Source organism: Arachis stenosperma, chromosome 10 (assembly GCF_014773155.1).
Source record: "Arachis stenosperma cultivar V10309 chromosome 10, arast.V10309.gnm1.PFL2, whole genome shotgun sequence".
Taxonomy (NCBI): Eukaryota; Viridiplantae; Streptophyta; class Magnoliopsida; order Fabales; family Fabaceae; genus Arachis; species Arachis stenosperma.
Genome location: NC_080386.1, coordinates 5090335 through 5162030, shown reverse-complemented (window position 1 = coordinate 5162030; position 71696 = coordinate 5090335). Strand labels below are relative to the sequence as shown.

The 71696-nt window shown below is 33.5% G+C and overlaps 6 protein-coding genes and 1 non-coding gene across 9 annotated transcripts; 4 read left to right on the top strand and 3 right to left on the bottom strand.

The window, feature by feature from the left end:
- The first annotated feature begins 5312 nt into the window (after positions 1–5312).
- On the top strand, positions 5313–5416 carry LOC130959175 (small nucleolar RNA R71). The gene has a single exon (XR_009078270.1). It is a non-coding gene; the product is annotated as a small nucleolar RNA R71 (small nucleolar RNA).
- Positions 5417–8424: 3008 nt separating this feature from the next.
- Positions 8425–12258, bottom strand: LOC130954734 (protein FAR1-RELATED SEQUENCE 11-like). Of its 3 annotated transcripts, none has more exons than XM_057881498.1 (3): positions 11556–12258; positions 9192–10022; positions 8425–9081 (listed from the first exon to the last, which is right to left on the bottom strand). In XM_057881498.1, the coding sequence occupies exon 2, from the start codon at positions 10020–10022 to the stop codon at positions 9231–9233; it is 792 nt and encodes a 263-aa protein (XP_057737481.1). In that variant the 5' UTR covers positions 11556–12258; the 3' UTR covers positions 8425–9081; positions 9192–9230. The 3 variants fall into 3 exon arrangements, with proteins under 3 accessions (XP_057737481.1, XP_057737479.1, XP_057737480.1); XM_057881496.1 differs by having other exon boundaries at positions 9236–10022; XM_057881497.1 differs by lacking the exon at positions 11556–12258 and having other exon boundaries at positions 9236–11546.
- Positions 12259–12827: 569 nt separating this feature from the next.
- On the bottom strand, positions 12828–18933 carry LOC130955345 (oligopeptide transporter 4-like). Its single transcript, XM_057882186.1, has 6 exons — positions 18299–18933; positions 17492–17589; positions 14820–15386; positions 14422–14674; positions 14106–14288; positions 12828–13605 (listed from the first exon to the last, which is right to left on the bottom strand). The coding sequence occupies exons 1-6, from the start codon at positions 18821–18823 to the stop codon at positions 12991–12993; spliced, it is 2241 nt and encodes a 746-aa protein (XP_057738169.1). The 5' UTR covers positions 18824–18933; the 3' UTR covers positions 12828–12990.
- Positions 18934–52151: 33218 nt separating this feature from the next.
- Positions 52152–56886, top strand: LOC130955702 (uncharacterized). Its single transcript, XM_057882628.1, has 5 exons — positions 52152–52536; positions 52643–53734; positions 55104–55183; positions 55788–56052; positions 56142–56886. Exons 2-5 carry the CDS (start codon positions 52939–52941, stop codon positions 56408–56410), a joined length of 1410 nt encoding a protein of 469 aa, XP_057738611.1. The 5' UTR covers positions 52152–52536; positions 52643–52938; the 3' UTR covers positions 56411–56886.
- A 293-nt stretch (positions 56887–57179) lies between these two features.
- On the top strand, positions 57180–60467 carry LOC130955318 (heat shock 70 kDa protein, mitochondrial-like). Its single transcript, XM_057882157.1, has 6 exons — positions 57180–57470; positions 57769–57833; positions 57948–58026; positions 58112–58678; positions 58778–59398; positions 59577–60467. The coding sequence occupies exons 1-6, from the start codon at positions 57396–57398 to the stop codon at positions 60201–60203; spliced, it is 2034 nt and encodes a 677-aa protein (XP_057738140.1). The 5' UTR covers positions 57180–57395; the 3' UTR covers positions 60204–60467.
- A 1168-nt stretch (positions 60468–61635) lies between these two features.
- On the top strand, positions 61636–67897 carry LOC130955123 (rDNA transcriptional regulator pol5). Its single transcript, XM_057881921.1, has 8 exons — positions 61636–62295; positions 62629–62754; positions 62840–63037; positions 63440–63667; positions 63760–64884; positions 65569–65856; positions 66067–66511; positions 66660–67897. The coding sequence occupies exons 1-8, from the start codon at positions 61714–61716 to the stop codon at positions 67505–67507; spliced, it is 3840 nt and encodes a 1279-aa protein (XP_057737904.1). The 5' UTR covers positions 61636–61713; the 3' UTR covers positions 67508–67897.
- A 292-nt stretch (positions 67898–68189) lies between these two features.
- On the bottom strand, positions 68190–70687 carry LOC130955125 (transcription factor GTE7-like). The gene is made up of 4 exons (XM_057881922.1): positions 69127–70687; positions 68815–69034; positions 68556–68729; positions 68190–68459 (listed from the first exon to the last, which is right to left on the bottom strand). Exons 1-3 carry the CDS (start codon positions 70438–70440, stop codon positions 68671–68673), a joined length of 1593 nt encoding a protein of 530 aa, XP_057737905.1. The 5' UTR covers positions 70441–70687; the 3' UTR covers positions 68190–68459; positions 68556–68670.
- Between the last annotated feature and the right edge of the window lie 1009 nt (positions 70688–71696).

Below are 71696 nucleotides of genomic sequence, written 5' to 3'. Positions count from 1 at the left end.
TTTAATTTTTTCAGTAGTTACTTGCATGTGCTAGTGGTTTGTAAAGGTGCTTTAGTCAACCGAAACTTCCATCACCGTATGCATCTTAAATTTGTGTTTTCATTTCTCATTGGACATATTTAACCGGATTCTTTCATGAAGGATCACAATAAGCCATCCGTGTAGCATTGTGAATTTCTTATTAGCTCATTACTTGAAGGAGTTATTAGTTGGTAACATCGGTAATTTTCTGCATGGCTCTTCCCCAAAGTTTTTGTTTTTTGGTCAATCCCCTAAAGTTTAGTACAACCGCTCCGCCCCAACCCCATTTATTTTTCAGCTTTTGGAAAAGTCAAAGAATCATGCGTTTTTTGGCCACCAAAGAATTCAGTTGGTTAAGAAATGGGAAAATTAAATTTGGGCCTTAGGCCCATGGTTCGGTCTGCATTTACAGCATCCCAAAAAAATTAGGATGTTGGGTGATCCATTCCATTCAAATATCTAAGTCCATAAAGATAAAAAGGTTCATCAAGTCCCTTGGAAAATTGTAAGCTATATAATTAATACCAAAATCATGCATTATAAATAATTTCAATGAACAATTTCTTGTAATGTATTTCTCAAATATCATTGAATCTCACAGCCTAGTTGATATATGATAATAACATAGTTGAATTGTTGTTAAATATTAATGAAATAAGGAGTAAACACTTTGCAAAACGTCTCATGCTTTGATCTTCAAATTTCCTCTCAACTTTTTCGGCTTTGTTGGGCTTCGGCCCAGGAATAAAGTATTGAATAATCACTTTTCTGTGTACATCTGTCGCAATCCTCCCATCTGCTAGTTTAATTATGACTCCTTCCTCATATTTCACATATTGCTAGTTTTGCCTTGAAGTCCCAGTAAATTTCTTCGCCTTTACTATGCTACTATTTTTTCCAATTGTTCTTTGCTAAAATTTTCTTTCAACGACTTCTAATTTCGTTTGATCAAACCCTGCAAGGAGGTGCTGATCTTTAATGAATACTGGCAGGGAGACAGGCAAGCTTTGTGGACGTTGCAATCGGGAGAGGAAGTTGTGGATGATGTAAAGTTGTTTGAACTAACATTTAGTCGGCTCACTGTTACTTGTCTTAGTCTAATAGTTTGTATTGATAAGCTTTGTTTTAACAATTGGAAATATGTCGACTGTGACGCTTCGTGCAGGTGCTGACTCTGCTGGCTACTATGCTGACTGATGAGCAAGCAGATAGGCGCATCTGGTGGCTTCCGACGACATTCTCAGTATGTCGCCTAAACCCCGAATGATGTCGTTTGTCCGCCAATTTTAATTTCACCATGCTAAACTAGTTTAAGTGTTTAAACGGTGTTTTACCAAGTGTTTAATAACTACTCCAACTTTTGTTATGTATATTGTAAGCACGAGTGCCATAATGGAAACTAACGGATGATATTGATAATGCAGCAAGTGGCTCTAAATCCTGTCGCATTCTGCAAGGAGACATTGTCCTTCATTAGGCAACACTACATGGGTCGGGCTGATGATCTGATGAAGGTACACCTCTGTATTCCAGAGGACAATGGATTTGCGGTTTGATCCATTTATAGATGTCCCTATCGATTGTTAAACTATTTTTTCCCCAGATCTATGTACCGATGCACTTAAATCGTCATTGATATCTAATGATCATCGATATCCAGAACGAACGATATCCAGAACGATATCCAGAATGATTTGAGGCATCTCAGGAATTTCTTGATGATGAGCTTCCTCATGCATCTCTTGAGAACCGTGGAGGGTCTCTCTTGCTTGCTCCATCCTCTTCTTGGTGATGGGCTTATCCTCTTCAATGGAGATGTCTCATTCTATGATAACTCCAGCTGAGTAACATAGATGGCAAATAAGGTGAGAAAAAGCTAGCCTTGCCATGGTGGAGGGCTTTTCGGCTATTTTGTAGATTTCATTGGAGATGACTTCAAGAACTTCTACTTCCTCTCCAATCATGATGCTATGAATCATGATGGCCCGATCTATAGTAACTTCAGATCGGTTGCTAGTGGGAATAATAGAGCGTTGAATGAATTCCAACCATCCTCTAGCTACAGGCTTGAGGTCCAGTCTTCTTAGTTGGACTGGCTTGCCTTTGGAGTCTCTCTTCCATTGAGCTCCTTCCACACATATGTCCATAAGGACTTTGTCTAACCTTTGATTAAAGTTGACCCTTCTAGTGTAGGGGCGTTCATCTCCTTGCATCATGGGCAAGTGGAACGCCAACCTCACATTTTCCGGACTAAAATCTAAGTATTTCCCCCGAACCATTGTGAGATAATTCTTTGGACTCGGGTTCATACTTTGATCATGGTTCCTACTGATCCATGCATTGGCATAGAACTCTTGAACCATTACGATTCCGACTTGTTGCATGGGGTTGGTTAGGACTTCCCAACCTCTTCTTCGGATTTCATGTCGGATCTCCGGATACTCATTTTTCTTGAGCTTGAAAGGGACCTCAGGGATCACCTTCTTCTTTGCCACAACATCATAGAAGTGGTCTTGGTGGCTTTTGGAGATGAATCTTTCCATCTCCCATGACTCGGAGGTGGAAGCTTTTGTCTTCCCTTTTCCTTTTCTAGAGGATTCTCCGGCCTTAGGTGCCATTGATGGTAATGGAAAAACAAAAAAGCTATGCTTTTACCACACCAAACTTAAAATATTGCTCGCCCTCGAGTAAGAGAAGAAAGAAGAGAAGAAGAAGAAGAAGAAAATATGGAGGAGAAGGTGGAGTGTGGGTTCGGCTAAGGTATAGTAGAGGGGGTAGTGTTGTGTGAAAATGAAGTAGAATGGAAGGGTATATATAGGGAGAGGGGGGAGGGTAGGTTCGGCCATTTAGGGTGGGATTGGGTGGGAAAATGTTTTTGAATTTTGAAGGTAGGTGGGGTTTATGGGGAAGAGTGGATGGATGTGAGTGGTGAAGGGGGTAATTGGGAAGAGAGATTGAGGTGATTGGTGAAGGGTTTTTGGGAAGTGTGACATGGGGAAGAGTGAAAATAGGATTAGGAGGTAAGGTGGGGATCCTGTGGGGTCCACAGATCCTGAGGTGATCCTGTGGGTCCACAGATCCTGAGGTGTCAAGGAATTCCATCCCTGCACCAAATAGGCATGTAAAATGCCTTTGCACACCATTCTGGCGTTTGAATGCCGAGTGGTGCACGTTTTGGGCGTTCAACGCCCATGTAAAGCATGTTTCTGGCGTTGAACGCCAGTTTCATGCTTGTTACTGGCGTTCAGCGCCAGCTTTTCTTCTAGGCACATTCCTGGCGTTCAGCGCCAGAATGTTGCTTGTTTCTGGCGTTCAGCGCCAGATTCATGCTCTGTTCTGGCGTTGAACGCCAGCCAGATGCTCCTTACTGGCGTTGAACGCCAGCCTGTGCTTCCTCCAGGGTGTGATTTTTCTTCTGCTGTTTTTTATTCTGTTTTTAATTTTTATATTTTTTTCGTGACTCCTCATGATCATGTACCTAATAAAACACAAAATAAAAATAAAATAAAATAAAATAAAAATTAGATAAATAAAATTAGGTTGCCTCCCAACAAGCATTTCTTTAATGTCAATAGCTTGACAGTGGCTCTCATGGAGCCACAAGGTGATCAGGTCAATGTTGTATAGTCCCAACACCAAACTTAGAGTTTGGATATGGGGTCTTGACACCAAACTTAGAGTTTGGTTGTGGCCTCCCAACACCAAACTTAGAGTTTGACTGTGGGGGCTCTTCTTGACTCTGAACTGAGAGAAGCTCTTCATGCTTGCTCTCTTTTGTCACAGAGGGATGGCCATGTGCCTTAAACACAAGGTAGTCCTCATTTAATTGAAGGACTAATTCACCTCTGTTGACATCTATCACAGCTCCTGCTGTGGCTAGGAAAGGTCTTCCAAGGATGATGCAATCATCCTCTTCCTTCCTAGTGTTTAAGATTATGAAATCAGCAGGAATGTAAAGGCCTTCAACCTTTACTAGCACGTCCTCTACTAATCCATAAGCTTGTCTCAATGATTTGTCTGCCAGTTGTAATGAGAACAAGGCAGGTTGTACCTCAATGATCCCCAGCTTCTCCATTACAGAGAGTGGCATAAGATTTATCCCTAACCCCAGATCACACAGAGCTTTTGCAAAGGTCATGGTGCCTATGGTACAAGGTATCAAAAACTTGCCAGGATCTTGTTTCTTTTGAGGTAAAATTTGCTGAATCCAGGTATTCAGTTCACTAATGAGCAAGGGAGGTTCACTTTTCCAAGTCTCATTACCAAACAACTTGGCATTCAGCTTCATGATAGCTCCTAAATATTGAGCAACTTGCTCTCCAGTCACATCTTCATCCTCTTCAGAGGAAGAATAGTCTTCAGAGCTCATGAATGGCAGAAGGAGATTTAATGGAATCTCTATGGTCTCTATATGAGCCTCAGATTCTTTTGGATCCTTAATAGGAAACTCCTTCTTGCTTGAGGGACGTCCCAGGAGGTCTTCCTCACTAGGATTTTCGTCCTCCTCCTCCCTTGTGCATTCGGCCATATTGATTATATCAATGGCCTTGCACTCTCCTTTTGGATTCTCTTCTGTATTGCTTGGGAGAATACTGGGAGGAGTTTCAATGACTTTCTTACTCAACTGGCCCACTTGTGCCTCCAGATTTCTGATGGAGGATCTTATTTCACTCATGAAACTGAAAGTGGCCTTTGACAGATCAGAGACTAGATTGGCTAAATTAGAAGTGTTTTGGTCAGAATTTTCTGTCTGTTGTTGAGAAGATGATGGAAAAGGCTTGCTATTGCTCAGCCTATTGCGTCCACCATTGTTAAAGCCTTGTTGAGGCTTTTGTTGATCATTCCATGAGAAATTGGGATGATTTCTCCATGATGAGTTATAGGTGTTTCCATAAGGTTCACCCATGTAATTAACCTCTGCCATGGCAGGGTTCTCAGGATCATAAGCTTCTTCAGAAGCAGCCTCTTTAATACTGTTGGATGCATGTTGCCATCCATTCAGATTTTGAGAGATCATGTTGACCTGTTGAGTCAACACTTTGTTCTGAGCCAATATGGCATTTAGAGCATCAATTTCAAGAACTCCTTTCTTCTGAGGTATCCCATTATTCACGGAATTCCTCTCAGAAGTGTACATGAATTGGTTGTTTGCAACCATATCAATGAGTTCTTGAGCCTCTTCAGGCGTTTTCTTTAGGTGAATAGATCCACCTGCAGAATGGTCCAGTGACATTTTCGAAAATTCAAATAGACCATAATAGAATATATCTAATATGGTCCGTTCTGAAAATATGTCAGATGGACATCTTTTGGTCAGCTGCTTGTATCTTTCCCAAGCTTCATAGAGGGATTCACCATCTTTTTGTTTGAAGATTTGAACATCCACTCTCAGCTTGCTCAGCTTTTGAGGAGAAAAGAATTTATCCAAGAAAGCTGTGACCAGCTTATCCCAGGAGTCCAAGCTATCCTTAAGTTGTGAATCCAACCATATTCTAGCTCTGTCTCTTACAGCAAAAGGGAAAAGCATGAGTCTGTAGACTTCAGGATCAACTCCATTCGTCTTTACAGTCTCACAGATCTGCAAGAACTCAGTTAAAAACTGATAAGGATCTTCAGATGGAAGTCCATAAAACTTGCAGTTTTGTTGCATTAAGGCAACTAGCTGAGGTTTCAACTCAAAGTTGTTGGTTCCAATGGCAGGAATGGAGATGCTTCTTCCATCAAATTTGGACGTTGGCTTTGTGAAGTCACCAAGCATTCTCCTTGCATTATTATTATTTTCGGCTGCCATCTCCTTCTCTTGTTCGAAAATTTCTGAAAGGTTGTTTCTGGATTGTTGTAATTTAGTTTCTCTTAGTTTCCTTTTCAAAGTCCTTTCAGGTTCAGGATCAATTTCAACAAGAGTGCCTTTTTTCCTGTTCCTGCTCATATGAAAGAGAAAACAAGAAAAGAAAGAGGAATCCTCTATGTCACAGTATAGAGATTCCTTTATGTTAGTAGAAAAAGAAAGGGGATAAGGAAAGGAGAATGGTTCGGATTTTTAGATGAAGAGAAGTGTTAGTAAATAAATAATTAAATAGAATAAGAAAAGAGAGGGAGAATTTCGAAAATAATTTTGAAAAAGGGGTTAGTAATTTTCGAAAATTAAATATAAGATATAATTAAAATTAAAATTTAGAACAAAAAGAATTTTTGAAAAAGAAGTGAGATATTTTCGAAAATTAAAGAGGGAAAAGTAGTTAGGTGGTTTTGAAAAAGATAAGAAACAAACAAAAAGTTAGTTAGTTGATTGAAAAAGATTTGAAATCAAAATTTAAAAAGATAAGAAGATAAGAAGTTAAATAAGATATTTTGAAATCAAATTTTAAAAAAGATAAAATTTTTGAAAAAGATATGATAAAAGATAAAAAGATTTAATTCAAAAATTTAAAATTACTTACTTCACTAACAAGAAACTACAAGATAAGATTCTAGAACTTAAAGATTGAACCTTTCTTAACAAGCAAGTAACAAAACTTCAAATTTTTGAATCACTCACATTAATTGTTAGTGAGTTTTTGAAAATTTTGATATAAAGATAAGAAAAAGATTTTGAAAATATTTTGAAAAAGATTTTTGAATTTTTCGAAAAATAGAAAAAAAATGAAAAAGATATCATTTTTGAAAAAGATTTTGAAAAGATAAGATTTTTAAAATTGAAAATTTGACTTGACTTGTAAGAAACAACTAATTTTGAAAATTTTTGACTAAGTCAACTCAAATTTTCGAAAATTATGAGAAAAATAAGGAAAATATATTTTTTTTATTTTTGAATTTTTAATGATGAAAGAGAAAAACACAAATATGACCCAAAATATGAAAATTTTGGATCAAAACACAAGATGCATGCAAGAACACTATGAATGTCAAGATGAACACCAAGAACACTTTGAAGATCCTGATGAACATCCAGAACATAATTTTGAAAAATTTTTGATGCAAAGAAAACATGCAAGACACCAAACTTAGAAATTTTTAATGCATGGATTCTAACAAACAAAAAATGCACATGAAAAACAACAAACAACACAAAACAAGAAAACATCAAGATCAAACAAGAGAACTTATCAAGAACAACTTGAAGATCATGAAGAACACTATGAATGCATGGAATTTTCGAAGAATGCAAGAAAAATTTTTAAAAGCATGCAATTGACACCAAACTTAAAGATTGACTCAAGACTCAAACAAGAAACACAAAATATTTTTGATTTTTATGATTTTTTAATTTTTTTGGATTTTTATTAATTTTTTTTCGAAAACAAAGTAAAAAAAATGAAAAAGAAAAGAAAAATTTTGAAAAAGATTTTTGAAAAGAAAATTACCTAATCTGAGCAACAAGATGATCCTTCAGTTGTCCAAACTCAACAATCCCCGGCAACGACGCCAAAAACTTGGTGGACGAAATTGTGATCACATCAATGTTGTATTCTTTGTTGTTGTATGGAATCATTATTATGGCACCTATGTGTGGACACAACTCCGTTCAACTAACCAGCAAGTGTACTGGGTTGTCCAAGTAATACCTTACGTGAGTAAGGGTCGATCCCACAGAGATTGTTGGTATGAAGCAAGCTATGGTCACCTTGTAAATCTCAGTTAGGCAGATTAAATGGTTATGGGTTTCGAAAATTAATAATAAATGGAAAATAAAAAGGGATAGAAATACTTATGTAAATTAATAGTGGGAATTTCAAATAGGCGTGTGGAGATGCTAGAATCCTTTCGAATCTCTACTTTCTTATTGCCTTCATCAAATCCTTCTTACTCCTTTCCATGGCAAGCTGTATGTAGGGCATCACCATCATCAATGGCTACTTTTAATCCTCTCGGGAAAATGGTCCTATGCGCTGTCACTGCACGGCTAATCGTCTGGAGGCATCACCCTTGTTGATAGCTACATCCCATCCTCTCAGTGAAAATGGTCCAAATGCTCTGTCACAGCACGGCTAATCATCTGTCGGTTCTCAATCAGGTTGGAATAGAATCCCTTGATTCTTTTGTGTTTGTCATCACGCCCAGCCTTCAAGAGTTTGAAGCTCGTCACAGTCATTCAATACCGGAATTCTACTCGGAATACCACAGACAAGGTTAGACTTTCCGGATTCTCGGGATCCTACTCGGAATACCACAGACAATGTTAGACTTTCCGGATCCCCATGAATGCCGCCATCTATCTAGCTTATACCACGAAGATTCTGTTGGAGAATCTACGAGATATGCGCCCGGCCTAGAGTAGAACGGAAGTGGTTGTCAATCACGCGCGTTCATAGGAGAGAATGATGATGAGTGTCACGGATCATCACATTCATCAAAGTGTTGTGCAACGTATATCTTGGAATAAGAATAAAAGAGAATTGAATAGAAAGTAATAGTAATTGTATTGAAACTTGAGGTACAGCAGAGCTCCACACCCTTAATCTATGGTGTGCAGAAACTCCACCGTTGAAAATACATAAGTGAAAGGTTCAGGCATGGCCGAATGACCAGCCCCCTGAATGATCAAAAGACCAAATAATCAAAGACTAAACTGTCAAAAGATGTCTAATACAATAGTAAATTATCCTATTTATACTAGACTAGCTACTAGGGTTTACATGAGTAAGTAATTAATGCATAAATCCACTTCCGGGACCCACTTGGTGCATGCTTGGGCTGAGCTTGATCTATCCACGAGCTGAGGCTTCTCTTGGAGTTGAACTCCAAGTTATAACGTGTTTTGGGCGTTCAACTCCGGATCATGACGTGTTTTTGGCGTTTAACTCCAGACAGCAGCATGTACTTGGCGTTTAACACCAATTTACGTCGTCAATTTCCGAATAAAGTATGGATTATTATATATTGCTGGAAAGCTCTGGATGTCTACTTTTCAACACCGTTGAGAGCGCGCCATTTGAAGTTCTGTAGCTCCAGAAAATCCATTTCGAGTGCAGGGAGGTCAGATTCCAACAGCATCAGCAGTCCTTTTGTCAGCCTTTTTCAGAGTTTTGCTCAAGTCCCTCAATTTCAGCCAGAAATTACCTGAAATCACAGAAAAATACATAAACTCATAGTAAAGTCCAGAAATGTGAATTTAACATAAAAACTAATGAAAACATCCCTAAAAGTAGCTTGAACTTACTAAAAACTACCTAAAAACAATGCCAAAAAGAGTATAAATTATCCGCTCATCAACCTTCTTCAGTCAAATTGTACCGGGTCGTAGACATGGGATCAGCAGCTGCCTTGCCTTCCAGGTAGACTATAGCAGCGTTCATGTCTCCATCAACCACCTTTGCATGCTTCGACCGATCAATATAGTTGTATGCGTCTTTCTTGGTAAAACCCAAACAAGAATAACCACCCGCAATCACAGCCATGTACCACAGTATCTTAGACGTCGGCAACCCATACGCATGCATTCCATCCATGTGGGCCTTTGCGGAACCCGATATCGCCCGGAAACTTCGGATCATGTGAACCATTTTCCTCGGTATTAATTCGTGGTTATGCTCGAGGATTACTTTTCGAACCTTCCAAACCGAGCTACCCTTATCAAGGTATACAGACATCAAGGCCTGGCAATTTGTGTGTGTCTTAGGCCTATGGCATCTCTTCCTGTCTAGTCTGTTGTAGTGTTTTCCATCCCTTAGGCTAGCCCTATTACAGAAGAACCTCCTTCTCACTACAATCTCATCTTCATCCTTTGCATAGTCTCCTATACGGACCCCAAATCCATTGCATTTCCCTACCCTACAATAAAACTCATATGCATGCTCTTCACTTCGAAATACCTTTTTCATTATATCCTCTGCACTCAACCCAGTCACGTCTCCATATTCACGACCATCTTCATCCGACAACAACTCAACCTTTCTTAAGTCATCCTCATCAACAATGTCGTTGTTTGAAAGGCCTAACTCATTTTCACTTTCATCTGGAGACAAACCGTTTGCCTTGCCCATCCCACCATAGCACTCCATCTATTAAGTTGTAGAAGTTGGTTTTCAAAATAATAACTAATTCTGCTATAAAATTACATGCCTTTACCTCTACTAAGTTCCATGCCATCAACCATATATAAACCAAATCAAAGGCTACTAAGGGCTAGATCTCATTATATAACATCACAATTACCAAAAAATGCATCCAAGCTATCTCAAACCAAGACATAATAAAACTTTGGACCACATGGACAAGTTATGCATGAAAACAAGAACAATTTAAACAAAAGAAGAACTTCATTCAACAACTCAACAATCCAAGAATAGCATATCTCAATCTCAAATATCACGACATCAACAAAGTACCAAATTACCAAAGTAATAATTTGAGAACAATAGGTACACACAACAACACCCTAACAAATAAACAACCACAAGACCTGAATAGAAATTCCAGCAATTAGCAAACTGCAACAACCGTAAAAATTTAATAACTTAAACAGCAACGGCCAACCAATTTAAGAAACTATCAACTTAACAAATTCAAGACCAGGAAATCAATAACCAAATCATCATTCATTCAAAAATTTAAAACATAACATTCAAATAATCATTAATCGAATAATTATTGAACACGTATAATAGAAAGTAAGTGTATAATTTTTCCTACAAACATAGAAACTGAGAATGTATAGTCAAAGATAGCATTCAAAGATCAACCGAAAACAACAAAACAAGAACATAATACAGCTACATTCAAATTTCAATCTGAGTACGGTTAGCAGAATCTGAATAGTACTAGCAGGTTCTAGGCTGTCAACCATATATAAACCAAATCAAAGGCTGTTCTAGGCCACATCTCATCAAAAGACATCACAATTACCAAAATACATCAAAGCTATCTCAAACCTAAACCTAATGAAACTATAGACCACAAGGACAAGTTATTCATGGAAACAAGAACAATTTAACAAGAATAAGACCTTCATAGAAAAACTCAGCAACCCAGTAATAGCCAACCACAATCTCAAATATCACCATAACAACAATTTACCAAATTAGCAAATTAGTAATTTGAGAAGAAAATGGCAACTCAATGATTTCAAACACAACAATAGGTACACACAACAACAATTTAACAAATAAACAACCACAACACCTGAATAGATAATCCGACAATCAAAATCGCAAAACCCTAAAAAAATTTGCAACTTAAAACGGCAACAGCAAACCAATTTAACACACTATCAACTTAACAAATTCAAGCAAAGGAAATCGGTAACCAAATCATCAATCAATAAAAAATTTTAACCACAACATTCGAATAATAATTAATCAGATACTTATTGAATAGTTATAATAGAAAGTATGTGTATTTTTTCTTCCAAACACAGAAACTGAGAATGCTTTGTCAAAGATAGCACTCAAAGATCAACCGAAAACAAGAAAACAAGACCATAATACAACTATATTCAAATTTCAATCTGAGTAGGGTTAGCAGAATCTAAAAACAAGATATTCTGAGTGAAGAATAAAAAACATAGAGCAATAATTACAAAAAAAGCCCATTACCTACTCTCTGAGCAGTTTCAGCAAAGGGCCAAAAGCACGATCAACAGGGAGACCACGCGACGAGCAGGACAACAGACTGCAAAAGTGCTGCTGGGTAAGATTAATTCATCCACTAGCAGTGGGCACTGACCTCCGAAGGAATACTGTAACCAAACGACGTCGCCGGTATAGGGCCAGGAAGGAGACCTAACCGGGTGTGGTTCTTCCGAGAACATCGACGGGATGGAGAGGCAAGTCCCTGACTGCAACGGATGGCTACGTCAGCTCTCTACTTCCGGCAGTACCTCTAGGGTTTCCGTTTTAATTTAGGGGGAAGGAAGGAGATAACAAAAAAATGGAGATGGGGGCCTAGGGTTAGGAGGGGAGGCTTCTGTGTTTCACGCCTGCCCATGACTGCAATGGGCGGGTGCGGTAGATTGCGCCGGTGAGTCTACAGTTACCGTTTCTTTTGACAGAAGGATATGGGAGAACTGGAAGAAGGGTTGGGACTTGGGAGGAGATACATTCTGGGTATTCTTCGTGCTTTCTTTCTTTTTTTTTTAGCAGCAAAGCGTTGTCGTTTCATGAGAACCATGCTTCCTGCGGTCAGCAACTGCTGGGAACTGGGAATGGGTTTCACTCACTAAAATGGCGGATCAACTATTTTTTCTATAGGTCAGGTTTATTTTTTCTTTGCCATAGTAGTTTCAGTGACGTTATTCTCCTTGTTGTATTTTGGTTACCATAGTTGCAGTGATTTCTGAATTTTTAGGTATTTACTGTAAAGGCCTATGACACACACAAAATGTTTTTGTCCAAAAACAAAAAAAGGGCCAAGGTTTGGGCCCCTAATCAGCCAAAATTAATTACTCATTATAACATTTTATTATCCAACCTAATTATGACTCCCCTCACGTGATTCTATTAAACTTTTCCTGCAACCTCTCTGAAATAAATAACAATTTGTCCCCTACTTATACCACTTGTCATAACCACAGCTTGTCACCGACTATCTACACCTGTAGATACTAAATTACTATCTATACCATAGAACTTGCCTAACAATAATCCATCAGCAAATGTCAAATTTGTTATTTGCAATAATAATAATAATAATAATACGCATTATTAAATAGGATTACTAAACTAATTACTGCATCCTCTTAAACTTTAATTGTATATATTATTCAGAAATGAGAAGCCTCATTTGTTTAGTCCTTATTCCTTTATCATACATTCCCTTCTCCATGAACAAATTGAGAGTCATTTTAACATTAAGAGACTAGCAAACGATATATAACACCAACTATATTTTCTTTGCACAATAGATTCTGTTCAGCTTACTACATATTACATTGACTTAATTTGCAAGTTTCATTACATAATTTGAGTGCTAATGTTGCTGTGAATAGAAACAATTAAGAGTCACATTATTATAGTGATAAGAACCAATTACTTAGTGTGTTGGGCAACCATCAACCACAATGCCTTTGGCTGTTGGACAAGATGCTAATGGACAATGTTCACCATCATTTCCCCACCAACTAATACTCTTGTTCTCCAATCCCAGAGAAAAGAACAGCAGCACAGTCATAAACGCCACCCCAGCATCAAGGGCGGCCGATAGGACGTAGTTATATCTCTGCCACCAGCCCTTTCTGTACCGGAACACAAAGAAGTTGAAAATGGTTCCGAAGAAAATCCAGGCATTGTAGTTCAATGGTGTGGCCGGTGGCATCATCCCGGTTGCTCCAAGGAGAACTGGGAGGTTGATGAAGGGTATCCATGACTGTTTAGGGAATGCCTTGTGCAATAGCCAAACAATTACTGGCCCTATTGCACCACCAAGGAAGAACCAATTCATTGCACTGTAGTTTCCTTTGGAGCCAAAGATTCTCTTTGGTCCTACCAATCCCCAGATTACTGATGCATCAAAGAATACACGGTCACCGGGGCATGTCCAGGGACTACCTTCTGGAAGGAGATCATCATGGCATATGTTTTTGATAGAGTTTAGCAACCACCATGCTACCCCTATGTTGATAGTTCCAGCAAGCATTGTACCTATGAACTGCATATATTTATGAATAAAACGGATTAAGAATTTGAGAGAAAACACAAAACATGGGACACTTGTAATACCATTAGAGTTGGATTTCACATGGCATGATATATTCAATTACCATCTACAAATATTTAGTATATCAAAAAGTCTCTTTTCATTGAGAAAATCTGTTTCTATGATTGCATCCTTAACAAGTCCTATATAAAATGATAGAGCTCTTATACTTCATTCAAATCTAGATAATAGATACTGTGATTATTCTTATCTTGAATGTTGAACTATATATATGAGCAATATAATGCAGAACTGAATCAATATCTCACTACCTATGCAACAATTAATATATCAGCTTATGTGCATGCATTTTTCCTTATGAATGTCATTTCTTCTTTCTTGTTATTTTTTTATTGGATCACAGTAAATAAACAATTATAATTAAACTAACATATGAACTCTGCAAAATTTTTTGACGAGGAAGGGACTGAAATTGTTCATAAAAAATATACCTGCACCAAGAACATTGATCTTGGGGGGATTTTCATGTAGTGTCCAAGCTTGAAATCACTGAGAAACGAGACGGCTTGAGACATGCTGATATAGCCATAAGTTTTGAAGCAAACATTTGCAATTGGTCTTCCAGGGTATATGAGACCAAAGACATACTCGGTGATGATATTCAACCCTGGTGTCTGTTCAAAGAGCATAAACATATTTCAGTTATGTGTCTTTGACTCTTTGCTTAATAACTTAAACTTCTCTGAATAAAAAATAATTGGTATTTAACAGTTTCCCCGTTCTTGGGGAGTGAAGATTTTAACTCACCTGGTTTGTGGTGGCAGTAATGATGCTAATTGGAAGGGTAAATCCAAAGGCTAAGACCGCGGCAAAGAGAAGTCCCCACCATGGCATTTGAACTTGGTTTTTTAAAAAGATGCATAGTGCTAGAGAAACCATTAAAGCAACACCTAGCAACAAATGAAACCACCAAGATGGTATGTCTTTGTATGTCTTCATCAGTTTTGTGTGGATATCTTCTTTGCCTTTGAATGAAGCACGATAACGTTCCATAATCTCCCTGCATTTTTTTTTTTCGGTAGATCAAAATTCCAACTTCAAATAATTTTGAATTATAACTAAGAGCTATGGAAATTTTGGAACATATTGCTGCATTAAATCAAACATGGTTGCAAATTAAGATAACATAAGCAGCATTGTATTACCTTCCATAGAAGCAAGCAACGTGTGTGATGGTAGATGCAATGGTAGCAAATCCAAAACCATAAGTGAGAGCAAAAAAGACACTAAGATTGATTCTTCCTTGCTCTTGATACTTGGCAATATCCAACTCAAACTTGTCATTAACAATAGCAGATATGTTATAAGGTTGACCTTGAGCTGTGAACAAATGTGATGAAAAAATAGGGAATCTATTTGCATTATACACATTCAAACCCCAATATGCAATAGGAATAACCACATATACTATCATTGCATAGCCAACAAAGACATTGACAATGGCGAAAAAGGGCGAGATGAGAGGACTGAACAAGAACGATGCCACGGCGCTCCAATCAAGTGTGATGGCTCCAAGGCCTAAGCCTCTCATGCCTGAGCCTAGTTGTTGAGCTGTTACTGATTTGGAGAACACCCAACAGACCCATGAGATGTTTGTTAGCGTTGTGAAGAAGAATCCAGGTACCACGTACCATGAAAAACTGCACACTAGTGCAATGAAGAAGAACTTTGCCCGTGAAATTCCATGGCTGTTGTCTTTCTCATGCAAAGCTCTGCATACCAACAAATGTTTATACGTTAAACGTCATCATATGAAAAATGTTTTGACATTTTGTTTTTTAATTTGAGCTTGATTTTGATGTGATAAAGAGTTCTGCACTTCATCTATTTGAATTTATAGATTTTTAAGTAGTAAATTTAAAAATTAATTATTTTTTATCATATAACAATATGTGATTAGATATATGTGTAAAATTCTTTTAACACAATAAAAAATTTAAATTCTTTTAATTTAATTGAACTTATCCATTTATCATAGTATAATGGTCAAAATAGTATGACTCGTGTTTTAATTTAGTGTTGTAGATGCTTCAAATTGGTTTGAATTATGAGGTGTCAATTAAAAAACTAATTTATTGATATTTTTTATAGACCAATTTAAAACGTTTCCTGTTATTTTTTTTTTATCACTCTGATTATTAACCCTTTTAATTGGTAAGTATTTTATTTTATACAATTTTTTTCGATTCTTCCATATACTTTTTTTTCAAGTTACATCCTAACACACACATCCTCTCCCCTTCTCATGAGTTTTATATAGCAACTTCTTAGTCATGGTTAAGATTTGAATCTGGTATAGTTTCTAGCAAGGTAAATATATACTTAAAATTTAATTTAAGTTGACAAAAAATAAATCAAAACATGTCCCAAGCGCAATATTTTTTTTTTGGGTCAAGACCCTAACATACACACTTCTTTTCTTTTTTTTATAAATTTCATATTTAAAATAATTTCATTACCAGTATACAAGTAAAACCTGTTTAGTAGTCAACAAGGTTCTGGCCCATTTTTTAATGCCCCAGATATGACCTCTTGTTTTTTGTGTGGAAGATTCAATTCAGACATTTTTGGTAGTCAACAAGGCCTGGCCCATATTTTAATGCCCAAAATATGACTTTTTGTTTTTTTGTTTGAAGACCCGGAACAATAATTAACGGATCATAGTCAACTACTTTGTGCAGTGTGAAGGGAAAGCCTTTTTCTTCTTTCTTTCCTTGTGGTCTGGGTGTGAAAGGAGAATTTAAATAGTTGATATTAAGTTATTAACTCTCTCGTTATTATTGAAGTCAACTGGGTTTGTCGGACTATATTTCTTCTCTTCTTTTTTTTTCTTTTCCACAAAATACGCAAACATACTTATCAGTTATCTCCTTGTCCCACAAGGCCACAGTCCCCTATTTTCTTGACTTCATATGAGGAGGGTTCGGCTATTTCGATGCACAATTTTTCTTATCTTATATCAATCAGCTGATTATTGCTCACACAAGTCACGTTTGAGACAGTTCTACTCCATTTTCTAATATATTTAATATTATTAAAAACTTAACTCTTAATTGACGGTTCATGCCATTTGAGAATGGTGATTGCCACTATGTCTAACAAGTAACAAATAATATTTCATTTATAAAAAATTAAAAATAAATATTTAATTAAAAATAAATATTTTTTAAAATTTATTATAAAAATAAGAATAAATGTCCTTTTCAATTCCTAACCATTTGTCTGATAGATTTTTCACTTCTAAAAAATTTAAAAACTCAAATCAATTTTTATCTACTTTGATATATGTATGTTCCAGTCCCTATCTACTTTGAATAAATGTTTTTTTGATCCCTAACCAAAAACTGGAATGTATATATATCAAAATAGATAAGAACCGATTTGGGTTTTTAGATTTTTTAGGGAGCGAAAAATCTATCAAACAAATAGTTAAAAACCAAAAAAGATATTTACTCTAAAAATAAATTAAACAAAAATTAAATATTAAATAATAACCACCATAGAATTGACTTTTAAAAGTATCTTTCAATAATACAAGTCAAAGTTACTCTCCAAGTAACTGGATAACAATAATGTAAAAAAAAGTTAATACATATTTTAATTGATCTGTCATTAATTAATTGCTATACCGAATTTTATAAGAGCTTGATATCTAACTTCCAATTTATTTAGTCACCCCTAATAGTTGACGTTAAATCCTAGGGTGGAAATATCCTAACAAATTAAACCTCTTAATAGTATATCTTTTGGGCTTTTGTCTAAAATAAAATATAAATAATTAAATAAATAAAGAGTAGAAGAAGGAAAAAGTGAATACCGGAAAAGTGAGACTTGAACGAGAGTGCCAGGCCACCACATATGAGCTGGTTCCACAACGTACTTCCTTAGCAACCCAGCCCATCCATAACCCAGAACCTATATACTCAATATTATTATTATTATTATTATTATTATTATTATTATTATTATTGAATACTATAAATTATTCTTTTCTGAAAGCCAAATAAAAATTATTACAACAATTGAGAATAAAAATGAAAGCTAAGGATGACAAAATAACAATCACGACATAAGCATGGAGCAAGAAAAACGCATAAGAATTCCTGCTTCAAACAGGAATCTATCGAAACACAAGAATCGTGATCTCTAAATATCTCTATATATCTTTTAAAATTAAGTTTCACTACAAATATTAACAAATTAAATTCATTATAAGCAAGTACGTGCATAAATACATACATACATACGTTTATACTACAATAAACCAATAATAGAGTTAGGTTGTAAGTTGTAACTATCAATCATCAAACACAAGAATATAATACATCAACCGCAATCTAGAGCAATAAAAAGTATAAATCATTCATAGATAGCTCAAAATTGTCATTATTCACAAAACACAATTTTCAAGTAAAATAATTGGGAATTGGCAACGGCAATCATGAGACTTTGACGTCATCACCATGAACAAAGGTATATATATATGGCAAATAAAGACTTAAATCATATTTTATATAATTATTTAATTAATTTTAAATTATAATAAGATGGATATAAAAGGTAATTAATTAATTATTGTTATTACTAATAATGAAGTGGATAATTGAAGGAGGAAGTGATTAACCTGAGTAGTAATGATGAGAAGCCAGGAAGCAAAGAAAGAGATGCTGCGTCCATAAAAGGCCTTAATTATGTTCACAATACCCACCGCATAGGGTGACCCGGACCCGAAAGCGCTACCCGCATTCGCGAATATGGTTATGAGCACGTGCTCCTTCATGTTAAAGGGGCCGGGGTTAAACGACATCGTTTTGGATCCGAGGCGAAACTTGGTAGTTGGCAGCACCGCCGCCATGAAGTGACCGATGGGAAGTGTGGCGACCTGAACGGTGATCTGAGTTATGATGAGTGGCTCCGTACGGTAAGCGAAGAACTGGTTGAGGAAAGATAATAGCGCGCATGAGATTAGACCTAAGAACCACATTCTGAAGGTCCACACTGGTTGGCCTGGATCGTCAGTGTTCGAAACCGTTAGTCGCACTTCTTCAACCGGCGACACTTCTTCTTCTTCTCCTTTTTTCTCTTCGTTCTTCTCATAGTCGAAGCTTGTTTCTAATTTCAGCTTCTCTGGCGGGTCTGTGGTAGCCATGAGAGAGAGAGAGAGAGAGAGAGAGAGGTGTTTTTGGTCTTGGCTTTGGGGTGTTTTTGAAGAGAGGTGTTGTTGTGTGTGGTTTTATTTGCATTAATGGATGGAAGGTGAGGATTTTTGGCTTCATGATCAGAATATTCTAAAGACTTATATTTAAGATTATAAATTAAAAATATAGAAGATTTAAATTATTAATGTATTTAATTATTTTAAAAAGTTAAAAGATTTTATTAATAATATTATTATTATTACCGATTTCTATATATGGTCCTATGAGCTATGAGGTGTGTTTGTTGTGATGACGGTAATCATAATTAAGTTGCTTAAACGTATGGGGAGTCTTTAATTTTGTCCTTTCATTCATGATTTGTGCACAGTATTGGATCCAATTATCCCAAGGATAAGTAAAATAGTGTTTCTTTTCAAAATAATAACTATCTTTTAATTTTTTAATGTATTAAAAAATTAATATATTTTTATACAAAAGATATAAATTATTGCTACTAGCGAATATTCAGCTATTTTTTTATACTGAAGAATTGGTGTGTAATATATAATTGTTAAAAAAGTGAATTTTATGGTGCTTATAAACTAATGTCTAAATTTTACTTAATTTATTTTTTGTAATAAGTTTTAATTTTTTTAAAATTATTTATTTTTTTAAATTAAATATTAATATTTAATTTTTTTAATAAGTAAATACTACTTTTTAAGTATTATAATATTAACCTTGTTAAAAAGATTGATATTTTTTTAATATATGATTTTTTTAAATTATTATTAAACAAATTGGATGTTCAGATTTGTTAAAAAAAAAGAAAAAAATAAAATATGAAAATTCAATTTGAGTAAGATATACAAATTAATTCAATTTGTGTTTGAAGTGACAAATCTGATCATTCGATTTGTACTTTTTATATTCTAATTAAACACCACATCATATTTCAATACTATTATAAAATATTATATTTTTTTCCGTGAGTACGTGACAGATGAATTTGTGTAATAAACAAATTTTCTACGGAAAGTTTGAGTAATAAAAAATTCTCATAATGTTAAGAGGATGCCTCGGTTGAATTTGTGATGAATTGTAGACTTAAATTTTGTATTTAGATATTTAATTTATAATGTATAATAAAAAATATTTATTTATAGGCACAAAATTTAATATAATTTAATCATAATGATAAAATTAAATTAATATAAAATCATAACAAGATATAAATATCATATTCATCTATAATATTCTAAAATAAACTCAACAATAATTAAGTTGGTTAAACATCGGTGGGAATCTTTAATCTTGTTCGTCATTCATGATTGTGCTTCTTGTGCACTTTATTATGGGATCCAAAAGGTAAGTCAAATAGTAAAATACTGCTATTATTAACCTATTACCGAATATCCGTTTAGTTCAGTCCCAATAGTTCAACTTAATAATATTAATTAACCATAAAAGTACAAGTATGGTTCCAAGGCCATGACGTTTGAATCAGATCACTATTTTTTATGAGGAAATGGAGTAAAAATATTTTTTAATTAAATAGTACAGTGAGCTGAGTATATGGTATATGAAATGATTTTATTGTTTATTTAAATTTCGTTGACTAATTTTCGGTTCGATTAATTATTTTAGGTTCGTCGAATAAAATTAAATTTGTCTAAATATATACTAAAATATTGTCATGTATTACATCCTTATTGTTCAAACATTATTTTATTAAAAAGTTTTTTTCTCTATTTTATGAAAGGAATTACTCCGTAGACTTAGATTCAGACAAACTATTTCATTGACTATGCACTGTATCCCGTAGAATATATACTTCTGTAGTTTTGTTACGATTTAAAATCCCACCAATAATTATGATCTCCTCGGAACCACGTTTGAATAGAAAAAAGTGGTTTCAACAAAAACAAGAGGTTACGCATGTTTTGATGGCATGATTATTGTCATTTGGTTAATAATGAAGTTTGCTGAACGTATAATATAAGGTCCAAAATAGCCGGCTATGATTTCTTCAATGCATTCCCCATTTCTCATTTTTCTTGGTATGCTGACCATTATATTGTAACTTAGTGGCTACTTGCGTTGCTTGTGTGAAGTGTGAACGTGTGCACATGCATAAAGATTATGATAGAAATGATGTGAAACCAATGTGATTTCGTCCAATAATTTGGTCAATTTTTATTGAATAACTAGGGTGTTTGTCAGTAATAATATTATCAAAATATAAATTTTTTAAAATTATATCGATTTTGTTTTGATATTATAAATTATGACAAAAAATTAAATATTTATATAATCAAACTATTTTTATAAAAAAATTATATGAAAAAAAGTTTCTATTAGTTAAATTATCCGTAATAAATATTTGAAGAAATAAGAATAAAAATATAAATTAAAAAAATAAATAGTAAAAATTCGAAACTAAATAAAAAAACTAAAAAAGTATGCAAATAATAATAATAATAATAATAATAATAATAATAATAATATTTATGTAAACAATATTATGGGATCATTTTTTTAATATATTTAATTATAAATTTAATGTATTTTTTATAATTTTATGAATTTATTTAAATTATTTTATTTAATTAATTTTATTTTTTGTAAAATAGAAATGTAAAAAGAGATAGAAAATGTGAGAGAAAAGAGAGAGAAAGATAAAAAAAAGAATAAGAAAAGAAAAGAGTGGGATTGTTAATTTTGGAGGGAAAGAATATATATTTTGTGACATATTTTAATTTATCAACTTACTAATATAAAATATAAATTATAAGTTATATATAGAGTGAAAATGATAGAGAGAAATAGAAAAGAGAAGAGAAATAAATAAGGAGATAAAAAAATGGAATTTATTAATTTTAGAATAAATATTTTATCTTAATTTTAATGAGAGAGTTTTATGTGATATATTTTGATTGTTAAATAATAATATAATATAATTATATTTTAATTTTAATTTTAATTTAATTTTAATTATAATTAGAGAATATCATGTTATATATTTTAATTGTTAAATTTATAATTATTCCTTAATATTTGATAATAATATATAAAAATAATAAATAAATATAAAAATAAGAGAGATAAAATAAGTGAAAGACGAATGAGAGAGATAAAAAAAGAAAAAATATAATTTCAATTATAGTAAAAAAATAATATGTAATATATTTAAATTATAAAATTAAAATCACTAAAAAAATTATAAAATTAATAATATATATCCTATTTTGATCACAACTTTTTCTATCTTCAGGATCCAAGAAGATACAAAATTAGAAAAAGAAAATTTAAATATGATACTGCATTTAAAGTACTATTATTATTCGAATGGCTATCACAAATTATCACAATGGCAGTTAAGTATAATATTTGGGAGCCAATCACTCTGAATAGGGGAGGTTCGAAGCTGTCACATTTATGTTTTGCTGATGATATCGTTCTATTTGGGAAAGCATCAATAGAGCAGGTGGAGTTAACTCGCGGTATTCTTGAGTTGTTTTGTCGGTGTTTTGGTCAAAAAGTTAGTTATGATAAGTCTTGCGTCTACTTCTCTGAGAATGTGAGTTTCAGTCGTAAGAGGGCACTGAGTGAAGCCTTAGGTATGCGACTAACTTCAAACTTGGGCAAATACTTGGGTGTTTCTCTCCTCCATGGCCGTACTAAAACCGAGGACTTTCAGTTTATTATTGATAGGATGATAAGTCGGTTGAGTACGTGGAAGGCTCGTAATCTCTCTCTGGCAGGCAGAGTTACTTTGACCCAATCGGCTCTAGCTTCAATTCCAACCTATATTATGCAAACCATGAGAATTCCCTTGAGGGTTTGTGATAAGATTGATAGTATATGCAGGAGCTTCGTTTGGGGAGGTAATAACTCTGGTAAGAAAATCCACTTACTTAGCTGGAAAAAGCTATGCTCTCCGAAGAAATCTGGAGGCCTGGGGTTTAGATCCGCCAGAGTGATGAACGATGCAAATCTGATGAAACTGGCCTAGAAGTTAATTCATAATAGGGATTCTCTCTGGGTACAGGTCCTCCGCAGTAAATATAGGTGTGGTGATAATACCATCCCTTTGATGAAGCCTCTTCAACGTATGTCTAACGCTTGAAAAGGTATCTCTCACATTTGGAAACAATTTGAGAGGAACCTTATCTGGAGGATTGCCCAAACAGGTAACATCGAACATGAGAGATGAAAAAGTCTGTGACTATGTGGTGAAAATAATTGGAATTATGACCGTATCGGTTACAATTTGGGGATGATTGGCTCTCCATCTTTGCCTATAAAGGCTTCGCAGTTTCTGCTGGTTGGTAGCCAAAATGCACTTCTTACGAATGAGGAGCGTGATCGGAGAAATATAGCTCAGTCTGCTTTGTGCGGTGTTTGTGGCAGCAACTCAGAATATTTGCTCCATGTCTTGCAGGACTGTCCAGTCGCATATAGAACATGAAAGAGCATTGATGACAGGTTGGATGCAGAGAATTTCTTCACCAAACCTCTTATCCCTTGGTTGATGGAGAACTTATCTTTCCAATCTCCTTTCAAAGGGGTTCCGTGGCCCCTCCTCTTTACTAGTACCTTAAACTTCCTGTGGTTTCGAAGGAACACTTTTGTCTTCGACAATGATAGAGTCCCAGATGAAAGCAAGATTCATGAAATAGCCTGGTATATGGCACAGGACTATCATAGGGCGCATTCTGAGTCTATTCGATCTAGGAGAAGAGTGTGGACTTTTGCAGAGAAGCTCATTAAGTGGCAGCCACCTCCTCCTCCTTTTATCAAGCTGAATTCGGATGGCTCAGTTAGTAAGGATGGCAGAGCAGCTTGTGGTGGTATCCTTAGAGACAGCAATTGTCAGTTTTTAGCTTGCTATAGTGCGAATTTGGGTGCATGCACTGTGACTGCAGCTGAGCTTTGGGGCATACTCTTCGGCCTTGAACTAATCATTAACTTGGGACATTCCCATGTTGAAATTGAGGTTGATTCAGCGGTAGCAGTGCAGCTATGTTCTCAGGATTTGGGTTACCTACATTCGGTAGGAACTCTTGTATCAGCAATAAAGATCAGGTGCAACAGACTCAGAAGCTGGACTCTTCACTATGAATTCAGGAAAGCAAACTCTTGTGCCGATAAATTGGCATCTTTTGGTCATAGTTTAAGCTATGGTTGTCATTTCTTTTTTTTTATTGCCACCTTGTATTTTCTTGCATTTCTTTACTAATGCTATAGGAACAGTTCACTCCAGAATAGTTTTTGGTTAGTTTTCTCCTTTTTGGACGTTTAGCCCCGTTGTTAATAAAAAAAAATTATTATTCATAAGTAATAATACTCGGTTATTCTTAAATAACTATTTTAATTTTTAGTTATTAAAAGATTAATTCGTTCAAACAAAAGTGTTGAGTTGTGTTTCCAACTTTCCATTGAGAAATGTTGCATGTGAGAATGACGTTTAAGTGCGAGTGCTTAATGCGTAGCTGGGCCTTCTTTGTCCGTATATTAGGCATGCCGTTCAGATTTTTATTTGTGGATAAGGATATATAAGAGGAACATACACAAAATCCAGATTTTATGTAAAATTTAAAAAATAATTTAAATACATAAAAAAATCATAATAAGATTTAAATTACAAAATTGTTAGAGTTAATACGAATTCTATAAAAATAATTGACTCTTTAAAATTATAATATCAATAATTTTTTAAATTAAATTGATATTTTAACTATTTTATAAGTATATTGGATACTCTCAATTTACGTGTACTTAATTTTTTTTTTCAAGTAAATATTGTGAAGAAATAAATTTAAAAGACATCTCAATACCAACACAAACATGTTTTTGTTTTCATATTTTTTTCTCAATATAATCTTAAATAAAAATACTAAAAATAAAAGTACAAACTAACTCAACAAATTGTATATTCATTTTTTTTCAAATCATTCTTCAATCATAATTTCTAAGAATATTGTTATGGCCTGGCCCAAGCCACTCGCAGGTCGGCCCGACCCACTGAAAACCCGACCCGAACGGTCGGGCGCATACGACCCACTTTACGAGCGCCGGACAAATATGATAGCGTCATTTCATTCCTATTTTTAGTAATGTCATTTTTCACGTGGTTTTTTTATATTGTATTTTATCTGAATTTATAAAATAATAATATTATTAAAATAGGAGAAGCATTATCATCTTTTTAACTTCTAATGTCTCTTTTTTTTTTTTTTTTTTTCGTGTGATATATATATATATATATATATATATATATATATATATATATATATATATATATATATATATATATGTGAGAGAGAGAGAGAATTAATTCTTGTACGAAGTTGTTGTTTGCTTAATTTTTGTTTATTATTTTTATAAAAGAAGCATAGAGAATATATATATATATATATATATATATATATATATATATATATAATAACTAAAAAAATTAGTAAAAAATAATTATAATTTATTTTATTTAATATTTATTAATTATTGTGATAATTAATAAATATTAAATAAGATAAATTTTAACTGTTTTTTTTTCTAATATTACCGATATATATGTGTGTGTGTACATGCTAAAACTATTGTCTTAAATATGTTTTAGAAGAACTTTAGGTAATATAGATATTTGTATTGAATCTTATCCTTTGCAGCCCTGAATTGGTGGCTAGAAAATGATGTTACTTATTATTAATTGAGATTATTGGTAGAACTGTATGACCGCAAGTGATAAAAAGTGCAATGGAATGAAATGATGGTAATAATGTTATGGCATGCTATATTCAAAGTTTGACGAGAATTTAATAAAGGTAAATGTTAGAAAATTATTAAAATTTATTATTTTTTTAATTAATTAATTATTAATATTTAAAGTGTGAATTAAAATATATTATTAAATTATTAAATTAAAAGAATTAAGTTAGTAATTAGAAATAATAATAAAAAATAATAAATTTTAATTAAGAGATAGTTTTTGTTTGAATTTTTCATAATATATTAATTTGATAAATTAAGACTAATCACCTACAAATAAAAATCAATTACTAATTAATACATTATTATATACGTACAGTATACACCATGCCCCAATTAAATGAATGAATGAATTGACGATCCTATTAACCTACAAATAAAATCAATTACTAATTAATACATTATTATATACGTACAGTATACACCATGCCCCAATTAAATGAATGAATGAATTGACGATCCTATTAATGCAAGCTGGTTGACGAAAGATGTTTATATATATGGAAAAGTATTCCCCTATATATATATATGACCCTTTTTTAGATCAGAATGCTTTGGGACAAAAGGTAAAAATAAATGGAAGTGAAAGCTACACAGAATCTGGATGAAGATTCTAGTTCTAGTTTAATGTTTGCTCCATCCTCACGTGACGATAATGCTTTTTTTTCAACAAGGACAGCTATGCTTATATGCAACATGCCTTTTTAAAAAAAAAAAAAAAAAAAAAAAAAAAAAAAAAAAAAAAAAAAAAAAAAAAAAAACCCAATTGCCTCCTTTCGGTCAACAAACGCAATTGCGTGCCACCGATTTCCCATATATGAGCGAAGGCAAAATTTATGAAGGATTTGTTTATCATTCAAAACTAGTTGTCTTTTGAAATAATTTACAGGTTTTTAGCGGAGTGGGAATTTTGGACGGAGTGACTCCAGATCGAATTTAGATAATAACTACATACATTCGTCACTCTATATACGAATATTTAGGGACAGAACGAATATTTAAAAATTATTTTTAATATGAAAAAAGATAGACATGTCTTCGCGTGTTGGTAGAATGTTGTCACATGTCCAACACGTCTTATGTGCTGGCTTTCTATCTAAAAAATTCACTCCTCCGTAATTATACTAAATACTTTTATTTCTAACAAAAACATCAATATTTTTTCATATAAAAAAAATTAACCACAAATATTTACAAGACAAGTTAGAATTTAACTTTGTATTTGTTAGACAAAAAAATTATTACTTAAAAAAAGTTATTTTAAGTAAATAAATATAATATAATATTATTATCAATTTTTGAAGTCAGTTTCAATATATTTTAAGTGAAACTTCTAATTAACACTAGTAAAAGAGTAGTTTTATGCAAAATTTGAATTCGGCTTAGATTATATGGCATGCTATATGCATAAGCAGTTATCAATATAGAACATTAAAGTAGAGTATAAAATGGTTGTCGAAAAAACAAATATGGATTGTTATTAAAATTTAAAAATTGACGAAGATCATTATAGGGGTAATTGTCAGTTGACATTAGATTAGTCTAGAAATAGAGCTTTGGACAAACATGGTAATCAGTTCAGTTGTTCTTGGAAAACACTTAAAAACCCAAAACGTTCTCAACCCCTTGGTATTACAAAGTAAAACTGGAAATATTAAGTAATTTCTCTGAAGTTTGAACTCAAATTTGTACTTTATTTTCTATTTTTAATCAAAGTTCTTTACTTTTTATTTATTCTTCTTCATCTTCTTTTTCCTTTCCCTTTTAATTTCTACATTTTACTTTACCTATGGCACCTTGTATATTTTTTTAGTTTTAATTTTACTTTCGAAACTACAATTGAGACTTTGAGGCACTAACAAAACAAGTCGTTTTCGCTCCTTGAATTAAGATTGTGAAACAAAATTCAAAAACTGTTGATTTATTTGTTGTTAACAATGCAACAAAAATTTGAGTAAAACAAATTGACACGTCAAGTGAAACATTGTCAATAGATTGTAGTTTGTCAAAAGAAAAAATCAAGAGTTTTGAATTTGCATGTGGTTATATAATAGGAAGATTGTGTTTTCAGAGACCAAAAAATCAGCGTTAGTTGACATGTCAAATACATCTGCAGCATCTTCTTCTACTTCCAACGATGAGACTAGAGGAAATGAGTAAGGAAATTCTCCCGTAATTTCAAACGCAGAGCTTACCTTGCTGTCAATAAAGCATGATGGCGTTGGCCATGCCCATCCAAAATTAAATGCAACTCACATAAATACCGTGGGGTGGACATCTTATGGCTTGCCACCGGAGTATGTCCCCTCCATGGTGACACAAGAATTGCCTATGCCTCTAAAATCAATATTTCAAAATTCTCCTTACCAAAATCCGTATGTCATGTCAAATGTACCAGTTTCTGAGGTGTCATGTTCACATATATCACAACAGAACTTGTCATAGGCGATTAATTTAGGAAATAATAGCACATATAATTCAACTACACCTGCTGCTACTAGGGTAGAAAATTCTAGACTTGTGTTTCCTGACATGTCAAGAGCAACACCTGTTAATTAATCTAGTCAAATTGTCGGATCTTTAGTAAACATTAGGCAATAGATGGATGAAAGTTACCATGATCTAATAAACATGTTAACTCATCAAATGGTGATTGTTTTGGGTCTTTTTTTAGAACACAAATATTAGAATTGAACAGTTAAATAAGCAAGTTACTAGAATTGCTACTGTGGTAAATTTATAAGAAAATGACAACTATGGTTTAGGATTCGATAATGTCAACCAAAATGATGGAGCAATTCCTAATTATGATGTTTATATGTCTAGACATGGTCAAAATACTGATAATATGTTGAAAAGACTTAAACAAAATAACATCGGGGGCAAGATATCAATCAAGTGATTGAACAAATTCTAAAAAGATTGGGATTTAATGTTGGATTTTCAAATCAACCTCAGTTTATGTCTCCTTTTTCTGAATTTATCCAACAAACTGAATTGCTTGAGTGATAAAAGTTTTCTAAGTCATTAATTTTTTGGGGAAGATGAAGAATCGTCAGTAGAGCACATTATTTTCTATACTGTCAAAATCAACGAAATGACATTAAATGAGTATTTAAAGATGAAATTCTTTCCTTCCTCAATGACGAAAAATGCCTTTATGTGGTTTTCTAACCTAAAGCCAAATTCAATTTACTTTTAGATGCAATTAGAAAAAGATTTTCATAAACAATTTTTGTAGTGAATTAAGAATTAGTTTAAGTGATTTATTCTCTATCAAATAAAATGTCAGAGAATCAATTGATAAGTATCTGGCTAGATTCAAACACATGAGAAATAGATGTTTTACTCCAGTTCCAGACTCTAAAATTTAAAACAAATTAGCGCGTCCAGTCGTCCAATAAGACCTTATCAATAGATTGTAGTTTGTCGAAATAAATAATTAAGAATTTTGAATTATTATTATTATTATTATTATTATTATTATTATTATTATTATTATTATTATTATTATTATTCATTTTTTCATTACATTAGTAAATAATATTTAACACTAAAAAAGAAAAAATATAATTAGAATCCTTTTAGTTTGATTAAAAAAATCTCTTCTAAACATATCCAACTTTTATATATACTAAATATAATAATATTTAATAGTATAGTATTTATTACAGCAATGACTAAAAATATTAATTCAAGTGAGCAAGATTAACATAAGTCCTTGCTCGAATTTCAAATTCGAATTAAGTTTATTATCTTAGGACTCAATACAGATGAAGTCTATGTGTCCCATCTCAAAACGGCTCAAATTAAATTTCTATTGTTAGTTAGAGATGGTAATGGATATTCATGTGGGTGCAGCGGACTTCCTTTCTCATCCTTTACTCCTATTTTTTTAAAAAAAAATCTCCGTCCCTCTGTATCTTTGTTACAAGTCCTTATTTAATTATCCTTTTAGGCAATACAAATACTCACAGGCCACAGTTATCTATAAATATTCTTTGATTTTTTTTAAGTTAACAAAATAAAATATATAATATAATAATTATAAAATAATTAATTCAATATAATTCGACCTAATTCATAATATATTTATAATAAAAAATAATATTTTTAAAATTAAAGACATGAAAAGTGTTAATAGCAAATGAGAACTTAAAATTATATGTGAGCAAATTAAAATGATGTATTTAATGTAATTTGCAAGAAAAAATTCTCGTTATTCAAGTATAATATACGTTTTATTATTTTGTACGGAACAATATTAGTTTTAATTTATATATTATTATTATTGGATATTAAAAATAAATAGTATTTATACTATTAGCTTTTTTTTTTACTTTCTTCAATTTTAACCGTGATTAGGTCTAAAAGCTCGCTCATCTCATTAGAAACAACTATAATCGAATAAATTTCTATCTGATAGTGTTATACATTGGGATAATCATAGGAGAATTAAATTTAGTGAGAGTGTTTTTACGTAAAATTATCAATCAATTATGTATGACTTCTGATGAAAATAATATATTCAATATGAATATTGTTTATTAGGTAAAAGATAACAAATTGACAAAGAAAAAATTTATTACAATGGTATATTTATTTTAATAAATATTCTTCTATCTAATACTATAAAAAAATACACTGATCACTCTAATTACTACAATCTAACTTCCATCGGTAACGTAGAACGCTTAAATTGAGTCAATTCTAGGTTATGGTATTCGTCAAACAAACAATTCATATATGCATTCTCATTTTCAGTACATTTATACATAAAAGAAATTACACATAAAAAAAAGAAGTAAAAAAAAGTTGAAATAGCAAAGCGATAAAAATGATAATTCTTAGAACAACTATATTAGGATCAATTTTAAGTATCAATTTTGACATGCAAATTGATTTTAAATTGAAACTTGTATTATTGGATACTATTTTGGAAATGATACTGATATTAGTAAAGAAATACCATATCACTCTAAAGAGAGAAGAGTAAAATATTACCACTTGTTTAAACCCATCCATTAAATAAACACAATTAGTGTTACTGTAACGTTGTTTTATTGTAACGTTGTAACAAAGACTCCATTAACATTTACTCATATAAATTAGATGTACTTATTTGTACTCTTCATTTTATTACTTTATTTTTTATTATCTTATCAATTTGATAGAAAAATGAATCTAAATCAATTTAACACAATTTTTTAATTATTTATAAAATTCTAATTTTTCTCTCAATATAAATATAGTATATAATTATTAATTTTGTAATTTTATATTTTTATTTTAGTTAAATTTTTACCATTTAATTAAATTCATTAAAATAATAAAAAAAATTTAAAATTTAAATTAAAAAAAATCAAGTTTTGAAGTGATAAATTTTATATTAAATTTCAAATAAAGTCTTCTAATATATAGTTTATAAATATTTACGTGGTATTTTAGTTGGGAATCTAAAATAAAATTAATATAAAGTATTATAGATGCTCTTATAAGTTTATTTGGCCATTTATATATAAAAGATCAGAAGATTATAATTATAATTATCTAACAAAATTAATTTGTATTTATTACTACATTTAATTTGAATAAATAAGAAATTATCTTACTTTAGGACTTGTTTGGGTGAGCTTCTAAGAAAACATATTTTTTTGAGTTATCTATTTTTAAAAAATCTTATGAAAAAGTAAAAGTAATTTTATGTTTGGGTATCTCATCCAAAAATATCTTTTTTTTTATCAATTATGTTTGGGTATAACAATATAAAAGTACTTTTTTATTTATTTATTATATTAAAAATATCTTTTTTTTAAAGAAAAAATATCTTTTAAAAAAAGATGTAAATTACAGTTTCTCAAAAAAGATGTTTTTTATTTTTCTAGTATTTTTAATTTTACTATTAGAAATTTGTCAAATACGCTAAAAAATAAAAAAATCTTTGAAATTGACTCAATATTTCAATAAATACGATTTGATTTGATTTGATATGATTATTAATTGAAAATATCTCAGTTGGCTATTTTATTCATAGATTTATTATTTTAATGTCTGATAAATTAATCAAATTAATTAATATATATAACTATTATAATTAATTTTTTTAATAAATTAAAATAAATAAATTAAAAAATACTATCAAAATATTAAAATAAATAAATTTGAAAATACTACTATAATAAATTAATATAAATTATAATCAATTTTGTGATATTTAAATATATAATCAAATCAATTAGTTGATATAATTAATTTATCGTAGTAAATTATATTTAGTTAAAAAAATAAATAAAAAACACTCTCCGAAATATATCACATCAAACATATAATTAATTAATTTTAGTAATATACTTTCTTCAATAAATCAAACATATATATTTAATGTGACCATAAATAATTTAGTAATACTTAAATCTACCAACAAATTTTTATATGTTGTTTTACTGTCAAGTAAGAATATATCAAAATAAATAATAAATTATTAGAGAATTCTAATGCACAAAATTATCTAATAAATAATAAATAATTTAAACCCACTAAAAAATAACTCAGCACTTTTCTTTAATGCTTGTAAAACGTATACCTAAAATAATATTATATCAATATTAGTATACAGTTTTATAATTATCGACCGTATTTATTATACATGACTCCTTAAAAGTTATTCTACACACGTGTGCAGTCGGAAGATAAATTACTGGATTTTATTTTATTTTTCTAAATTATTATAATTATGCATTATTCATTAAATGCTAATTATAATATAATTGTAATATTGTAATATAATTATAATAAAGATATTTTTCTAAAATAAACTTAGAAGAGAGAATAGCTAGTGCTTTCATTTTGGAGAAAAAATGAATTCATTAAGAATTGACACCCCATTTTTATTAGTTAATAATGTATTAAATATTGATTTTATATAATTATAATAAAGATATTTTTCTAAATTAGTATAATAATGCATTATTCGTTAAATGCTAATTGTAATATAATTATAATAAAGATATTTGTCTAAAATAAATTTAGAATAGAAAATAGTGATTTCATTTTAGAGAAAAAATGAATTTATGAGGAATTGACACCTCACTTTTATTAGTTGGAGAAAAATCCAGTTTTAGTATATTTCTCATTATTATATAACTTTCTCTAATCATATATCCACTGTTTTCTTTCCTTTATTTCAGCATTTTGATCTTGGATTTAACTTTTCGTAGTTCTCACTTCTCAGTCATTCTATTAGAGGTAGTTGATAACTATTGAAAATTTTTGATTAACATGGGAGAAAAAAATATTATTATATGATAAAATTAATATGAGTATATTTTGTTATTAAATAAACAAAGTTAATGTAAAATAAAATTACACGTAAAAGAAAACAAAGAAAATAAAATTAAAATAGCAAAATAATAAAAAGATTATTTTTACAATTTTGTTTTGTCATTTTTATGTATAGAAGATTAGAAAATAGTAAACTTCTAACTAAATTAATTTGTATCTGTTGTATTCAATTTAAATAAGTAATAAATGATCTTATTTTAATTTATTCTTTAAATTTATACATTATAAAAATCAAATCGAATAATTGATAAACACAATTTTAAATTGAGGGATACTTAAATATCTAATCAAATCAATTAGTTGATATAAATTAATTCATCATAAAGAATTGTATTTAATGAGTTAAGCAAAATAAATTAGGAAACACTCTTAGAAGCATACTATGTTGACTCTATCATTAAATGTAAAAATTTGATTTTTATATAATTGAATAGATAATATAGTAGACGGCGAGAAAGAGAAAGATAAACATTTTAGATCATAGGTTGTTTCATTTGGATGTTACAATGTGGGTATCACATTATTTTACTTATTCTACCCTATAAACTTTTTTGTAACTTTATTTCAGTATCAATAGAATTTCACTACCTTTGAGTAATAAATTAAAATCTAGAATGAAACTGAAAAAAAAAAGTAAAGAATATAAAATTATTGGTTGAAATTTAATTTTATTTTTTGTTATTATAACAGGTATTTTTATTCAATATACTAACACTGTACAAAATTAATCATAAAAATATAAAATATAAATAAATATACTGAATTAAAAGATAAAATTATATTTGTTATCTCATTTTTACTTTTAGTAGCATAATAGAATATTATATACTCAATATGATTTAAGATGAAAATTATAATAAATTATACTTTTTATTTTAAAACATTTAAAATTAATCTTAATACAAATAAAAATAATTTAATATATTGAATAAATTAATAGAATAATATAAGTTAACTATTTTTTGATCAATTTCGTTGTTTTTTTCTAACTATCTTTAAAATTACAATTTTTTTAAAATTTGACCATAAAATAAAATTAGAATTATTTGTCTATACCATTAAAAAAAATTAGCATTATACAATTACATTTGTACATATAACATGTTCCTAAGAAACCCTGGAATTAACAATGGATAATCCTGAGTCAAATTCTATTTTTGAAAAAGAAATAAACATTAAGAAAGCGAGAATAAAAAAGGGATAGGTGCAGAGACTCAATGGAAGCTGTTCTAATAAATGGAGTTGACGACATTTCCTTTCGCGTGAGGAAAGAAATCATTCTATACAAATGAAATTCTAGAAAGTCTATATAGAAATATGTATATAGACTTGTTTACGTATTTATACTGAAATACTATTTCAATTGATTAATCAATACACTACTCGAAATTCCTATTTTTAAATCCTTATATCACAAATGGAAAGATGTGTATTACAAATGAAAACACATTCCAGTTGATCGAGTCTAATTCTAATTATTTTGTTCCGAAGCAAAGAAATTCATGGGGTGGTTTATCCTATTCAGATATTCACGACCAAGAAGTACTGAATTCTCTTTCTTTTTGGATAGCCCTGAAAGGAGAAGGAAGGTTGGAATGCCAACAGGCGTCTATTATGGATCGGAATTCACCCGATCCGAGAGTACCCATTTGGGAAACGTCTGTATTTTTTTGTTTATGCCATAAATAAATATTGTTTACAATGATCTGTGTTGATTTAAAAACTTAAAAATTTTTGTACGTATTAATTTTATATTTAATATTGAAATATGATAATTTACTATGTTATTTTACTATTAATGTATGTAGTATTACACCAAAAAATATAAAAATTGAAATTATTATTATATAACTTAGATGGATTGGACTAAATATAAAAATATAAAAAAATTTATATTATTAAATTTTAATAATTTTAATTAGTTAATAATATAAAATAAGATAGAAATGACTATTCATAATTGAATAGTTTTGGTTGATTAGACTAAAAATAATTAAAAAATACTCTAAATAAAAAGCTAAATTAACTTTCATATTAAATTCATTAATACGATTTTAAGTTTATATAATAGTTAGATAATAGATTAGTAAAAGCAAATCGAATGATGGCTTTAATTAGTATTTGATAAAATATTTATTTAGAATAATTTAAAAAAATAAAAGTATGATATTATTAAAAATAATACATTTTTATGTTTAAAAAATTATGTTTACATAAAATATTTATAAAATAAAAAATTTAGAGTAACATAACTTCATAAAAATTAATCATTAATTAATTATGAACTAACATAAAATTATAATACAATTTATTTAAGAAAAAATAAATAATTAAAATTAATATATATAAAAATCATCCAAACATTTTAATTAAAAGTATAAGTGGTTAATTATTATTTATTATTAATAATATTTTATTCATAACAAAAACTAAAAATATAATTATTCAGATTTAGATTTTAAAAGAATAAACGTATAAGTAACAAATAATCTATTTTATTATGCATATTATAAATTAATAAATTAAACTAAATGATATAATGAATTATAGTTAATTAATTGGTATAAACTATAATAAATTATATAATATTTAAAAAGAAAATAAAATGAATAAGAAAAAAATAAAAAAATAAAAGAGATAGAAGACTAAATAAAATAAATTGAACGTGAGAGTTTTTATTTTTTTCTTTTTTTACAAATTTTATATCGCATCCGTTTCAATAATAATAAATAAAAATACATCAATTTGATATCTAAGCAAAAATGATGAGATAAAATTATAACTAGGGGTGGCAAAACGGGTTGGCCCGCCCCGCCAAACTGATATGGGTTCAACTTGCTACCCCGCCCCGCCAAAGGGCGGACTGGCGGGTTGGCGGGCCGGCCCGTCTTTTTTTTTTTACTAAATTTTTTTAATGATAAAATTCAATTTAACGCACTAAGTACTAACAATTATTTTATTTTATAATAAAATTATTTTATCGAATTAGTTTTTTAATATATAGAGTAATATTCTAAATTAATTATTAATCCATAAAAAAATTATAATTAACCATAATAACTTTTTTGATTGAAATTAACAATAATAAAAATAACATAACAAATAATAATAAGTCTCAAAGTCTCAAACATAAGTGCATAATAATAACAAAATAAACATATAATTCACACATAAATCCTACTATAATTAAAACAAAACACAACATAATTCATAAATCAACAAGATACCCAAAAAAATCTTAAATCAACACACATAAATCAATTATCAACTTTTAAATCAACAAAATTTAAATCTGATCCAGAAGTTAAAACACCGCCTCGCCTAGCACCTTGAGGATTCACATCTTCACCTTCGCCCTTCACCTACAATTAGAAGAATACCCGAATTTAGAACAAGATATAAATACTTAAATGTCATATAAATATTAAATTAGTAACTAACAATGTAATTACCACCAACAAAGCCTTTATTCCAATTGCGAGTACAAATCACAGCCTCAACATTTTCTGGCAACATTCGACTTCTATATTTGTTAATGACATGAGCTCTAATACTAAAGGCAGATTCCGATGCAACCGTAGTAATTGGAATATTCAATAAGTCACGTGCCATGATTGATAATTTCGGATAAGGACTCTCATATAATTCCACCATTCCAAAACATCTAAATCTTCAAAGTAATCCTTCGACAAAAGTGGCTCTTCCAAGTATGTATCAAGTGGATTCTTTCCACTAGAGACCTCAGCTTGATGGTTACATTTCATCAATTTCTATCAAAATAGAAAATTAGAAATCACATCTTGTTAGGATAGAATAATGACAATTAATAAGAGAATTTAAATATGTTAAACATTACTGACGCCAACAATCGTAAGTCGCTTCTTGCTTGCACTTTTAGGGGTATGGGCTATGGATGAAGATTGATTACTAGGTCCTTGTACTTGAACAGTTGGAAGAGAATTCTTGTCATATTTTTTAAAAAGCTTATATAATTTATTTTTCACATGTTCCACTTTCTCTTTTGCAGTCTCAACATCAATCTACTCATACATAAGCTCTAAAGTAGAAATCTTAAGTCTAGGATCAAGAATAGCACCAAATGCAAGAATGACACTATACTTTTCCCAATACTTCTTAAATTTGTTCATCATCTTTTCTCCCATACTCTTTAGAAGCTCATCTTCACTTCTCAAACTTCTCATCAAAACACATTGAATATGATAGACTTGTAGAAAATATAAATTTGAAGTAGGGTAAGATGTGCCAGAAATTAAATTAGTAGTTTCATAAAAGGGGTATAAAAATTCACATATCTTTTCAGCTCTCCCTCATTCATCAACCGAAGGACAATACTTATAAGCATGATCGGTTGCCTTCAAATACTCAAAGGCCTTCCGATAATTGATAGCACTTTCGAGCATAATGTACGTAGAATTCCATCGAGTAGTAACATCTAGATGCAACCCACTTGTAAAATTCAAACCCTGAATCGCTGAAACACAATTGAAAGAAAAATAAATTCACATTTGTAAATGATTCAATACACGCATCACCTCCTCTATATATAGATTCTCGTTGTTCATGAAATCGAAATTGTTTGTTTGCCAATTGCCATCAATTGCAATAACCAAGTTAATCATTTTTCCAGAAGAAGTTTTATAACTAACAATTTGGCCATAGACATTGTGAAAACATTTATTCACAAAAAAATTCTCATCGGAACAAAAATTTACTAAGATTCACCATTGCAATGAACTTAATTGAATGAAAAATATTTTCATTCAAATCAGGCTGAAAAACAATATTCAAACATAATCAAACAATAATACCCAGTTGCAGAAACATAATCAAATCAGGCTGAAAAACAATATTCAAACATAATCAAACAATAATATCCAGTTACAGAAAACTCAAATCAGGCTGTAAATCATATTCAGCAACTGTAAGTCTATAAATCACTTACTAACAGTAATGGCAGAGCCGTCGAGCAGGAAGAGGAGGAGAGAGGAGCGATTCCAGGAGTCCGCCAGTCACAGAACCGCCGAGCAGCGGCGCCGACGAGACAGAGCTGCCGACGATGACAGGAGTAGAGAAAGGAAGGCGAAAGGCAGAGGCGCCAGAGAGGAGCGAGTGAGGAAAGGCCGCCGCAGAGAGGAGCGAGTGAGGAGGGAGCCGAGCTGCTGAAGCTCAAGGAGTGGGTCAGCGAACGCCGAAAGGGATGAGGGTCAAAGGTCTGGCCGTCTGGGGTGTGGGTGTGGCTGAGCTGAGTGATCGGCGTTAGGGATTGGTGTGGGTGTGGGAGGAGGCACCGTCGCACCGAGGCAGTAGCAGCGTGTCTACGTTAGGGATTGGTGTGATGTGTGTGTTTGAGACTTGAAACCCTAATTTTCAATTTATACCCCATATAAATTTATTGAATTATCCTTTAAAAAAAGGATGCCAACCCGCCCCGCCCCGACTTGACCCGCGATTTTGGCGGTGTGGTTTTGGCGAGTTCAAAATCTGGTCCCGACCCGCCTTTTTTGGCGGTTTTGGCGGTTCGACCCGGCGGGTTCGGCCCGTTTTGCCCCTAATTATAACACAATTCTAAAATAAAAGCTTAATTAAACCATAATATCATTGCACAACACAAATTGAAAGTAATTTCACACTACAATATACCACACAAACAGATAAATGACTTAAGCTTAATTACGGAATTTTTTTATTTATGCATACATGATAATACCATGATCTATAAATGCTTTATGGATAATATATCATATATTGCTCTGAATGATGAGTACGGGAGTTGAAGAGTGTGTGGTAGTTTGTGTACACGATAGTTGCCTTCTTGTTACGACGCCTCATAGGAAGAAAAAGAATTGTTGTAAAAGCTATCCAATGAAAGGATAATTGGTAAATGAATAATATTTTTTTCTAGCATATATGGTCTTTTATAGTGGTAAAATAAAAATAGAAGGAATACAATTTTATATTTTTATATTAAGAATAGAATTTGATATATTTATCCTAATAAAATTAAATCATTAATTAATTATAATTCATGTATTTAAATAAACAAAAAAATTAAATAAAATAATTTTTAAGAATTAATCAAATCAACTAATTGATATAAATAATTAGTATAATTAATTTTATTTGATTTATTGAATTCAAAAAAATAAATTAAAAAATAGTTGATTGAATTAATTAGTTGATATAATTAATTTATTATAATTGATTGTATTTAATGAATTAAAAAAATAAATAGAAAAAACATAGGAGAAAATGATTTTTTTAACTAAATTAATCTATATTTATTGTATTTAATCAGTATAAGTAACAAATCATCTATGTTATTATGTACCTTATAAATTAATGAATTAAAATAATTGATATAATAAATTACAATTATTTAATTGATATAAATTATAATAAATCGTGTGATATTTAAATATTTAATCAAATAAATTAGTTGATATAATTCATTTACTGTAATAAATTGTATTTAATGAGTTATAAAAAATAAATTAAGCAACACGCTAAAAAATATGCCATGACGATCATTAAGTACAGAAATTTAATTTTTATATAATAGAAATATACATTCTTATATATGTTATAGAAATATAGTTGAAAAAAAATCCAATTTTAATATATTAAGTAGATAGATAAGTAGAATAGATATACTTTTATAATATTTTTTAATAAAAAAAATAATTTCCATTAGTGGAGTAGACAATTTGTTATTAAGATTATTTCTTTTCTCAAAATTGAAATCCAAAATTTCTAATTAAGAAATTAAGGAACCTAATCCTACATTGGCACTAAATATTATTTGTTGAAGTCTATTTCATAGGGAGTAGGGATCGATTCATCCTTAGGGTGTGTGTGGTTGGAGGGAATACAAATATATTCCCAGAAATTTTGAGATGGGAATATTTTATTCCCATGTTTGGTTCAAGATATAAAAAATTATTTCCGGATATGTTTTATTCCCTGGAATTAAAATCCAATCCATTTCATTCCCATCTCCCCCTGGTTATCTTTCATTCCAATGGGAATGGAATGTGTATAATAAAATGAAAAGACTAAAATACCCTTGTTAATTTCATCCAACCCTTCTTTTCAGATTTTCACTCCTCATTTGATTAGAAACTCAAACCCTAGCAGAGCCCCTCCCCCATCGAAACTAAAACCTAGCCAAGCTTCTTCCCCAAATTCATGGAGGCTCCACCGGCGTCAGCACCGTCTCGCTGCCGATTTGAGTTTGCACAACCACCCCTCACCTTATTCTAGAAGGAAATTCACTTCAATCGTTCATTTGCGTTCGTGTTCCATCATCGCAGCTCACATCAGTTCACCGCGACTGTATGCTTACCGTCGTCGCTGCCACGCCTCTAGCCGGATCCTCCGCGTCGCGTGCTCGCGTTTGGTCTCTCTCCTCCGTCACTCTCTTGCTTGGTGTCGAGTTCGCCGTCGACGAGGAAGCTTTGCCACCGTTTCTCTAGTGCTTCGCATACGGTTCTTTCTCTCTCCCTCTGTCTCTCTTTCACTTTCGATCTCTCTCTCTCTCTTTCTCTCTCTCTCTCTCTCTCTTGCCCTCTTTCACTTTCTTCTGTTGGTTGCAGGGGATACTAAATAAGAGCAAATTGGTTGCTATTGATACTGGAAACAGGGGCTACCCTCCGAATAAGGTATGTAAGTTGATGATTATGATGCTTTTGACACCAAATTTCTGATGATTTGATGATGACACTGATCTGAGGTAGTTAACATCGTTGTTAAGTTTGCATAAGGTCATAAGTTGAAAAGTTGTTTTCCACAGTGAGTGCTTTTGAGTTTTGGTGTTTGAAATTTAAGGGGAGAAAATGAAGGTTAGATGGTGAATTGGTGATTGAGTTTTGGAGCACATCACCTAGTCATGTGTTTGCTGTTTTTTTATTGTTTTTCAAGAACCAAAATTGCTTGTAATTCTTTTACTCTGCCAGATATTTGCAATTATGTCATTGAGAGCTAAAAAAGATAACTCTAACCTGGTTTTACTTATCATATGTTTTCTGTGGGGTGTGACAACTGAGAACTGCATACATATCTGTGAAGATGCTCTGTAACATTTGGAAGAAATCAAAGCAGCTTTAAATTTTGAGGCTAAACACAGTATTTATTTTTCTTCTTGTTACAGAGACTTGATTGCTAATTACCGAAATTTTGTCGAGGAGCTTGTTAAGTCTGTGCCATAGGAGCCTGTCAATTTTCAGGTTGGCTAAAAACCACAACTATTGTATTATTTAAAATATTCAAAAATGCATTGTTCTGATGTTTCAGTTTATTCTCAATATCTTCATTGCACAAATTCAAATAGTTACTGTTGTAGTTACTTCTTAGGCAGAACATATTTTCTTGTGTGAACTTTATTAATATGTATGTGAACTTTATACGAGTATACAAAAATGCTAGGCCTATGATGACATGGGAGTTCAATGAGGTTATGGTTATTATTTGAGTGGGTTCATTAGACTAGTATTAGTAGTATACCAGTGCCTCTGGTTGCTTGTGTTTTGTTGCCTTAATTGAGCTGTGGCCTTAGAGAACTGAACTTTATTTATAGAAGAGTTTATCAACTCTGCACTTATCTTTTCTTACTTTGCAATATGGTATTGGGATCTATGTGAGATTTATTGTCTTATTATCTTTTTTATTTCCGGTTGTGGATCCACTTCTCTGCTATATATCTTGTCACTGGATTCATTTGCTTGCTACTGTTTTATGTAAGTCCATGATCTCGTAGCTCATGGAAGAAATCCCCATGGTTAGGTAGCATTTGGTTGCTCACAAATAAGATACAGACATTAGAGACCAAAAACTTAAAACTGTCACTGTCCTCATAGTTATCAGATAGTTTATATACTTTCGAAATATAGGAACATACATGATATGTCTCAAGGATAATTTTTTAAGTCAATTTTTGAACCTCCAAAATGCAGAGAAGCAAGAGACACATTTTAAGACGAATATGCAATGCATACATATTTGTTATTTCTTTTGCTGGTATATAGAATATTAAAAAAAGAAAAAATAATAATAACATGATAATAGTTGTGTCTTATTCATTGATTGTTGTATGCAAGTAGATATAGTTTATCTGAGAAGCAACAGTTGAATTTATTACTCATTTGTCAACATTATTTTTAATTTCCAGGAATATAGACACATATCTTCAAGAAAAATTTCTTTCTTTTATTCATCCAAACCTCAGCCTCATCAGTTTACCATTTTGGCCCGCAGCACTCCTACTTACCCCGGTTGCAGCATCAGTGATAGTGTTGAGAACTTCTTTAAAGACCTTTATCATTCTTGGTGAGTACCGCGTTGAGATTTTAGTTTTTGTAAATTTATATTTTACTCTTCTTTAAGGGGTTCAAAATTTTGTGGCTTTGATTCTGTTCTGTTTATTTGTTCACTCAAGATTTTTTAGTATTTTCTAAAAATCATAGTATGGATAACATAAACTCGTGTTATCAGCAACTTCAGGAAAATACAAAATTACTTATTACTCCTATATTTAGAGTACAATATTGAATAACTAATTAACAACTTTCTAATAATAGTAGGTAGTAACCTTAGAGACAGTTATAATCTGACTTTGAAGTTTACCATAATTGACTAAGTTATATAGGTTTACTAAAATTTCTGTTGCCTTTATGCTTGTATAGAAATTATTGATTGAGATTTCATGTTTGGCCTAATTAATGCTTTCCCTCTATGAAATGCTTGTTAATTGCTGTTCTTTTCATACTTGTGTGATTCCTTGCTTTAAGATGATAAAAAATTGTCTTGTGTTATTTTCTACTTCTATAGAAAATGGAAGAGAATACTCGACCTAATTCAAAGCAAACTAAGTGTCAATGGACGCCACACGAAGATGCAAAATTAGTTGATTTGATTTGATTTGTCAAAATGTGATTTGTTTTATGTTGAAGCTTACATTTGCAGCAACATAAAAACTTCTTTTTCATACATTCCATGTTTTATGATTCTGTTTTGTCAAGTTGTAACTTGTCTATTGTTGGGACTTTACTTATATTTGGAGCAACACGGAAATGTCTTTTTCATATGTTCTTATCTTTGGGGTAAGAATTAAATAAATTGACAGTATTTCCCAGGTTATTCATTTTGTTATCAGCACCAATTTATGTTAGAATGACATGAGATTTCTGAGTGAGTTTTGCCGATCAATGCTCATGTATTATATTGTTTACATTGGTAAGGCTAGTCTATAAATCAAGTGTTTTCATAGACTTCCTCTCCTCCCTCTTTCCGCAGGTTCATAGTGTTTACATAGAATAAATAAATAGTTAAGTCTTCTAGCTAATTTTTTTTTTTTTTTGCATAATGGATCCCAAACAGAAGATGAAAGTTATTGTCTGCTTGATTTTACATTTCGAATTAATGAATGACCTTATGGTTAAGTTGTTGATGATTTGCTATATTTTGATTATATTGCAATTGAAAAAAAAGAAAAAAAAAATGGAATGATAGTTATAGTAGGCAAGTAATAAGAGATGTTAGTGTTGATAGAATTATTTATTTTAGTGATCTAGCGTGTATAGAAAACACAAGAATGGATAGATGTGCTTTTAATGCATTGTGTAACATGCTTAAAAGGGTTGGAAGGTTAGAACCAAGTAGGAATATGGGTGTGGAAGAAATGGTTGCCATGTTTTTACATATTATAGCACATGACGTCAAAATTAGAGTAATAAAGAGACAATTTGTGAGATCTGAAGAAACAATTAGTAGGAGGTTTAATGATGTATTGCTTGCTATTGTGAGATGTCATAATCTCTTACTGAAGAAACCTCAACCATTTAGCCAGGATAGAATGGATGAACGATGGAAATGGTTTAAGGTAATTTATTTTGCTAATGTTATTAAATCTCATATGGTTGGTGTTATTTAGGATTGAGTTAATTGATCTTTGTTTTGGATTTTAGGATTGCCTAGGAGCCTTAGATGGTATTCATATCAAAGTCAATGTCCTTGAGGCTGACAAGTCTAGATATCGAAACAGAAAAGGTGACATAACAACCAATGTGCTTGGAGTGGTTGCTCCCGATATGCAATTTATCTACGTACTGGCGGGTTGGGAGGGTTCAGCTGCGGATTCTAGGGTATTGCGAGATGCACTATTTCGCAATGGGTTTAGTGTTCCCCAAGGTATTTTATTGAGAATTTAATATGTTATCAAAGTAACCATTTGATCTTTCATTAATTTTGTTCAATTGTGTATGTCACACTAGGTCATTATTACTTATGTGATGCTGGATATATGAATTGTGAAGGATTTTTGGCACCTTATAGAGGACAAAAATATCATTTGAGTGAGTTTAATCCACATAATCAACGTAGTACAGCTCAAGAGTTTTTTAACATGAAACACTCACAAGCTAGAAATGTCATTGAAAGGGCATTTGGAGTATTGAAAGCAAGATGGAGAATTTTGAGGGGAAGATCATTTTATCCTATTAAGACTCAAGGAAGAATTATAACTGCTTGTTGCCTTTTGCATAATCATATTAGAAGAGTGATAGTTGTGGATCCTATTGATGAGATAGAAGATCAAAATATACTTGGAGTAGATGGTGAGACGATCCACCATATTGAAACGAGTGATGCTTGGGGTAGATGGAGAGATCAACTTGCACAAGAAATGTGGAACCAATGGAGGAGAAGACATCACGCTCGATAATTGTAATAATTTTTCTCTGTGTGAGGTTGTTTGTCGTAACATTGATTTCATTTTGTTTATGTGTTTGTGTTCTTGTATAAGAGTTGTGCATGTATGCTTATTAGTGCAAGTAATTTTTTACTTTTGAGACTTCTTTGTAACTTTCATTTGGATAATAGTAATGTTTTTTTAGTGAATTTAATTGTGATAATGTTAATTTTAATTAAATATATTTGTTATTAGGGGTATTTTAGTAAATTTGAAAAGATTAGAATTGATAATAATTTTAATTAAACATATTTTTATTAAGGGTATTTTAGTAAATTTTTTATTAGAAGTATTTTTGTAAATTCAAAATGTAAAAAAAGTAATAATTTTAATTAAACATATTATTAAGTGAAATTTAGAATCAATAATAATTTAAGTAAAGATATTTGATATTGGGGGTATTTTGATAAATTTTAAAAAAATAGAATCAATAATAATTTTAGTTAAACATATTTGATATTGGGGGTATTTAAGTAAATTTAAAAAAATAGAATCAATAATAATTTTATTTGAACATATTTAATATTAAGGGTATTTTAGTAAATTTAAAAAAATTAGAATCAATAAATAATTTTAGCTAAAGAAGGTATTTGATATTAGGGGTATTTTAGTAAATTCTAAAAAAAATTAGAATTAATAATAATTTTAGCTAAACATATTTATTATTAGGGGTATTTTAGTAAATTTATTATTAGAGATATTTTGTAAATTAAAAAAAAAACAATATAAAAAATAATATTTAATTAGCTTTATATTTAATTTTTAGTCATTAATAATTTAATTTGAATGAGTAAGGGTAATTTTGACATATTACATAATATGACCAAGAAATTTAAACTCAATCAAACAAAAATTTATTCATTCCTAAGATTATTACATAATATTCCAAGACATTAAATTTTATAAACAAACATAGATATCTTCTATTTCAAATAATCTTATTCTTATGTATTATATTCCTAGGAATAACATTCCTAGTAATAAAATTTAATCTTTGAACCACAAATACTTAGAGTTAGAGATTCCACTTGATTAAAACTCGGTGCTCATGAAAAAAGTAATGATAATGTATACTGGTATGATGGGAATTCATATATACGAAAATGAGAAACTCGTGCAAAAATTAATGAAGTTAGAAATAAATTAAGTGCCTTCATATTTTATTATTTTCCGTCTTTCACTCTTCCTTGTGAGGCCGATACCATGATCAGAATAAAATTAGTGCCGTTAGTTTTTCTGGTTTTTTTTTGTCATTTTCCATTCCGTTTTATTTGGGCCAAATATTCTAAGATTTTGGTCAAAGTACAAGGCTATAGCCCAATTCATATAAGGATCTTAGTGAAGGATAATCGTTTCTGGGTTACTGTAAGGTTTGGGCCTCAACACGAATGTAAACATATTGTTATTAATTAATTAAGAACCCGCCTTGTGCATGCAACAACTCATTGGCCAACGACAGACCCTTAAATAGAGCTTAAATCTGCGACGGATTAGTCCTTAACCTGTCGGGTTGAGAGATACCGTTTGAGTAAACAAAAAAAAAAATTAAGAATAACTCTAAAATTCAACTTGGGTCGGATGAATTCTCATTATTTACTAGTTCATTTAAGTAAATATTTTATTGACCGACCAACCAAAAAAATAAAAAATAAAACAACTCTACTTTCTCACCCGGGTTCCTTGCTTAAAAATAATGAGTTTAATTAAGTTGGTTTAATAATTTTAAAATTAATAATTAAAAATTTTAGTTGAAGAAAAAGAAGATAGACATAAAAGAACTTAGAAAAAAGAACAAATAGGTCTCTGACAATTTTTTCTGGGAACATTTTCGTCTTTAAAGATTGGAAAATACATTTGTGTCCCTGACCCTTTAAAAACGTGTACAAATTTATCTCTCCGTTGAAGTCACTCTGTTGGACCCGACGGAAAACTCTAATGTGACAAACGTGGAGCTGATCTGGCCGTTACAGGATGACACGTGGCCTATAACTTTAGAAGACATATTAGTCCCCACGTACTAAAATGATGCCGTTTTACCCCACCCCTCCAAACACACTTTAAACCCCTTCTACATTTTCAACCAATATTCCAGATTCAGGCCAAATCAAATTTAGATTTTCAACCAATCAACAATACTTCACCAAATCCAGAAGCAGCAAATTAATATTCAGTTTACGAAGATATAGAATTAGGGAATGCAGCAACAACAATTCTAGAATCATCAGCAATGCATCCAAAATACACAAACAAAAAATCAACAGATATAACAAATCGCAGCAACATCAGTGAAATTCTAAGAAAAACGAGAGGCAAGAGTCTATGCAAATTCATATTCAACAAGCAATGCAACGACATATTCACCTACAATAGAGCATAAATTCAATTTCACAGGCTCAATTCACAATTCAGCAAGTCCAAATATGAAGAACATGTAAGAAATTGCTACGCTCTCAAATAGAATCAGCAATTTACTAGAAATTACATATGCAAATTTCAAAGAATACCTAGATCTACATTCGGTGTATTTGGAGGAAACGACTCTGGCTGAGGAGGAAGTTGCCGTCCAGGGCGGAGGAGCGGCAGCAGAGGGGTTGAATCTCCCACCGTCAAAGCCACCGTACTCGTTTACAAAGGCAGCCATTAGTCGGGCGACTGCAGTTCAACATCAAGGCAGTGGCACTGAGGTCGGGGCCATCGCAAAGGAGGAAGGAGAGGACACCGTGCATGATGGAGGCGACTGGATCCATAGCGGCGAGGATGGCATCGCGAGTGGTTCCACAGGTGTGCTTCGCGGCGGCGCTGTCGCGACACGAGGAGCACCAAACGGTCATGTGGAGGCAACGCTGAGTTCCGACGGCGATCCTTGCAGAGGTTGGTTCTGTCATGCTTCTTTGATTGTGGCCAAGCCACCACTACTGACGGTGACGATCTTCCCCTGGGAGCGCGGCGATGAGACTAGACAGAGTAGTGGGATACGGTGGTTGTGGAGGGTGCACATGGGGCAATCAACGGTGCCTTTGACGGTGAAAATCGCAGCAACTAGCGTACTCCATGGTCGGTGAGAGTCGTGGGAGACACAAGAAAGAAGGGGGTTTATGGGTAATGCACAAGGGGATTAAAGTGGGTCTGTAGGGTTCATGGTGAAATGGCGTCGTTTTGGTATCGGAGGACTAATATGTCCTCTTTTCAAAAGCTACAGGCCACGTGTTATCCCGTAACGGCTAGGGGTGTTCGCGGTGCAGTTTGGATCAGTTTTAAGAGAAAAAGTCATTCGATCCGAACGTGTAATTTATGTGCGTTGGATTGGATGAACTTTTTTTGGAAATTCGATCCGATCCGATCCAATTACAAGCGGTTTGGATCGGTTTGAATCCGCGATTTTTTAAATAAAAAATAATAACTTAATTTATAGAGTTGATAACCTGTCCAACAATCTAACATAATAATAAAACGTAAATTCCATAAAACATTATAAAGCAACATATCCAAATATCAAACAATCCAATTATCCAACAACAAGTCTTGAATAATAATTCTTCAACATAAAAACAACTAAACAAGTCTCAAAAACATAAAATTAAATAACATAACAAAGTCTTAATAAAAACATAACATAAAAAACTCCAAGCTGAGAAGTGAAGCACCGATCACTAATCAGATTCATCACCAGAGTCTTCTTCATCTATTAGTTGAGGAATTGGCTCAAGTTCTACAATAAAATATAATAAAATAAATATTAGTAACTTAAACATATTATCAAGTAATAAAATAAAATAAAGAACACTACCTTTCTCAAATTTTTCAAATTCTTCAAAAGACTCCTCAAGGTCAATTGGCAATGAATTGGCTCGAAACCAATTTTGTGCACAAATCAAAGTTTCAACAGTTTTTGGGGTAAGAGAGCTTCTATATTGATTAAGCACTCTACCTCCAGTGCTAAAGGCGGATTCAGAAGCAACCGTTGACACCGGCATAGCTAGAATATCTCTCGCAATTTGATTTAGAACATGATATTTGTAATTATTAGAGCTCACTTTCCACCAAGTTAAAATATCAAAACTACTTGGATCAACTGTTTTCTCCAAGGACTCCATGAGATATAAATCCACTTTATTTGTGTTGACACTCTCACTTTCTTGAACATCATTTTCAAATGCTGCTGCAAAGTGAACATCATCAAAGACACTATCATCCATATCCACATCTTGGCTGTGTTGTACAGATTGGTGTGTTTGATCATTATTGAGAGCAACCCTATAGCTGTTGAACAAGCCATTGAATACTTCCTTCACCTTACCACATAAGAAATCATCATCCTCCTTCTCAAACAACCTTTGAAAACTCCACTCAACAAACTTAATCTTATATCTAGGGTCAAGTACCACAGCAACAAAAATCATCATATTCATGTTCCTCAAGTTACCCCAATATTTATCATGCTTAGCCTTCATTTTTGTAGTCATACCCTTAAGTAATATGTCATTACTATCAGCCCAAGTCTTCAAAGAACTAAGAATTGAACAAAAGTGATGAAAATATGAAGAAGAGGTCACAAATGTGGAACCCGAGACTTTTTTTTGTTACACCAGAAAAAATCTTCAAAAACTTCACAAAGCATCTTACATTATCCCAATCTTCATTCTTTGGAATGCCCCCTTACATCATTACAAATTCAGCATCCCTCTCACTTAATCTCTTAAAGGTTTTTTGGAATTTTAAAGTATTATCAAGCATTATGTAAGTAAAATTCCACCTAATGGGGACATCTAATTGCACACAAGAGCAGTCTTGGTTCCTAGCCTCTTTAATACAACTTTTGAACATATCCATGCAACTAGGAGAAGCACGAACATATCTAACAGCATTCCTAATTTTACTAATTGAAGAATGCATATCCTTTAAACCATTATTCACCACCAAGTTCAAGATATGAGCACAACACCTAACATGCAAATGTTCACCTTTTAAAGGATGTGAATTCCAATCTTCCATTCTACCTTTAAAGTAACAAATGGCAACATCATTTGAACTAGCATTATCAACTGTGATGCTAAAGACCCTACTTATTCCCCAATTTACAAGACATTTTTCTATCTTTCTACCAATTATTTCACCTTTATGATTCTTGATAAGACAAAAGTTAAGAATTCTCTTTTGCAACTTCCAATCTTGATCAATAAAATGTGTAGTGAGGCAAAGATAGTTTAGATTTTGTACAGAAGTCCAACAATCAGTGGTCAAACACACACTTTGATTTGAATTTATAAAGACACTCTTCAACTTATATTTTTCATTCATGAACAAGTTCTAACAATCCCTAGCAACTGATATTCTGCTCGGAATATGGAATTTTGGCTGCAAAACACTCATGAAATAACGAAACCCCTCTCCTTCGACAAATTTATAAGGCAACTCATCTACAATTATCATTCTAGCAAGAGCTTGTCTACATAAATCAGGATCAAATGATACAGCAATCAAACAATTACCCATCACATTTCCTTCTTTTTTTTTTAAGTTGCTGCATAACAAGTGCTTTTTGTGTGGGATCAAGTGAATCTTTTGAAAATTTTTTACACTGACTCAACAAGTGACTTTTAAGATTGCTAGTACCATTTTTATGTGAATCAGCAGTATAAGATGCTCCACACCACTTACATATAGCCCTTGGTTTAGGACCACTTTCATCTTTTTTAAAATGCTCCCAAGTCCAAGATCTAGGACCACTTTCATCTTTTTATTTTTAATAAAAATGTCATCAAAAAAACAGAGTTGGTGGTGGTTCGTAGATATTATTATTACAACTATGGTTTGAATATCAAAGACACAGATAATGTTGATCATCATATAAAAAAAATAAAAAATAAAAACTCACTGAGAAGAGGAGGCGAAAATGATGTCGAAGAGGAGCTGTAGATGGCGTCGGCAACTTGGCATGTGATGGTGAGAGTGAGTGAGGTCTGAGCCGAGGTGTATGTAATGTGAGTCTGTGACGGTGAGATACAGGATTTGTGTTTCTTAGGGTTTGTGTTTCTTTGTGGGAAAGGAAAAATGGAAAATGACTGAATGAGTGTGTGCAATGCAGCGCTGTGACCTGTGGGTGATTAGGTCTGTGGGTGATTGGGTCTGGGCTTGGTTGGGGGGGGGGGGAATTAAGGGAAATGGACTAAGGAATTAAGGCCTAAGGGAGTATGGGCTGCCGCTGTATGGTTATGCCGTATGGGTAAGGTGTCATTATTATTATTATTATTATTATTATTATTATTATTATTATTATTATATGCGGTTCAGTTCGGTTGTGAAGAGTGGAACCGAAAATTGAACCGAACCGCAATAAAATCGATCCAAAATCTAAAAAAAATCTAAAATTGAGCGGTTTAAAACGGTTTTTGATTTGGATCGGTACGGTTTTGCGGTTTTTTTTGGACTGATTTGGATGTGAACACCCCTAGTAACGGCTAGGTCAGCGCCACGTTTGCCATATTAGAATTTTTCGTCAGATCCAACGGAGTGACTTTAACAGAGGGATAAATTTATCCACGTTTTAGAGGGGTCAGAGATATGAATGTATTTTCTAATCTATAAGTATGAAAATGTCTGCGAAAAAAAGGTTAGGAACCTATTTATCCTTTTCTAAAGAACTTAATTAGATTTAGTTACAAAAATAATGTATTCACTTAATATTTTTCGAATTTAATTTTAATACACTGTCAGTATAAAATAATTTTATACATGTATTTAATTACATAATGTCACATCAATAAAAATAATTATCTTTTATATTTATTGTGTGAATAGTCATAAAAAAATGTAATTGCACGATTGTATAAAATATTTTGCTCTATCATTATATTAAAATTAAACTCATATTTTTCGAACATAATAATTCTCTTGTAAATCCAAAAAATAAAAAGTGAAAACTATTATTATCCTTATAAAATATATGTTGTGTTATAAGATAGAGAACGGAGAAAATGAATGAAAAATACACAAAAAGAGACAATATAGTTTTTAATGACTTAAAATTAGGTAGAAGTAAAATAATTACACGTGAATTTTTATCTTAAAATTAATTCAAATTTGTTCAAAAGATTAAGTTTTTTGGTTATACTTATCTATCCGTCAAATAATGTAAGTTGACGTTAAAAGAGGTATACATGCGTCAATAAAAAAAATTGTCCCTCATATCGTTTTTATTTATACTTTTAATTTTATCCTTCCTTTAAAAATATGTACGTTTTGGGAAACATAATTTCTACAATATAATGTTGTTGGTCTATTGTAAATTGTAATACTTGTTTTCTGGCTGTAGTTTATTGCTAGCAATTAATGAACGTGAATCATTATATATATATATATGCTGAAACAAGATTAGATATTTAGATTAAATACCTTTTAAACATGGTTGACTTCAAATATATATTGTTCAAATTTAAATGATTAGTTAGCTTCCATTATCTCTCTGTCCAAATCTTCTTAATTTTTGCTAGTTTTCCTGAATAATCAATAATATAATAATATAATATAACAGCTTTAAAATTCCGTTGTTTGCGTTTCGTGGTGGGGTAGTGACTCGAATTGGATTTAAGTTACGAATTCAAGAAGGGAAGTTTCGAAGAAGCTCAGAATTCAACGATCTGTCATACTCAGCATACTTGAGATTCCTTCTTGTTGGTTATTATACTAAAGCTTTTGTTCTGTTTCATAGTTGTATAATCTTAATTCTAAATTTTTATTTTTTATTTTTATAATAATTCCCTTTTGGAGTTTGAACCTTTCATGCGTTCTCTTTAGCCCAATTCAGCGTTTCATTTCATTCATTCATTTTCACCCGTTCGGCTATTCAACGAGGTAATGCATTTTCTTATTCTACATTTTTCCCCTTTTTCTATTACAATTTGTTGTTTAGCTGATTGAAATTCTCAAGTATGAACGAACAACGCAACTTTGATTTCAGGGTTTTGGGTTCATTTGGCGCATGCTGGGGTTCTGTTTTTGGGAAACATTGTCGTTCGTTTTGATCAATTTATTATTGAGTCTCACTGGATTTTGTTGACTTTGGATTTGAGACTGCAAATAATAACACATCAATGGTTTAAGATAGAATATAGATTAAGGGTGAGAGATTTTGCATGTCAAATTTGTGAGATAAGAAAACTGGGTTGCTGCTGGATCAGGTTGTATAGTATCTGTTCTGTTCTATTGGTTTAGAGGGGAAAAAGAGAGAGCCTATTTTGGTATATATAGAAGGTTATGGAACTAGCTCAGCATAGAGCTATGGTGAATGGGAGAGTTGAGGAGATGCATGGGGAAAGTTCTGATCAAGTGCCTCTCAGGGAGTGCCGAATCCGCCCTTCTCACCCCGTAGGATTGGTGAAGAAGAGGGCTTATATCTTTGATGGAATGGGAAATTTTTACAATAAGGACTGGGATCTTGCAGAACTTTATCAGACGGAGCAGGTGGAAACAGATGTAGCAGATGGCCGGGCGAACGAGTTTTCTTGGTACCATGTAGAAATCCCAAAAGGAAATCAAAGGCCTTCACAATCTGCACAAGATCTCATCAGTGTTCTTTGCCCGCCTTTGAAACTCCAAGACATTCTCTCACTTGTTAGCAATGGACCATTTTGTGCACATGTTGATGGGGCACTTGTGTTTCGAGTTAATTCACCTGGTCCTCCCTCTAGTGACTTCACATTTAGACTTTCTGCTAGAATTACAAAAAAGTCGGTAATTACTGTGTCCTTGGGACGTGTTCCCAGGTTAGGTTTCTCACGCATGGGTGAATCACTACTTTCTGAGATTCCTACCGTAGAAAGCTCCTCTCAGTTTAGAGGCCAACAGCAGGAAGGAAGTGGAATTGTAATTATGGAACATGTTCTTGAGTTCTTATTGACAATGAATCACTCCGAGGAAGCTGACAATCCTGTTCCTAGATCTGTCTCAAATCTTGTGGTTCACATAATTGACACACATATAGATCAGATTCAAGATCTTGTGACAAAGATTGAGATGGACTTGGACTCTGTGGAGCTTGATCTTGATAAAGGTAATATCATAACCATAATTTTGTTTGCTTGTACCGCTGCTTATTAAATGGCTTATATCCTTATAGAATACACTGAGTCTTAACTTTTGTTCACATCCTATCTTGTAAGTTTATGCAATTCTTTCATGCTGCAAATAATCCTTAGTTTTAATAAACTTAAAAGGAATAGTGAGATGAGATATATGCAGTTTTTTGGTTTCTCTGGTGTATATCTGTTGACAATTTGACATTATCCAAAGATGGCATTTGACTTTTGTGGTGATTCATTATATTGATTAGTTTATTTCATTCAAGTTCAATACAATTTGTTAATAAAGGTAATTGGATATAACCCTTAATCTTTGTCTGACTTTCCAGACATTGTAACAGATATAACACAAAATTAAGTTGTCTCTGTTAAGTTGTTGATTCAAATTTTATTAACGAAATTACTTATTTTGACATCTTAATAGTTAATCCATGGTCCTAACAAGATGTTACGTGGTGCTTTACTTGTCTTTTAATTGGTGGCTTGTTTCTTCTTGCATTTATTTCAATGAGATTATTAATCTGCTTGACCAAATTAATATTAGCTATTAAGACCAAGCTATTCATAAGGAAAAGACCTAAAATTTTATTGCCTAGATCCTTCAGGATTTCTTCTGTAAAATATCAGGCAATATAGATGGATGGAGCAAATCCTATATGTAGTTATCTTACCATGCTCCTCTAGTCCTCTTTTCAGTAAGTTGTGTTATCAAAGGCTATAATTTGTGAAAATAAAGCCCATGCATGTGCTTTATGCTAAATACTTTTAGAAATGATGTAGATCATCTTTGATGTTTGAAAAATTACAGGCCTCCTTGTTTCTAAGTTACATAGATCATTGATTCACATCCCGAAAGGGAAGGTTTGTGTTATAATGTTGAAATGTTAGAAACAACAGAAGCTTGCTGTAGTTCATTTGTGCTTTTATACTGTTTTACCACTGTTATCCAATCAGTGACAAAGACCTTAAGAAGGCCTTTTGGAACATAATATTCTACTGAGCAGAAGCATCCATTTGGGTGGTTTTCACTTTGTAAACTTACACAATTGTTCCCCTGACAAATTGCCAAACATTAGTAGGAGAGAATTCCTGGATATAGTCGATAAGTAAACAATGTTTATGTGACATTTTGATGTATTCACATTATTGTATTCTAGCAAAAAGCTTATATATAAAATTGTTTGGTGCGGTGGACTTATATCTCTTCTGAATGGTTGTGTACAAACTGAAATTCGTAGTATCCTTCTGTGCAAAGTTGTTTTGTACAGCTTCCTTTATTTTGCCATGTTTGCAATTGTTTATGGCATTGAATTAAGAAACAAGTGTTCTGCTTGATTGTAGGTGGTTATGCTCTGAAAAAACAAATGCTAGATGACAGAAGATTCCCCAAGCTGCATATTAATTTACAGCGTCTCCTACAGGTACTACTATGTCAGTGGTTTTTTAATTTTTTATGCATTCATCATGATTATTGCATTAATAAATATGAACCTTATAATCCAAATCAATATATCATGAATGATTTAACATCATAGTTTTGTCATTGTGTGTAAGGGTTGTTAGTCTCATCATTGTATTCCTATCCACGAGTGTGTACACCTCTTTTGTACACTTTCTAGTTATGGTATTAAAAATGATTGATAAAAAGTGAGAAAAGATAAAAAGTTTTTTTCTATACCAAAAAAGTAAGCTGTACAAAAGAGATTTACACAAAAAGGTTGTGTAAACATCATTTCTCTTGTGTGTTGTATTCTGAATCAAGTGTTTGTTATGTTTCCTTTTGTCATGTCTCTTACAGCCAAGTCAAAATTGCATTCAAGAAATTTTAATAAGGCTATAATGAGACATAATTGCCGCTGGACAGTATTTTATCATTGTTGTTAAATGAATGAGGAAAGAAGAGAATATCAGCCTGAATATGTAAATGATTAGAACTACGAATGTTACTATGCTGAGATGACATTACTGTTAATATGTAAATTCTAATCATATGATTTTTTATTTTCTCTTGAAAAATCCATTCAGGTAATTTCCCATGGAGAGCAAGTATATCTCCGAGTTAAAGAAAAATGCTCGTCGAAACGGTGGTTTGCCAATGAAGACATCAACTCCCTTGAAGAACTAATTGGAAGGTTAAGGAGGCTGAAGGAGAATGTAGGTTTTATAGCAAATCGTGTAACAGCAGTACAGGCTAGTCTTGACAGCTGGCAGTCGGAGCAAATAAACAGGAAACTGTACTATCTTTCGTTCCTTTCGATAATATTCCTCCCCTTATCCATCATAACAGGAGGTTTGCAATCTAATTCTTAAATCTTCTCGAACTTTTGTTATCCACATGCATAGGCAACATTTTATGGCATTGGACTTTTTGGATTCCAGTGTTTGGCATGAATGTTGGTGGAGTTCCATGGACAGGGCAGAATTCGCCGGAGCTACAAGATGGTTTTCGAAACGTCCTGCTACTCTGCGTGGCGATGCTATTTCTTGTGCTTCTCTGCTTTGTTTTTCCGACTCTTTACACTCGCGTAGCTGCTGTATGGCAGAAAAGGAAAGGTCCTGGAAGAAGCTGGTCGCTTAACAGGAAGTCGTTCCTCAAGAGACCGTTACGAATAGGAGATCAAGAAAGAGGGGGCTACCTTCGGATCTAATGCTTGAATCATTGAATGTGTCTATGTCATGCTATGAACTATGAAATGAAATATGAATCAACCTCCCAAGTTATGTTTTCAATAATCTCCCACTTCTGCACAGGCAATTTTACCAACTGGTTTTCAGTACTCCCACAAAAGAAGCATAATAAGCTAGCAGAATAGTTCAGAAAAACAATCACATGAAGCCCATATGGATTATGGAATCTGTGTGAAGATAAAGCAAAATGGAGAGAATCTGATCTAGACAACCTTTATTCTTTCATTGTATTGTTTTGTTTTGTTTCTGTTCTTTGTTTCTTCCCTACCTTCTTTTAACGGGGAAAGGAAATGTGGCACATCAATTTTATTTTCTGAAATCATGGGGACACTTTTAACTTTTAACATGTACAGGGTTTCTCTGTTGTTGATTAATTTGATACACTATAACAGAACAAGGACTAGGCATTTTAATTTCATACATTATTATTTGTCCATTGGTGATACAAATGGCTCTCCAAATTTTACTTCATGTATATAATGTAGTTAAGCCCCCTATGAATAATAATTGTTTTGAGAAATTAAGAAAAATTACTTGTATTCTTCTCTTCAATTGTATATAAAAAATGTTGAAAATATTTTCTTGAAAATAAAAAAGCAAGTGCTCTAACTTGGTTTAAAATAAGCACAGCAAGGCCAAGATCTTGAAACACTACTGCGACTTATAGACCAAGCAAGCAGTAAAGCCATTCATCGTGGTACCACTAGGAGCCACATGTCTTTATTTGCTGATACCATACGACACCGTTTTGGTAAACATTGTTCTCTATCTGGAACCTTCTAATCCTCTGACTCTTTTCTAACCGGAACTAGAATAATCCTCCACCATCGATAAAAGCTCTTTGAAGTTCAAAACCCTAAACCCTCGAAAACACTGAGTACAAAAACCTCTCAATCACTCCCCTCTCCTTATTCCATTTCTTTGTCAATTCATCCGGTTTTGGCTATGGCAGCAGCCGCGGTGCTTCGCTCTCTTCGCCGCCGTGATGTCGCCTCTGCTTCCGTCTCAGCCTTTCGTTCGGTAACCTTCCAACTTCTTCGCTCACTTTTTTCATTCTTGTTGATTGTGTCGGTTGCTTCGAAATCAGCTCGATTACTCAGATTTGCTTCATTTCTTGTTACTACTATTCCTTCAGCTTATTGATAGCTCTTTTCTGGTTTCTGCTCTATGATTTTTGTATTTGTTACCGCTTGTCGATGCTTTTGGTGGTGTTGATGATAGAATTGTGATTGATTAATTGAATTATTCTGCTGATGTGTGTTGATTATGATTATGGAGGAATATTTTCCCTTTTTCTTACATTGAAATGTTTATGCAGTTGTCGGGTAGCACTAAACCAGCTTATGTAGCTCACAAGTGGTCAAGTTTGTGTCGACCATTCAGGTACCATTTTATAGTTCTTGTTTTATTAGTTAACCATATAGAGGTGCTACACGTTTATATATATATTAAAATCTTTGATCGTCTTTGCTCATTGTAACTTATTTTTTGTTACAGTTCTCGGCCTGCTGGAAATGATGTTATCGGTATTGATTTGGGTACTACAAATTCCTGTGTTGCTGTTATGGAAGGAAAGGTAAGGCATTCTTGAAGCTCTTAATTTGTCATTGCGTTCCATTAATATGTTGTGTTTGTGCTTACTATTATTGTATCTTTTACAGAATCCTAAAGTTATTGAAAACTCTGAAGGTTCTCGAACAACACCATCTGTGGTTGCTTTCAACCAGAAAGGGGAGCTGCTTGTTGGTACACCAGCAAAACGTCAGGCAGTAACAAACCCAACAAACACCGTTTTTGGTACCAAGCGGTTGATTGGTCGGCGCTTTGACGATCCCCAAACACAGAAGGAGATGAAAATGGTTCCTTACAAGATTGTTAAGGCTCCAAATGGAGATGCGTGGGTTGAAGCTAATGGCCAGCAATATTCTCCTAGCCAAATTGGTGCCTTTGTTCTCACCAAGATGAAGGAGACAGCAGAAGCTTATCTAGGGAAGTCAATTTCCAAGGCTGTAATTACTGTACCAGCTTACTTCAATGATGCTCAGAGGCAGGCAACAAAAGATGCTGGTAGAATTGCAGGTCTTGATGTGCAGAGAATTATCAATGAGCCAACAGCTGCAGCACTTTCATATGGGATGAACAACAAAGAGGGCCTTATTGCGGTTTTTGATCTTGGAGGTGGAACATTTGATGTCTCCATCTTGGAAATCTCTAATGGTGTCTTTGAGGTAAGTTAGTTTATTGCAACTCTTGCTTGCTTTCCCTAGCCTGCCACAAAAAAATAAGTGATATGGAAACTTATAACGAGTTTATATGATTATATCCAGGTGAAAGCAACAAATGGTGACACATTCTTGGGAGGAGAGGACTTTGACAATGCCTTACTGGACTTCCTTGTAAGCGAATTCAAGAGGACCGACAGTATTGACCTTTCAAAAGACAGGCTTGCTTTGCAGAGGCTTCGTGAAGCAGCAGAGAAGGCTAAGATAGAACTGTCTTCAACATCTCAAACGGAAATAAACCTTCCTTTCATCACTGCCGATGCATCTGGTGCTAAGCATCTGAACATCACATTGACCAGATCCAAGTTTGAGGCTTTGGTGAATCACTTGATTGAAAGGACCAAGGCACCATGTAAGAGCTGCTTGAAGGATGCTAATATATCTATCAAGGATGTTGATGAGGTCCTTCTTGTGGGAGGGATGACCCGTGTGCCTAAAGTCCAGGAAGTGGTTTCAGCTATCTTTGGAAAGTCTCCTAGCAAAGGAGTAAATCCTGATGAGGCAGTTGCCATGGGAGCAGCAATCCAGGGTGGTATCCTACGTGGAGATGTTAAAGAGCTATTGCTACTTGATGTTACCCCACTTTCTCTTGGTATTGAGACTTTGGGTGGTATTTTTACTAGGTTGATCAACCGCAACACTACTATTCCTACCAAGAAGAGTCAGGTAATACTTGAATTTGGTGAAGATATCTTTAGAAACTGGTTTCTTAGGTTGTGAATTTATACAATCATACCATCATGTGTTTAATTGAACCACAAAGCATGTCATTCATTTGGTTTAGTTTTATGACGGCTTGCTATGTAATTGAGTCTTTTACTGACTTGTCATACCATTGTTTCAGGTGTTTTCAACAGCAGCTGACAACCAAACACAGGTGGGTATCAAGGTGCTGCAAGGTGAGAGGGAAATGGCTGCAGACAACAAAATGCTTGGAGAATTTGAGCTTGTCGGCATTCCTCCTGCTCCCAGGGGTTTGCCTCAGATTGAAGTTACCTTTGACATTGATGCCAACGGAATTGTTACTGTCTCTGCCAAAGACAAGGCAACCGGTAAAGAACAACAAATCACAATCCGGTCATCTGGTGGGCTCTCAGAAGATGAGATTGAGAAGATGGTCAAAGAAGCAGAGTTGCATGCACAGAGAGACCAAGAAAGGAAGGCTCTTATTGACATCAGAAACAGTGCAGATACTACCATCTACAGCATTGAGAAGAGCTTGGGTGAATACAGAGACAAGATTCCCAGCGAAGTGGCCAAAGAAATCGAGGATGCTATTTCAGATTTGAGAACGGCCATGTCCGGGGATAACGCTGAGGAAATTAAGGCAAAGCTTGATGCTGCAAACAAGGCTGTCTCCAAGATTGGGCAGCACATGTCAGGTGGTGGCTCTAGTGGTGGTTCCTCAACTGGGGGGTCTCAAGGTGGAGACCAGGCTCCCGAGGCAGAATATGAGGAGGTGAAGAAGTGAAACATCTTAGGTGTCTGTAACCAGATATTTCTTCTCATTCATCTCTAGGTAGCAAGTATAAAAGTGAAACATGTTTTCAATTTAGTAGAAGAGCATATAATATTTTACATAATTTTGTAACTAATGTTGGAGGTGTTTTTCTTACGGCATAAAGCTTGTCAATTTGCAGTACTTTTGGAGTACTGAACATTGCTGTTTGAATAACTGATGCTGAAATTTTTGCTAGTCAGTAGTGATATATTCTCCCACTGGGTCTTACTTGTATTTCGCTTTCTTGCTTTCAATTGAGAATTGATTGGAATTGGATGCCATAGCATAAGGATTTCTGAATATTTCAGGTTTTACGCTCATTTGGGTAACAAGTTAATTTGATTAGTCTAATTATGTTTGGTTTACTTTAAAGTTTTAACGGAAGACAGAAGAAAGTGTCGATGTTTCGAAGATGTACATAAAAAACATGGTAACAAGAAAATAAAAGGGAAGATACATCCATAAGCAAAATCAAGTTAGCAATGCAACCAAGCTAGTCAGAGTTAGTAATACACAAACATGTGTTTGGCACACATACTATGGCTGTTAACAGATATCATATGCACAGCATGGGTGTATCATTTTAGGGATTACATCACAGAGGTAGCAGGTGAATCTTGTGAAAACGTGGTTGACAGTAGGGTTGGTATAGGATACTGATGTGGGAACGAAAAGAGGTGACCGACTAGAAGATTAAAGGAGAACAATAAGAAGCTAATATCTCTAATCTCTTCACTTGGTTTGTGCGATTTATCTACGAGGAGTTTATTTCAGATTATAAATAGCACATGAAAAGTACGACGTTTTTTCAAAGGTGAAAATACAGAAATAGAACATAAATTGTTGAACTAACTCCAATTATTTACCATTGTAACCTGTACGTGTAACTTAGATATGCAAAATATGAAGGCATTTTATAAAATACATGAAAAAATAAGATATCAAATAAATCATTCATATAAAATATAAAATATATATTAAAAATAAGTTAAATAATATATATTTATATATAAAAATATAATAATTAATTTAATTATTAATTTTCTGTATATACATAATATTTTTTATAAAAATATTAAGAAATTGTAAATTAATTTATAAGATAGTCACAACATCCAAAAAAATTTTAGTTATTTCAAAAATATCAATGTTTTAATAATTTTAACGGTTGATTTTAATTATAAAAATATATAATAATTAAAATTATTAAAATACCGATATACTAAGAATATTTGCAAAATTTATATTTTCTATAACATTCTATTTTTGAACAAAAAAAAAAACAAAATTAAAATAAAGAAAAAAATATTTACAAGGAAATTATAATAATAAATGAAAAAGGAAACCCCCCAAAACGACACTTAATAAGGTCGTTTACATTTCGCTAGAGCATCACCAAAACCAGAACCATCTTACTAAGAGTTAGAGTGCGTGTGTTTAAGGTTTAAACCCTAAAACCTCTGCGCCACTTCTCTCAGACATGGCCGCTAAGAAAAGGAACTCTTCCATCGACGACGAACCTGCTGTCGAAGTACCCGCAGCTGAAACCAACGATTCTCCGAAGCCCCCAAAGAAGAAAACCAAGAAAGACAAAAGCAATAACGACAGTGATGAGCCACAAGAACACGTGGCAGCAGCATCTGATGGCTCCGTCAAGCCAATGGAGAGGAAGAAGAAGCGCAAAGCTCTCGACAAGGAGAGGCGCCGCACCGCCGCTGACACCGAGCCGAAGCTTCCGGAGCCATCGACCTCCGCAGCACAGGCTCAGCCAGTGGACTCGCCCGGAACCAGCAGCGGCGGAGGTTCTCAGCTCCCGGAGTTTCACATTGGCGTGTTCAAGGATCTCGCGGTTGCGGCGGAGCCTGCGAGGGAAGCGGCCGCAAAACAGCTGGTGACCGAACTGAAGGCGGTTCAGAGTGCTTACGATGCGCTTGATGAGAAGGAGGTTGGCGACGGAGGGTTCAAGCTTGAAGCTGAAAAGGATGATGGATTGGATGATTGTGCACCTTCTGTTAGATACGCTGTTCGCAGGCTTATTCGTGGTGTTTCTTCCTCTAGAGAGGTTTGTGCCTCTTCTTTTTTCTGCGTTTCTTTTCGTTGTAATGTAGATTTGCTTACTCTTTGCTTTTGAAATTCAATATGAAGATTAGTGTAAGGATGCTTGTGAATCGGAATTTGGAACTAGTCATTGTTATTGTAACTTCACCTGAAAAGTTCCTCTCTGGTTCATAATTTTCTTTTCCTCTCTGCTTAGACTGTGCTTCATTGTTTGCTGGATGTTGTTCATGCATGTTCTTATTGGAAACTTTTACTCGGTATACCCCATTCATTGGTGTTGTGCTTAATTTGCATGATGAAATGTTTGCTAACATAACATATTTTGTTGCTTTTGCAGTGTGCACGACAAGGTTTTGCTTTAGGTTTAACTCTTTTAGTTGGCGCTGTTCGCAAGATTCGGGTTGAATCATTCCTTAAGCTTGTAGTTGATTTATTGGAAGTAACTTCGTCAATGAAGGGTCAGGTAGGAGATGCCAATGACTATTATTTTGTTTTGTTTATTTCTCACTTGCTAGTACTGTATCTGTGTAGTTCTTGGGATATTGCAGGAGGCAAAGGATTGTCTCTTGGGTCGCTTATTTGCCTATGGTGCACTGGCTAGATCGGGAAGACTTACACAGGAATGGACTATAGATAAAAACACATCATGCATTAGAGAATTTGTCAGTGTAATAATCTCCCTGGCGAATAAAAAGCGGTACTTGCAAGAGCCTGCTGTTTCAATAATTTTAGACTTAACTGAAAAGGTTTGTATATTATCATAAGAGAAGTTTACCCCTGAAGTACCTATTGTGAATATTATGCTTGTTTCCAGTTGTGCTTAGGTTGCATTTTTGTTTGTTTCAAAGTGTAGTCGTCATCCCTCTTTTTTCTGTACAAGTTAAAGAGATCCTTTTCTCTTTCCTCTAAAGAACAGTTGCATGCCTTTCTTTTCCATTATATTATGCTGTTTCTCATGCTATTCATTTCTTCTTCTGTTATTTGAAGATTTGCAAACATTTCTTCTCCTGTCCTGTGCTGAAAAACCAAGAAACTCTTACCTATAATCTGGGACATTTGCTAGTATCTTATCTGGTGATTTTGAGCAGCATTTCATATTGTTTCATATCTATGTTTGACATATAAACTTATTTATTTATTCATTGTAGTTGCCTGTTGAAGCATTGTTGAATCATGTTGTTGAAGCTCCGGGGGTGAAGGAATGGTTTGATGCTGCTATGGAAGTAGGAAATCCTGATGCTTTGCTTCTTGCACTAAAACTACGAGAAAAGATTTCCATTGACAACTCTGCATTTGTCAAACTGCTGCCAAATCCATTCAGCTCTAGCCTGCTCTTTTCCACTGATCAGCTTTCCTCCCTGAGCAATTGCTTGAAGGTAGCTGTTTTTTCAGTCATATATAAAATACTAATTCATTAAACCTGTTGAAAGTAATAGAAGGTAATCTTTTATGCATTTTCTTAATGCAGGAGTCAACCTTTTGTCAGCCCCGTGTTCATGGTGTTTGGCCTGTTTTAGTAAATATTCTTTTGCCCAATACTATTATGCAAGAAGAAGATGCAGCAGCAGCTTCAAATTCGTTAAAGAAGCATAAAAAGAGTCGAAAATCAAGCTCCTATGATGAAGAAACGGCAAAGAATCTTCAGTCTTTCTGCGAAATAATTATTGAAGGATCCCTTCTCTTGTCATCTCATGACCGTAAGCATTTAGCTTTTGATGTTCTGTTTCTTCTACTCCAAAAGCTGTCTGCATCTTTGGTTCCAATCATTCTATCAAGCAAAGTTGTTCAGTGCCTTATGGATATACTATCAACGAAAAACACTTGGCTGTATAAAGTTGCTCAGCATTTTCTCAAACAATTGTCTGATTGGGTTGGAGATGATGATGTCAGAAGAGTTGCTGTTATAGTTGCTCTACAGAAACACAGCAATGGAAAATTTGATAATCTCACACGAACAAAAGCTGTAAAAGATTTCATGTCACACTTCAAAACAGAAGCAGGTTGCCTGCTTTTTATTCAGAGCTTGATGAACCTGTTTGTAGATGAAGGCAGTGCCTCGGAAGAACCTTCAGACCAGAGTCAAACTACAGATGAAAATTCCGAAATAGGTTCCGTTGATGATAAGGATTCCCCAAGGTCCAATGGCAATTCTGATTTTTTAAAGAGTTGGATTATTGAATCTCTTCCCAGCATTTTGAAACACTTGAAGCTGGGTCAAGAGGAGAAATTCCGAGTACAGAAAGAAATCATGAAATTTCTGGCTGTTCAAGGTCTGTTCACTGCGTCTCTTGGATCTGAGGTTACTTCTTTTGAGTTGCAGGAAAAATTCAGGTGGCCAAAATCACCCACATCGAATGCTCTTTGCAAGATGTGTGTTGAACAGCTCCAGTTTTTATTGGCAAATGCTCAGAAGGGAGAGGGGTCACGAGCTTCGGCTAGTAGCCTTGAGCCAAATGATCTTGGCCTGTACTTCATGAAGTTTTTCAGCACCCTATGCAATATTCCTTCAGTTTCCCTATTTCGTACCTTAGATGATGAGGATGATAAAGCAGTAAAAAAATTACAAGCAATTGAAGCAAAATTATCCAGAGAGGTAATTATATTTGTGACCTGTTATTAATAATACACAGACTTGAACTTCAACTGGTCCTTTCCACTGATTTTCACTACAGATTATCCGATGAATTAATGAATTAAATCAACAGTGTTTTTAAGTATAACCAATAGATTCCACCAGATAGAAGGTTGCCTTGTGATGTTTAAGAGTCACCTACAAACCTTATATTTGGATGCAACTCTTCTATTTCCATATATATCTGTTTGTACACCATCTGAGTATTTTGTACTTCATAACTTAATGTTTCGTATGGTAGGCCATAGACATTGTCTTGACTCCAACAGTAATGGTGTTACAAAACAAAGAGTTGATGGTATTTCTTGGATGTGTGATAGCTCATGTTCTCATTTGCATATCTAAGTTATCAGAGTATAAAATATATAAGGATTTGTAATAGAGGTTGTCTTGAATCTTGACTGTTGTTTGTTGACTGTCTAACTACCCATAATTAGAGCTATTATCTTGTGACAGTTTTAGCCATTTCACATCATTATTTTCTTGTGGTTTACATGTTCTGAGATTATATTTAGTACCTACCAGTACCTGCATTTGTACCCTAAATTAACGTTGTAGTTGAGCTGTTAACAATTTGTTTTAATAAAATATATTTTAATTAATATTTGAGCTTTCTCTTAATCTTTTTTTGTTAATGATATGTAGGAAAGGAGCCATGGGCTTAGTGCTGAAGCTAATAGATTGCATGCACTGAGGTACTTGCTTATCCAATTGCTTCTGCAAGTGCTTCTTCAACCAGGGGAGTACTCAGAAGCTGCATCTGAACTCATCATCTGCTGTAAGAAAGCATTTTCTGCTTGTGATCTTCCTGACTCATCTGGAGATGATGATTTGGAGGCTGATGATGCACCTGAGTTGATGGATGTTCTTGTGGATACATTACTTTCACTGCTTCCACAGTCATCAGCTCCTATGCGATCTTCTATTGAGCAGGTTAGAATAAACAAAATATGATATTTATCTTCAACTGCTTCAGGATTGTGTTAACTGTATAATAGTACCCCCAGTTACCTCAGAGCATGCTCATGTTGTATCTTGCCTTTATGTTAAGGAGATACATAAAACAATACCTGGAAAGATGTTGGACGGTTTAACAATAACATTTTATTTGTTTTTATCTGTTTAATACTCATCTCCTTGTAGGTATTCAAATACTTCTGTGATGATATTACTGATGATGGACTGATGCGGATGTTGCGGGTCATCAAGAAAAACTTAAAACCTGCTAGACATCCTGATGCAACAAGCGCAGAAGATAGCGATGGCGATGACGACGATGACTTTATCAATATCGAAGAGGAAGATATTGATCAAGCTGAGACAGGTGAAACAGGTGAGACTGATGAGCAGACTGATGACTCAGATTCTGTTGTTGAGGCTGAGGAAAATGATCAGGGCCATCCTGAAGCTTCTGATGACTCTGATAGCGGAATGGATGATGATGCAATGTTCAGGATTGATACGTATCTGGCCCAGATTTTCAAGGAGAAGAAAAATCAGGCTGGAGGTGAAACTGCCCATTCCCAGCTTGTGTTGTTCAAACTTCGTATCCTTTCATTGTTGGAAATTTTCCTTCATGAAAATCCAGGCAAGTATACCTAAAATCTATTACTCTGGCCATTTTGTCTTCTATGCTCAGTGTACATAATTAGGCATTTTGTATTTGATGATGAGTTTTTGTCATTATCTTTTCCTACTTCATCTTTGAAATGATTATGCTATTCTTTAATCTACAGGTAAGCCTCAGGTTCTTATGGTGTACTCAAATTTGGCTCGAGCTTTTGTTAACCCACATACAGCAGAAGTTAGTGAGCAGCTTGGACAGCGTATTTGGGGTATATTACAAAGGCAAATATTTAAAGCCAAGGATTATCCAAGGGGTGAAGGGGTTCAACTATCAACTCTTGAACCTCTGTTGGAACGAAATTTGAAATTGGCGTCAAAACCATTGAAGAAACAAAAGTCTGCATCAAATCCATCAAAGAAATCAGCTTCATGGAACCGACAGAAAATGGTTTCCTCCCTTGCCCAAACATCAACCTTTTGGCTTTTGAAGATTATTGATGCAAGAAACTTCTCTGAGTCCGAACTCCAGAGGGTGGTTGATATTTTTCGGGAAGTTTTGGCTGGGTATTTTGACAGTAAAAAGTCTCAAATCAAATCTGGGTTTTTAAAAGAAATATTCCGAAGACGACCATGGATTGGGCATGCTGTGTTTGGCTTTATTTTGGAGAGATGTGGAAGTTCCAAGTCAGACTTCCGACGAGTGGAGGCATTAGATTTGGTAATGGAAATATTGAAGTCACTGGTGACGCTGAGTAGTGATAATCAGAATGCAGCCAAAAAGGTTCTTAAGAGCAATTTGGATAAGCTCTGCAATTTAATGAAAGATTTGGTGACAAATATGCCAAGCAAGCAAGCAAGGAGGTCAGAGGTACAGAAATTTTGTATAAAGACCTTTGAAATCTTGACTAAACTCAACCTCACCAAGTCTTTTATTAAAGCTCTGGCGCCTGATGTTCAAGCTGCTCTTGAGGCACAACTTGGTGAGCAGTTCATTAATTTGAAGCAGCTGGGAAAATAATAATATAGAACTGATGGCTACAGCCTGATTATTTTGGTTAGTATAATGCATCACGATTGTTCTTGTAGACCAGGACAATATAGAAATGATTTGAAGCCTGGAAAATTTATTTTGACTAAAGCCCGAGTACGATGGGATTGGAGCTCCATGCTTCCTTCAAGGACTTGTTCAAGCGATTGGAAGCGGAATCATGGAGGTTAAGGCAAGACTTTGTTGAGGGAATTTTGGGTAAAAGTAACTCTTATAATTCTTTTTTGACGGTGAAGTACTATTATATCCCTATTTGTCTTTGGTGTATTTGTATGCTTGTTTTGGAAACTTGACTCTTAAAAGGACTTGAAAGATGAACTTTTTTGGTGATTAAATCAAATAGCACATTTCCTTGGTCAATTTAACTTTCAACGATTAAAGGAAGGTTTCATTATTATTAGGCGTCTTTTTCATTCCAGGTTCTTGTATAAATACACAGTAGTGCCTTGATATTTCTTTAGGAACCTGTTACTTTACAGGAATATACTCGAGTACTAAGGCCAGCTTTGAATAAATATCATACATAAAATGCCCAGTCTATATCATTACAGCAACAAGATGAAAAGATAAGTCTCTATTTGCGCTTTCCTTTCACTACACACCCCTTTCCTTGGTTAAAATTGGTGATACTTTCCAACTGTTTAAATACAGATTCGTGAAAAGACCTCCTTGGAAGAGGATAATTCTATTTACTGATGTAATGTGTACAAGGTAAGCTAAAAAAGAGACCACCATCCTATTCCTAATAACTAATGCATTATTGCCAGGATTTTCACCGCATTTCACTACCTTTTTTTGGCCTAAAAATTTCCTAGAATCATTTTTACAACTGTTGCACACTACAAATCATCGAGAAAAGGGACTTAGCACCCAATCAGACCGCTACTCCCAAACTGCACCAACAAAGCAATGTTCACAGCACCTGCAACCGAAAGGCAACCACCGATTTAGACCAACAGAAGCTTTTAGCCTTAGGAATGAAAGAATATATACAGACATGAAACTAAACAGAACATACCTCGCCAATTTTTCAAAACAGCACGCTCAAGGTATGCCCAATCAAGCAAACACCTTCATCAGCTCACCCACATTGGTCATGTTGGAGCATTAGCAACAAAAGCCCTGTATGGCTGCTACAAGTGCCCATTGTCTGCTTCAGAATCACTCCCCGAGGAACTACCTGAATCCGAATCTGCAAATAGTAATCAAAATATATCGTTATTTTTACTCCGTAGCCGATAGTTATAACAGATAACAGCTACAAACGAGGTTAATACCACTCGATGATGAGGAATCACTGCTTGAACTACTGGAACTACTTGAACTACTGCTGGCATGGCCTCCAGCTGCCTCTTTGTCTTTTTCAATCTCCACAGGGGGAAAGGTACTCATTGGCATCTCGTCCCCAATGTCAACATCCTCATCCCCAGCTTCCATTTTCTTTGGTTTCTTCACTTCAGCAGGAGGCGCCTCAACCTTCTCACTAGTAGCTAATTCCTGTACATTTGACATCATCACAAATTAGTATCTGGTAAAAAAGGTCAAACTCATTAAACAGAGGAAGATGCACACAATGAAAAGAACTTTACCCCATTCGATTTGTTGGGTGCGGCATTGTTGTTCAAGTTGCCAAGTAGTGCCTGCCGCTTAATTTTGCTCATCATCTTCTTCCAATTGGTCACCAACCGATCAAGTTCCCAGAGGGTCTCAGTGTCAACAGCCTCAATATCAAGCTCAATCTCATCCCCATCCTGCTTAAGGTTCCCATTCCTCTTCCTTATGATCTGTACCACCTGCTCCATTTTCTCAGGAGGCAAACTCTGCAGCCCAATACCCAACTTGTGTTTCTCCTCAAGGCTCATCTCCCTCTTATTGGGGTCCTTCGCCTTAGGCTTTGGCTGCTTCAAAGGCTTCACCGGAGGGGCTCTCATAGGGGAAGGAGTGCGCACTGGCGACTGCAGCATTGGAGGGTTCGAAGAGCTCGCAGGGGCCTGCACTGGCTCGGGTTGAAACCTTGCCGGAGGGATCACATTCTCCTTCTTGTTCTTAACCCTCTCAACCCTTTCTGGCTCAGCATGATTCCAGGAACTGGCCTGCAATTCCTCATCAACATCATGATCCTGCTGCCTCATCGAATCCTCGAATTTCTCATGCACGGGACGATACAGCTCTTCGAACTTGGTTAAAAGCAGGTCAGCCATGTTGTGCACATCGTGACCAGGGGGGTTATATGTCAGCGCGTTTTTGAACGTCAACCGCACATCGGAGGCAAAATCCGCCGGCGAGGAATACACGTTCTTCGCGAGATTGGACTTCACGGTGCCCAGATCCATGGGTTTCTTCACTATATCATAATAATCGTGAAGACCCATTCCAACGACATCAACGGGGGTGTTGAAGATCCACCCAACCTTGTGCTTCATGATCTTCTGTAGAACCTGCGAGCAGGACTTCATCAAGTTTCCAATCTCCGAATTCGACCGTTTCAAATCTTTGGTGATGGAATTCACCGGAAATGGCCGCTTGTTGCCGGAGATTTTCTTGCTCGATGATTTTTTAGGAGGGCCGTTGAAGCTCTGCCTGGGCTGATATTCTCCGCTCTCGATTTGTTTCTTAAGCTTTCGAATCTGCTCGAGCTCCAAGATCAGGCGATTCTTGAGCTCGTTCAGCTCCTTTTTTGTGTACGACGCCACGTTGAACGTCACATATTGAGAATGATTACCGTCGTTGGACCTGCGGTTGATGGATGAAGCATCATCTGACGCCGATTGGTTCTTTTTGTTCCCAAATTTTGAGTTAGGGTTAGGGTTAGAAAATGGTACTTTTCCCATGAATCCAGCTGCACCGCCTCTATGTTGCGGCCAATTAGGTTCGTTTCGGTTGGCTAGGACGGCGGAAGCCATCAAGGTGCAAGATCACAGCCGTCCGGTTGGATTCCGGCGTATCTCCGGCATGAATTCTCCAATGCGCGTCGAACAGAACATGAGTCAGCTGTCAGATAAAATCACGCGCCAAAGGGACCCTCACGCGCAGTTGAAAATCGTCACGCGCCGCCGATGAAAACGAAGATTTTGAATCAAAAGAGAGAGGAAAAGCGTAGAGGCAGGGTTTGGAATTTGGCTTACCCTAATCTGTGCGAGGAACGAATGGGTGCTATGGCCGCTTCTTAAAGGCGATGAGATCTGCCCGTGGTTGCTTCGGGTAGCTTTATTTACCGTTGATTTTTTGTTAATACCTGATCTAACGGACATAAATCGTTTTCTGGGGTTGCCCGTAAATTGGTCATGAGATCTGGCACAAACGGTAGCGATTTTTTCTGGTTTTCCACGTGGCCTTTGTATAGCCGTATGATGACTGAGGTGGTGGTATCTTGATTGGGGTTTGAGTTTGAAGCGAATTTGAGGTGAATGTGTCGTGCATTTAGGGTTTGGAGAGGGCCTGGCCCAGATGATGACGTGGCGGGAACCAAACTGGCGGTTCCGGCATGCGGGTGAGAAATTACGCGCAGCGCGTAGCTTCGAATGAAACGCGTGTTTGTGTAAGGATAGTTTCGTAAATACATGTTCAGTATCGACGGAACCGGTTCTTTCACTCCCAATTTTACTTGTGTTAGGATTATTAATTTATTACATGTCATTTATATAAAATATATATCTAAGAAATTTAATAATATATATATAAATAGGCTAAAAAAATTAGATAGGAAAGTAGTAAGAGTGGTATTTCTTAAATAGTAATTTTTGGTATTTTTTAAAAGAGAAAAGCTTAGTATACAAGCGATTAGGGCTTGTAACTATTACAAGTTCATTAACGCCTAATCCGCTAAAACACGCTGCAACTCCTACGTCACTTACACGCGCCATACAAAGATCCCGCGTTTGTATAACTACCAAATTTAAAAGATTTGTTTCCTTCTTTGTTTTCTTTCTTTTCAAATTTCATCGTTCTTTTTCTCGCGCGTCTTCCCCTGATTTTTCGATCGTTCTTTTCCTCTCCTTTCTCATTGGTTTGTTCTTCGTCATTGACGTTAGTTTTTCTCTCTGTAACTCCAGCTTCGTTTTGACATGGTGTATTTATAGTTTTTGACATAGTGTATTCTGCAACCTCTCTGTTGTTGATGACCAGTTTGTTCCGAAGGTTGGAATGACCTTTACCACCC

Coding starts and splice junctions, on each gene's coding strand:
- LOC130955125 (XM_057881922.1), bottom strand. CDS start 70,440: ATGGCTTCCGCCGTCCTAGCCAACCGAAACGAACCTAATTGGCCGCAA. Junction 69,035..69,126: donor CACCCAACAAATCGAATGGG/GTAAAGTTCTTT, acceptor TCAAATGTACAG/GAATTAGCTACTAGTGAGAA. Junction 68,730..68,814: donor TGATTCCTCATCATCGAGTG/GTATTAACCTCG, acceptor TACTATTTGCAG/ATTCGGATTCAGGTAGTTCC.
- LOC130955345 (XM_057882186.1), bottom strand. CDS start 18,823: ATGGCTACCACAGACCCGCCAGAGAAGCTGAAATTAGAAACAAGCTTC. Junction 17,590..18,298: donor TTCTCATCATTACTACTCAG/GTTAATCACTTC, acceptor TTGAGTATATAG/GTTCTGGGTTATGGATGGGC. Junction 15,387..17,491: donor GTTCAAGTCTCACTTTTCCG/GTATTCACTTTT, acceptor GTTGGTATGCAG/AGCTTTGCATGAGAAAGACA.
- LOC130955318 (XM_057882157.1), top strand. CDS start 57,396: ATGGCAGCAGCCGCGGTGCTTCGCTCTCTTCGCCGCCGTGATGTCGCC. Junction 58,679..58,777: donor TCTCTAATGGTGTCTTTGAG/GTAAGTTAGTTT, acceptor GATTATATCCAG/GTGAAAGCAACAAATGGTGA. Junction 59,399..59,576: donor TTCCTACCAAGAAGAGTCAG/GTAATACTTGAA, acceptor CCATTGTTTCAG/GTGTTTTCAACAGCAGCTGA.
- LOC130954734 (XM_057881496.1), bottom strand. CDS start 10,022: ATGGAGTGCTATGGTGGGATGGGCAAGGCAAACGGTTTGTCTCCAGAT. Junction 9,082..9,235: donor GTACAATTTGACTGAAGAAG/GTTGATGAGCGG, acceptor CTGTGATTTCAG/GTAATTTCTGGCTGAAATTG.
- LOC130955702 (XM_057882628.1), top strand. CDS start 52,939: ATGGAACTAGCTCAGCATAGAGCTATGGTGAATGGGAGAGTTGAGGAG. Junction 55,184..55,787: donor ATTTACAGCGTCTCCTACAG/GTACTACTATGT, acceptor AAATCCATTCAG/GTAATTTCCCATGGAGAGCA. Junction 56,053..56,141: donor CTTATCCATCATAACAGGAG/GTTTGCAATCTA, acceptor TTTGGATTCCAG/TGTTTGGCATGAATGTTGGT.
- LOC130955123 (XM_057881921.1), top strand. CDS start 61,714: ATGGCCGCTAAGAAAAGGAACTCTTCCATCGACGACGAACCTGCTGTC. Junction 62,296..62,628: donor GTGTTTCTTCCTCTAGAGAG/GTTTGTGCCTCT, acceptor TTGCTTTTGCAG/TGTGCACGACAAGGTTTTGC. Junction 65,857..66,066: donor TGCGATCTTCTATTGAGCAG/GTTAGAATAAAC, acceptor ATCTCCTTGTAG/GTATTCAAATACTTCTGTGA.